The 72,089-nt window shown below is 43.0% G+C and overlaps 3 protein-coding genes across 3 annotated transcripts; 2 read left to right on the top strand and 1 right to left on the bottom strand.

Annotated features, from left to right (window-relative positions):
• The first annotated feature begins 35,893 nt into the window (after positions 1–35,893).
• Positions 35,894–51,382, top strand: LOC140730840 (uncharacterized). Its single transcript, XM_073051780.1, has 3 exons — positions 35,894–35,993; positions 44,737–44,878; positions 49,547–51,382. Exon 3 carries the CDS (start codon positions 50,150–50,152, stop codon positions 51,164–51,166), a length of 1,017 nt encoding a protein of 338 aa, XP_072907881.1. The 5' UTR covers positions 35,894–35,993; positions 44,737–44,878; positions 49,547–50,149; the 3' UTR covers positions 51,167–51,382.
• Positions 51,383–60,541: 9,159 nt separating this feature from the next.
• Positions 60,542–60,952, top strand: LOC140730146 (histone H3-like). Its single transcript, XM_073050278.1, has one exon. It carries the CDS (start codon positions 60,542–60,544, stop codon positions 60,950–60,952), a length of 411 nt encoding a protein of 136 aa, XP_072906379.1.
• A 1,107-nt stretch (positions 60,953–62,059) lies between these two features.
• Positions 62,060–62,427, bottom strand: LOC140730047 (histone H4). Its single transcript, XM_073050193.1, has one exon. It carries the CDS (start codon positions 62,401–62,403, stop codon positions 62,092–62,094), a length of 312 nt encoding a protein of 103 aa, XP_072906294.1. The 5' UTR covers positions 62,404–62,427; the 3' UTR covers positions 62,060–62,091.
• Positions 62,428–72,089: the final 9,662 nt, after the last annotated feature.

Raw genomic sequence — 72,089 nt, 5'->3', positions numbered from 1 at the left:
CGATTGCCTATCACTGCTGTTTGAGAACTTCTTCTACTGTAGGACATATCTATCCTGCGCCCTATGAACTACTCCCAGACACTTTAGCCACCTCCGTTCTGCTGATAACCCCGCCGGTTGCCCCTCTGATGCACCTGGGCAAGCTCCTCTCTAATGCTTCTTTTTTATTTAATTGCGATACTGATACATGTCATTTATGCTTCTCACTCTCAAATTGCAGTATCACTTCAATCATATTATGATTACTGCCTCCTAATGATTCCTTTACGTTAAGCTGACCAATAAAATCTGGGTTATTACACAACATCCGCTCTAAGATAACATTTCCTTTAGTAGGCTCGAGCACAAGCTGTTCTAAAAAGTCATCTTGTTGATATTCAACAAATTCCCTCTCTTACAATCCGACACCAACCTGAGTTTTCCAATCCTGCAGCATATTAAAGTTCCCCATTACAATTGTGACATTTCCCATATTACATGGCCTTTCCAGTCTCCTTGGGAATCTCAACCCCACATCTTCGCTACAATTTGGAGGCCTGTATATGATTCCCATAAAGTTTTTTTTTCACCTTTGCAGTTTCTTAACTCCACCTACAAAGAGTCGCAATTCTCTGACCCTAGGTCACCTCTTTCTAAAGATGTAATTCCATCTCTTACCAATAGAGCACATGCCTTCTTGCCTTTCCTTTCGATATGTCCTTTGATGTTAAATTCCCAACTATTCTTTCAGCCAAGACACAGTGATGCCCATAACATCATACCAACCAATCTGTAATTGCGCCACGAGTTTTTTCCATCTTATTCTGAATGCCACGCTCATTTAAATACAGCATCTTCAGACCTACATTCCTCGCTGTTATGCATTTTGCCTCTGTGGTACAACTTAACTATTTGTTCTACCTGCAGTTGTACCCAATTATTGGTTGTCCTTCCTTACATTCATACTACATATTTTATCTTCTACTTTTAAACCCGCTGGCTCATCCTCAGCTCTATCAGACTGGTTCCCGTTTTCCTGCCATTTTAGTTCAAACCATTCCCAACAACTCTCGCAAACCCATCCACAAAGATATTGGTCCCCCTCGGATTCAACTGCACCTGACCCTTTTGTAATGGCCACATCTGTCCCAGAAGAGGTCCCAATGAAACAGAAAGCCGAATCCCTTCCCCTGCACCATTTCTTCAGTCACGTATTTATCCACCACCTCATTCTATTCCTATCCTCACCGTCGTGTGGCACAGGCAGCAATCCTCCCAAATACTGCCAACAAAGGCATACTCCCAAAGGGCTGTAACGTCACAGCCGTTATTCTACCGAGTGTGTGCTTACCTTAAGAAGTTGAACCATGGAACAACTCTTCACACCCATCACACAGCAAATTGGATAGGGCACGTGAATTCACATGTTCTGAAGGAACGGGAAAACCCAGGTGATATAGATGAAAACCAGGATCCCACCAGGTTCAAAGGCCTGTGGGGCTGTACTAACAAGGAGTGCCTAAAAGCCTATGCAGCACTTACTGGGAAATAGGATGATTGTATACAGGTGTACAGCATTGACATTGTGGGTCGAAAATTTATCTTGACAGATAAACACAAAACATGTGTGACTTCCTGTTACTGCTGATTTACTATATACATTAGCCATATAGTCATGCGCACCGAAACAGGCGCTTCGGCCCATCTTCCCTATGCTGTTTGTGTTACCCAGTGAGCCAGTTCCGTTTGGCACGTAACCCTCCAAACCTCTCCTATTCACATACCTACCTAAACAGCTTTTACATGTTGCTAGTGTGCCCACCTCGGCCACTAGAATTAGCAGCTCATTCCAAATTTGCAGCGCCCTTTGTGTGAAGAAGGTGTTCCCAATGTTTCTTTTAATTTCTGCGCCCCTATCTAAAACTTAGGCGCTCTTGTTTTGAGCACTCTGTCCCTGGGAATACAGCTATCTCATTTCACCCTGTCTATGTCCCTTTAAGAGATCATACCTTAATCTTTTACCTTCCAGGAAGTAAAGTCCTTGTCTGCGTAAATGCTTGCTGTTACTCAGACCTCTAGATCCAGTCAACATGCTGTCAAAATCTTCTCCGCACTATTTTCAAAGGTCAATGTTCAAATTAAATTTATTATCAAAGTCCATATATGTCACCATATACAGCCCTGAGATTCATTTTCTAGCGGGTATACTCGATAAATTCATATTAGAATAATAGCCAAACGATAATCAATGGAAGACCGCACCAGCTGGTGAGTTCAATAAGTGTAAAAAAAGACAACAAACTGAGAAAGTAGAAATATATACATATAAATAATAATAAATAAGAAATAAATATCTCAACGTAATAACATCTTTCTCATAATAGTGATACGAAAGAGAGAGAGATCATTTTAATGGTATTACAGGAAAGACACTAGAATCGATAGAAGATTCACTGACTGACAGGAGGCAAAGAGTGGGAATAAAGGGGACCTATTCTGCTTGTCTGCCGGTGATTACAGTTGTCCGCACGAGTCGGTGATGGAACCTTCTCGTTTCCCGTCATGTAATAATGACTTGAATGATAAAATTGATAGCTTTTGGCCAAGTTTGTGCACGACACGAAGACAGATGGAGGGGCAGGTAGCGTTAAAGAATCAGGGAGTCTGCAGAAGGACTTAAACAAACTGGGTGAATGGGCAAAGAAGTGGTAGATGGAATATAGCATACGGAAGTGTATTGTCATAAACTCAGTAGAAGGAATAAAGGCATCGATTATTTTCTAAACGGAGGGAAAATTCAAAAATAAGAGTTGCAATGGGACTTGGGAATCCTTGTGCAGGATTCCTTAAAGGTTAACTTACAGCTTGAGCCGGTGGTATGGAAGACAAATGCAATATGAACATTCATTTTGAGAGGACTAGATTATAACAGCACGGATGTGATACTGAGGCTTAAAACGGCATCGTTTAGAGCGCACTGGAAGTATTGCAAGTATTGCAAGCAGTTTCCCCTATCTGGGAAGATAAATGCTGGCATTAGAGTCGGTACAGAGGCGGTTTCTAAGTATGATTCCGGAAATGAAAAGGTTAGCATATGTACTGTATGTGACGTCTCCGGGACCGTGCTCGTTGGAGTATCCGGAGGGGAGGGAGGATATCATTGAAGCCTATCGAATATTGAAAGGTTTGGCTAGGGTCCATGTGGGGAAGATACTTCCTACGGTGGGTGAGACTTGTCCTCATTTGCATGTCTGAATGTAGACGGGAACCTGCGATTGTTCGAAATTACAAGGCGTTGCTGTGTGCCTGCCTGTATCGAGAGAGGGTCCCCGTATTATTGTACGCATTTACAGGGGGTTCCACTGTGCGGGCATTTATTTAAAGGAACACCGTGTTCGTGCCTGCGCTTAAAGCGTACCCGTGTCTGTATTTAGAGCAGGCCCCATGTGTGTGCGCATATTTGGAGAGAGTTCCTTTTTGCGTCTGTGTTGTCAGAGTGTCCATTTGCGTGTGTATTTTGAGGTGGCCCTCATGTGTATGTATGTATTTTGTGGGTGTGCCCATGTGAGTGTCTTTATTCAGGGAGTCACCATGTCCTGTATGTGTTTGGAAGTGGTCCCCATGTGCGTGAATGTAGTTTCAGGGATCCTCGTGTGTGTGTCTGAATGCACAGTCCCCTAGGGTCCTTTGTTCATGTTCGTATTTACAGGGTACCTCCGTGTGGGTGTCCTAAGAAGCACCCACGTGTTCATGTCAGAATTTTGAGAGGGTCCCCGTGTCTGTATTTAGCGCCGGTCCCCATAAGCGTTTTTGTATTTAAAGGGATCCCCCCCCCCCCCAGGTGCATGCCGCTATTTAGAAGGGGTCACCATGTGCGTGTCTCTATCCTGAGCTGTCACCCTGTGAATGTCCGCATATATACGGTTTCCGTGTGCGTATCCGTATCTATACCTGTAGAGGGGACCCCCGTGTTTTTGACTATATTTAGAGAGAGACCCGTGTTTATAACTGTATTTTGTCTGTATTTCCAGCGGAACCTCATGTGAATGTGAATGTCCCCATGTGAACCCCATCAGATTACGCTAGTTCGAGACTTTTATTTTGAGGTAGTCCCAATGTTTATGTCTGTACCCAGGTACGCTTATGTATTTTGAGAAGGCCCCGTGTGCGTGCGTTACTTAGAGAGTTCCGCATTTGCGTGTATTAATTTGAAGCGGTGCCTATGTGTGTATCTGTACTAAGAGTGGGACCTGTGAGGGGATGGCTGCATTTAGAGAAGGTCTCAGTATTCTTCTCTGCTTTTGGAGAAGCTCGCCATGTGTGTTTATTTATTTTAAGGGGTTTTGCTTTCTTGTCTGCATTTAGAAATGGTCACCATGTTCTTGTCTGTATTTGAAAGGGACCCTTGTCTGTATCTAGACCATAAAGACCTTAAAATATAGGAGCAAAATTAGACCATTCTACTCATATGTCTTCTCCGTTATTCCATCATGGCTGATCCATTTTCCCTCTCAGCCCCTTTCTTTTGCCTTCTCCCCGTAGCCTTTCACGCCCTGACTAATCAAGAACCTAGTAGCCTCCACCTTAAATACATCCAGTGACCTGGCCTCCATAGCCGCGTGTAGAAATGAATTCCATATTTACCACTCTCTTGCGAAAGAAATACCTCTTCATGTCCGTTCTAAATGGATGTCCCACTCGTCTGAGGCTATGCACCCTGGTCCTGGACTCCTCCACTAGAGGAAAATCTTGGCCACATCCATTCGGTATCGGCCTTTCAACATTCGATAGGGTTCAGTGAGACCCGCGCCAGCAAGCGCTCTTTATACGATAACCCTTTCAATCCCAGAATCATTCCCGTGTACCTCTTCTTAAGCCGCTCAAAGTCAGCACATCCTTTCTTCGATAAGGGGGCTGATATTGCTCACAGTATTCCAAGGGATGTCACACCAGCGCTTTATAAAGCTTAGGCATTACATCCTTGTTTGTATATTCTAGTCCTCTCGGAATGAATGCTGACATTGCATTTACCTTCCTCTACACCGACTCAACCTGCAAGTTAACTTTTAGGGAACCTTCACAAGAACTCCCAAGTCTCTTTGCATCTCGGATTTTTGAAATTTCTGTCCGTTTAGAAAATAGTCTATGCTGTTGTTCCTTCTACCAAAGTACCTGACCATACACTCCCCGACACTGTATGATATCTGTCGCTTATTCCCAATTCTCCTAATCCGCCTACGTCCTTCTGCAGGTTCCTCAACACTACCTGTCTCTTCACCTATGTTCGTATCGTCCGTAAACTTGGCCAGGAAGCTATCAAATCTATCATTCATATGTACAAAGGAGCGGTCCAACACCGAACGTAATAGAACATAACTAGTCACCAGCAGCTACTCAGAAAAGACTCCCTTCATTCCAACTCTTTGCCTCCTGACAATCAGTTCATGCTGGTATCTTTAATGTAATACCTTGCCTATCCTGTTCTTACCTTGTTAAGCAGCCTCGGATGAGGCACGTTGACAAATAACACAACTTCCACCGATTATCCTTTGTCTATCCTGCTTGTTATTTTCCCTCAAAGAACTCCAATGGAATTGTCATGCAAACTTTCCCTTAAGGAAACGCTTTAGCCCATTTATCTACCGGTTTAAGATGGCGCTGGTGAAGCCCAGCAACTACCTACCGGAGGAAAGCAAAACATACAACTAAATGCTTCATTCATAACACCTTTCTCTTGTAAATTTGCTGGCAATCGATCACCGCAAAGAGAAACGAGCAAGGCGAGGTTCAGTCGATTGTCGAAGAGTGCGGGTGCGAAGCGAAGTCGAGGCGAGGTTGAGGAATGTTCGAGGCAAAGTCGGGGAGAGGTCGAGGGATATTTCAGGCAAAGTCGGGACGAACGCGGCGGAGCAAAGTCGTGCGGAGGAGAGGCATATTCAAGGTCCGCCCATCTAAACCGGGAGCGAGGCTTAACCGATATAAGCACCAGACGGATTTCGAAGGGTGAGGTACGGGTCAGAAAGTGGCGGCGGGCTCCAGGCCCAAGGCGTATCGCCGCGACAGGGCTTGTGTCCCAGTGCGAGGAACGACCCTATGTTGGGACGATTCAAATGTCAGACCATGTAGACTGATAAGATAAAGTGTCAGGACAAGAGGTGAGGGTTTGACCGGTTCTGCTCGCTGTTCCGCGACGTTTACTCCGCTTTGCGCTGAACTGAGGCAGAGGCAGTGGCCTGCATCAGCTGCTCCGGGTTTCGTTTCTATGGACCCACGTTTGTTCTGAACGCTACTGAATGCTACTTGCTCACTTTGATTATTTGCATGATTTAGTTTTATTTTCTCTCTGCAAATTGAGTGTCTGGCAATCTTCTTTTTTTTCTGGGTTCTTTTCCGTTTCTTTGTTTTGTAGCTGCCTGCAGGGCCTGAATTCTTGTTTCAGTGAATGAAGTGTCATCCCCGGTACCTGTGAAAATTCTTCGAGATACTGGGGCTTCTCAGTCACTCTTGTTAGACAGAGTTCTAGAGTTTGGTGATGAGACTGCCACTGGTGAGGTAAATCTTATTCAAGGCATTGGGATGGACGTTGTTTCTGTACCTCTGCACAAGGTAATTTGAAGTCAGAGTTGGTTTCAGGACCTGTAAAGATAGGACTACGGCCTAGTTTACCGGTGAAAGGTGTTTCTTTGTTGTTAGGGAATGACCTAGCAGGTGGTAAAGTTGTCCATGCAGTGCAGCTGACGACTAAGTCAATCACTGATGACCCACAGATGGATTCTAATGTTTATCCATCCTGCGCAGTAACTCGAGCTATGGCCGAGAAGCTTTCCAATGTGGATAGTTCTGTGCAGCATGGTTCCGCTACCCATGATAGCCCAAATCAGGACTCAGGTTTTGATGACTTGTCGGTGACTTTCCTTCCTTCATTATTGGACCAGGATCCAAATGTTAGGATTGACAATAGAGATTTGTCTTTGTCCAGGAAGGAGTTTATAGCAGAACAGACCAGAGACCCTGAGATTGTTGCCTTGAGAGACAAAGCTCTCCCAGGTGATGAGGTTGAGAAAGTCCCAGTAGGTTATTATATCAAGGATGGAGTGTTAATGAGGAAGTGGAGACCACCTGATATTCCCGCAAGTGAGGAATGGGCAATTGTTCACCAGGTTGTAGTTCCTAAAGTCTATAGGAATGAGATTTTAAATTTGGCCCATAGTATGCCCTTGGGTGGCCATCTAGGTGTGAATAAAACTGTGGATAAGATTTTTAAATTATTCTTCTTGCCTGGTTTGAGGAAAGATGTTGCAACTCTTTTCTAAAGTTATTGTGGATTGTGTTGGCCCATTGCCCAAGACTAAAGCTGGCCATCAGTATTTGCTAACCATCATGTGTACAGCATCTAGACTTCCAGAAGCAATACCTCTCAAGAATATAAAAGCTCCAACTGTGTCGAAGGCTCTTATAAGATTTTTCATCCTATTTGGTTTGCCTAAAGAAATTCAGGCTGATCAAGGAGGTAATTTTATGTTAGGATTATTTCAGGAGATAGTTTACAAACGGGGAAGCAAGCAAATTACGTCGTCTGCGTATCATCCAGAATCCCAAGGGGCCTTAGAAGGATTCCATTCTACCCTCAAAAGCATCATTAGGACATTCTGTATTGAATATGAGAAGGTTTGGGATAAGGGAGTTCACTTGCTTCTATTTGCGGTAAGGGAATCAGTGCAAGAGTCCCTAGGCTTTAGTCCCTTTGAACTTGTGTTTGGACACCAGGTCCGAGGACCTTTGGCGTTATTAAAAGAACAGTGGATTAACAATGACCTGTATATTAACTTGTTAGATTATGTTTTAAAATTCAAGGAGAGATTGCAAGGGGCTTGCAACTTCGCAAGGGAAATTTTAAAATCAGCCCAGGGAAGAATGAAAACTTGGTATGATAAGGAAGCCAGAATGTGGTCATTCAAACCAGGAGATAAAGTCCTTGTTTTGTTTCCCATTCAAACAAACCCTCTGCGAGCTAAGTTTCGCAGTCCCTATGAAGTTGTGTCTAAGGTCAATGATGTGGATTATGTAGTCAAAATACCAGATAGACGAGGCCAACGCAGCTTTGTCACGTAAACATGCTTAAACTGTACCATGACAAACAGACAGAGGCTGTGACCATTGTTGTCAATAACAATGAATCTGAATTCTCTGGAAATTTACCAGCTGATCCATCCGAAGCCTATTTTAAATCCGACATTATTTCAGCCAGATTGACAAATTCGACTGTTTTAGAAAATCTTGTCGAGAAATTGGCTCATTTGCAGCCACAGCAATGGCAGCAAATGAAGCAGTTGATGATGAAATTTAGGAATTTGTTCCCTGATGTTCCAAAAAGAACCACAGTAGCCTCACATGATGTAGATATCGGTGATGCCAAACCCATAAAACAACATCCATATTGCATGAATATTGAAAAATGTAGACATGCTGAACAAGAAATTGAGTATATGTTAGAAAATGGTTAAGGAAACTTCAATTCAACAATAGAGCTTGATTTTGCAGGAGTATGAACTCACGATAACTCACATTAAAGGTAAGGATAATATAATTGTCGATTTCTTTCCAGATGTTAAGTTTGCGATGTAGTTTTAATAGTGGAGTGGAATTTATTATTTGTATACGCTCTTGCTATATGTTATATTAGTCTGTAGTATGCTGTATGATAACCATAAATGTGTTATTTCACATATTGTAGTTTGCAGTTAAAATGTTGCAGTTGCAGATCAAAAATTTCCCTTTTTTTGGGGGGGGGGAGTATTACGTGAGCACGATTCCCTTTACTGTGGGTGTCACTTTAAAACGCCTGGATGAGGCGGGTTTATGACGTCAGTATAACAAGCTGCGACAGACCGCTGGGACTTTCAGAAAGAAGGGTGGTGGGGGGGGGGGAGAGAGAGAGGGAGAGAGGGAGAGAGGGAGAGAGAGAGAATGCTTGGGTTGATCAATGGCACACAGTGCACACTGGATATGTGACTGTCACTTCGTATGATCCATATGTGGTTTTTGTTGGAATATCCTGTGGCGACCACTTTTGTTAACCCTTACCTGGTTTCGGGTCTGTTAAGTGGTAACCACCTGTGCTAAGGTATATTTTGTGACTGTCACCTTTGGGATATTTCTACGTGGAATTCGGAACGACTCGACGGATAAGATCTTCTGCGACTGTTACTTCGATTTCCCAGCGTGGAACCTGTGGAATTTTTTGTAATCACCTCCTCGCTTTATTTTAAGGTGGATTTACAAATCTTTTCCCTTATTTATTCCGCGGATCATTGGACCTTTCTAGTTTACCATCTTAAGAATTTAAGAACTATTCCTAATCTTGACAGTTTGGGAGCCACACACACACATAACACTGTTAATTTTTATTTATTTCGTTTAATCTCTCAAATTCTAAGTAGATACAAATAAAAACAGTGGTTTTAACATTAAAACCTGTCTCAATTTGTGATCTATTGCTGCTGGTATGTAACAATCAGCCTATAGCTCTTACGTATCACCTCCTCACTTCCCCTGACCAGATGAAGGTAATCGAGCTGCATCTCCAGTTCCCTAACGAGGTCCCTAAGGAGCTGCAGCTCGACGCACCTGGCGCAGATGTGGCCTTCCGGGAGGCTGGGAGTCTCCAGGACTTCCCACATCTGACACCGAGCAGAACACCGGCCTCACACATGTTCTTTTCATTTAGTATTGGTGATTGTCAATAACATTTGAAGAATAGATTGGCGACGACTTATGTGTAAGGTTCCTGAAGGGAAATTAGTGAAATTTATTGCTGCTAGCATTGAAAACCATGGATATATTACCGAACTGGTCGATAGCTTGTTCCAACATGTAAGGACTTAACAATATCGGAATAGATTTTGAGCCTTTTGATAGTAATTGATAATTGGTGTAATACTGTTACTTGAGTCGCAATAGTGAAAATCTTTCTTTTGGCTGCCACCTTGGGAGATCAATTAAACATAAATACATGGAGATAATGTATACAGCAAAGGCAATAACAGAATATGGAACAGAATGTTACAGTAATGAGAAACATCAGCTAGACAGATATGGTAGACTGAGAGACCAATAATTCTTTATTTTATCGTACAGGAGGTATATTTAAAACTCTTTCAATAACGGGCAGAAACTGTCCTTGAACCTGGTGTGGCCTTTTTACGGTGGAAAGGGGGCATGAAAGAAAAACTCCTGAGGGGGAGGTGTCTTGGATGGTTTTCGCTGCTTTCCCGAAGCAGCAAAACGTGTATTCAGACAAAATGGAGGGGAGGCTTGTTTTCGGGATGTACTGAGCTGTGCCCTCAATTCTATGGATTTATGACTGCGTTGGGCAGTGTAGCTGCCATTACCAAATTCTGATGCTGATCGGTAGGGTGCTTTCTATAAAGCATCGGGAAATGTTGATGCCATGCCGCATTCCTTCAATTTTTTTGAGGAATTAGAGAAAATGGTGTGCTTTCTTAACCCTCACATCGATGCGGTTGGACCAGGACAATCTCTAGTTGACATCTAGATCTACGAACTTCAAGCTCTCAACTATTTCCAGGTCAACACGGAAAGGGGCGTGTACTCCATCCCGCTTTGAGAGGTCAACGACCATTTGTTTTGTTTCTGAGATCGAGGAAATAAATTGAGGTCTTGACAACAATCCACTGGACTCTCTAACCCCCTACTACTACATTTACACCGCAAAGACGAAAGGGAGTGTGAATTCTAACCTTCCAGAAACACCTACTCCTCCCTCCCCCACACCAGCCGTCCATTTAACAGGCGGGCACAATTCCATTTGTTACTTTGAGAGTCTTAATGTGCTGCGCCTACTTCTGCAAATGATATTTATTTGAATGTGATTGTCCAATTTACAAAATTATTGAGCTACAGAACTGCTCTGTTTAAATACATCTACACTTGTGTCATAGAAATGGAAAAATAGAATATTCTTCCGTGACAATATTAACAAACAATATTGGATTAATTGTTTTCTTGCAATTTCCTCATGGATCGAATTTCACGCATGGTGTCATGAGGCATAACAAATGGATTAACTGCAGTGTTTGTTCAGTCGGCTGTGACAGATTTCATTAAGGAGGAGGTCGCGTTAATTAACAGAAAACATTTTTCTCTTCATTATAAGATCTTTTATACCATACCAATTACGAGTAACCACTTAGAACAGTTGGAACTAGTGAACGCTGCTTCGCACTGAAAATGGGGTATCCAGCAATTTTCAATATAGCGAGCATTTTCTATCCTGTACTTGCAGCGGTCGGCATTCTTGGTAAGCTACCTGGAAATGCTCATTATGTGTGCGCTTTCCCTTTCTTCCTATACCTGCTGCAATTTAAAAATAACCGTCCGAAACCCATGGCAGATACTACCTCAGCTGATAAGCGTTTACACCAGTCAGACTTCAAGGATCTGATTCTTAAAAATAATGTTGATCTTTTCTTTAAATGTTTGACTCTGACAATTACATCAATTGATTTCGTGTTAATATTGACGCTTCTCAACCTTTTACCGTGCTCCGCTTTCCGAAACATTTCTAAGCCTATTTGCCCTGGTTTTGAATCAGAAAAATGTCATTCAGCACGTTCGCTGCGTTTATTAAAAACATATCAAGTAAAACGCATCAGGGTTTGTCCGTCTGAAAATAACTTTTTTTTTAAATCCTTGCAGTTAATTTACTGGCGATTGTGATCTTGTCCCGGGGAAAATGCGGACTTTCAAAATGCATCACCCGTTACCTAGTGGGAATGGCAACAGCTGATTTAATGGGCGTTGTTTTTGCTGTTGTACTGGAGCAGATCAATAATATTTATATTTATGCTAGCTTTTTGCTCATTACGCCGGTTTGCGCCGTGACACTTGTCCTGAGGCTCGCAACCATGGACTGTTCTGTTTGGCTCACGGTGGCTTTCACGTTCGATCGCTGTATTGCAATCTGCAGTCAGAAGCTGCGGGAACGATATTGCACCGAGAGAATAGCGACTGTGGTGATAGCAATTGTGGGTGTAGGGAGCTGTGCGAGGTGTGTTCCATTTTACTTTAAAGTGGACCCTTTTGCTATCATTAACAACGTACCCTGGCGCTGCATCAGCAAACCGGAATACTTTACGTCTGTAGTGTGGAAAGCCTACCAGTTGTTTAACGGCATCATTACACCGTTATTGCCAATCGGTCTATTGCTATCGTTCAATGCTTTAACAGTCAGTCATATTATAGCAGCAAACAGAGTCCGCCGGACATTCCGGAACAGCAGCCAGAATCAGAAGGACCCAGAGGCGCAGAACCGGAGGAAGTCAATGATTTTGTTGTTTGCCCTCTCAGCCAACTTTATATTGTTGTGGATACCCTTTATTGTATATACCATGAACTGGCAAGTGCAAAATTATTTCTACACAGATAGGTATTTGAATACCCCGACATATATGCTGCAACAGTTTGGGCTGATGTTGCAATTTCTGTGTACCTGCACCAACACCTGCATTTACACACTATCGCAGAGGAAATTCAGAGAGGAGCTGAAGAATGGACTGAAATATCTGTTCACGCTGAATGGACGGCTTCATACATAAAATGCAGGTCGAATCACTGCTTCCGTCCAGAGCTTGAATAAATCATCTGAAAGGATTGTAAGCTTAGGAGACATTCCATAAATCCAGGTAGCAGGTTCATGAATGCCCGTAGCCTACTATTTTCACCGAAGGCATATAATTATAATTTGTTTAAGAAAGACAACTGGGCCAACGAATTACATTCTGGTTTTTGATTGTTTCATTGGTAGAATTATCTATCAATTCGTTGGAATAATACGTAATTATCCATCATTTCGTTGGATATATGATATTCCCCCAACTCCCTGCGGGGTTTGGGTATCTCATTGTTACAGTTTCTTTAACGAATTACCTCACTCATACATGGATTTTGCAACATCTTGGACTAAGAGTTCATAGAACAAACATTGAAGTATTTCCGTTGATTAATTGCCATTGCAGCTGTTTACAGATTCAAACTATTTTCGACCTGAGGAGCTGCTCTGGAATTCGCAGGTCCGGTAGTTTTCTACGCTGGATAAATACAGGAGTCAGTAACAAGGAACTTGCATCTGGGTCCGCTACCAGCCGAATGGACTACGACCTGAAAAGTAAATTCTGTTGATACCCCCAGAGAAGCTGTTTGAGCTGCTGAGTATCGGCATTTGCTTCAATTCTATTTCAGATTGCAGTCTCTGCAAACATACTTTTGGATTTGATCTGCATTATTTTGTTCGTATTTAGCACTAGAGTACGTTTATTTTAAATTTATGAACGGCAATGTTCTTCCATCATCAGTTTGGCTGGGAAAATGGGAAAACTGTTTGGCTTGTGTAATTCTATCGATGAAATAACATTTTTTTTGTGCTTTTGCACAACCGCTGAAAGTTAATTTTCTATATCTTCCCTCTCAAACACGTTAATCGACACCTTGATGGATATTTTACTGGAGTGTGTGGATAGTTCGCATCGGCTGGAGTATAAAAGTGTGAGAGGGCATATAGGGGTTCTTGAAAGGGTGCATGTGGTCCGCATGTTTCCTCTAAAATCTAGAACCCAAAGATTCTAGAAGAATCCATGTATCTTGTAAAGCGTTAGTGACAGTATTTTCAGCGATATTTTCACATTTGCTTCATATTTATGCTCTTTCTTATGTGAATACATAATGAAGCCAAAGGTCTGTAGAGATAGCTTTATAACAAACAGAATCCATGGGTATTCAATGAAACGTCACCGATAAGAAGACCTTTATGATCAGGTCCAACTGAAATTATGAACGAAGGGCAGGAATGTCTTTCATCCCACTGCAATGTTAAACATGAACATGGGTGTTTATTTAATTTAAGACCAGAACTTTAGATTACATCTTTCATTTCTGTCTATAAAAAATCCATACTAATATCAGCTTATGACTTCCTGTCTGTTTGCCAACACGTGGAAACTTTGCAAGTTCGCATAATATTTTTGTTTCATTTCACAGAATCAAAATCACGTTTAACATCACCGGCATTTGTCGTGAAGTTTGTTGTTTTGCGGCAGCAGTACACCGCAAAACATAATGATAAAATAAATATAAATTACCATAATATACAGTAAGTATAAATAATGCAAAAAGAGAGAAAAAAAGAAATAAAGTAGTGAAGCAGTATACATAGCTTTATTGGCAGTTCAGAAATCTGATGGCGGAGGGGAAGAAGCTGTTCCTGACACTTTGAGTGGGTGTCTTCAGGCACCTGTACCTCCTCCTTGATGGTAGCAATGAGAAAAGGGCATGTCCTGGGTGATGGGGGTTTACCTACTCGTTTCAATTTACATTGCCGAAGCAATGCTGAGATCCTGTACCGAGTTATAGAATATCTCCAGTCGCCGTGTTGAAGAAAAAAATTCTGGTAGTTAGAGATAGCTGTATATCGCTGCATATGATTGTGCGAATGTTAACAACAGTTTAGAACGTTTATTGGTTATTAAGTCAGGATGTTTGAGAGCAAAATCTTTATCCTCTTTTGATGACCCACTTTTGATAGGCCAAACCTTTTTCTTTATTTTGTCACGACGTAGTACACGTTGCTTGCATATTTACTCATAATTCCCTGTAATCGAAATATCGCCGAGTTTCATTCACACTTCGCATTCCGTTGCTAACCCATATCACATGCCTTCGACGTCTGTTTTATTCAGACATGACGTATGTCTCTTTTGATTATTTATTTAACCTGACTTTTAACTAACATCTATTTGCCTTATTCGGAATCTTCTAGTGGTGTTAGTATTGTGCTTTCTGGAGATTTACATAAAAATTGCTTGTAGGCCTAATTGTTTAGTTCTATTGTGTAGTGACTTTGGGACAATACCAGTTGCAGATATTACGACGGAGAGAATGTATACCCTGTTCATGTTCCATTGCCTTTCAAATTCCTCTTTCAATTCAGCATGTTTCTGGTGTTATTCACTTATTGATTTCCGTATGGTATCTGTGTTCAGAAAGGCTATCATGTAAGTTGTTCTTGCGTATTTGTCTTGCAATATTACATCCACACAGTTATTATGTATTGCCTTATCTGTAACAATAGGCCAGTCGTGATATAATTTGTAGGACTCTGACCCTAAACCCGTATCAGGCTTGCATTTTAGTAGAGTATGATATCGTTTATAAGTTTGTATTTTAAAGTAAGATTTTGGTGAATGATGTTTGCCTGTGTAAGTGATCAGATCGAGTTATATTGTTGCAGGATCCTGTAATGTGTTGTTTTTTTTTCTGATTTCTCTATTCATTTTCTGCATTTATTGCTTTGAATTTGTTGGTCTTTTGTTGCGTATTTTGATGAGTTTTGAGTTAACCACCAGGTTCTGTATTGTCACAAGAAATCCCTCTATTTTTGGGAAGGGGTCTCCAACCCTGGACCAGGCGTTCAATGCTTTCTATGCCGACATCTATTCTGCTCAGATCATAGGGGTGCTTTCCATGGTGGGTCATGCACTTCCAGTGGTTAATTTTTTCTTCTGTGGCTATAATTCCTTCATTTCTGGGTTGTGCTTTCATCTACGTTTAGTAGTGTGTACGTCTTATGCTCACGTGGAGTGCAGAAACATGCTTTCGTTGATGAAAATACATCCTTAGAAGTTTTATCTGACTGTTGTGTGATTTCTTAATGTCTGGTATTCATCTTCTTCCTAGATTAACCTGGGTAGTATTAATCCAAGTGCGTACTAGTGCATATTGTATTTTCTAAAATTTGTCATTTCAGTTCTTACTTTTCTTTGTAATTTTTCCAGATCGGTTTCAGACTGCAATATTATACCAAAAGAACACGTTGTATGCGTACAGCAAAAGTGTTTATTGCCTTTCTTATATTTTTACTGCTGAGCTCCGTTTGGCAGCTTTGTTAAGCCTCGATGTAAGTTCTGGCAAGATTATCATGAACATTGCAGCTTAAAGACGTCTCTCCTCTAAGATAATAAGCAGAACTGTACTGAATACTTAAGGTGTAGCATCAGCAATGTCATTCTTCAAAACTCCAACCAGTATAGGCTCAGAGCCATCAAATGTTCCTCATATGTTAACCCTATCGTTCCCAGGATCATTCTTGTGAACCTCCTCTGGACCCTCTCCAATGCCGTCACATATTTTCTCAGATAAGAGTCCCAAACTGCCTTCAATACTCCGTGCGGTGTGACCACCGCCTTATAAAGCCACGGCATTACACCTCTGCATTTATTTTTTTTAGTTCTCGCGACATGAATGTTAACATTGCAGTTTCCAGTCCTCTGGAACCATTACAGAATCTGCTGATTATTGAAAGGTCACTAATGTCTCCACAATCTCTTCAGCTACCTCTTTTAGAACACAGGCGTGTAGTTCTGGGTGTCAACATCTCTGGGGATCTATCCTGGGCCCAACATATTGATGCAGCTACAAAGAAGGTACTGCAGTGGAGATATTTCATTAGGAGTTTGAGAAGATTTGGTACAGTATGTCACCAAGGATATTCGGAATTTTCTACTGGTGTACCGTGGAGAGCATTTTAACTGGCTGCATCACCGACTGGTATTGGGGGGGGGAGGGGGGGGGGTGGAGGGGACACTGCACAGGATCGAAATAAGCTGCAGAAAGTTATAAACACAGTTAGCTCCATCACAGGCACCAGCCACCCCAACATCTTCATGGAGCGATGCCTCAAAGAGCCAGCATCCATCATTAAGGATCCCCATCACCCAGGACATGCCCTGAGTGTGGAATGAGCTGTTAGCACAAGTTGGTGCATACGAGCTCGATTTCAATGTTTAAGAGAAATTTGGATAGGTACATAAATGGGAGGGGTATGGAAGGCTATAGTCACGGTGTAAATCGATGGGAATGGGTATATTAAGTGGTTTCATCATGGACTAGATGGATCGAAGGGCCTGTTTCTACGACTCTCTTGAGGTTTAAGATTACACTGGTGAATCCCAGCGACTTCTAGCTGGCGGCTAACGAAACAAGGAAAACAACTATATAGGCAGCACGAGTGAATCTTATTAAAACAACTATATACTTTGTTAGCCACACTTTTCCTGACAAAAGATCATCGCAAGCAATAGCCTGTAACTTTCCTTTGGACTTGGACGCAATTTGATATCGTAGAATCGAGATCAGGCGAGACAGCGTGTTGTCGCCAAGAACGAGGAAGACCCGAGGTTCGATAGATTTAAGCGCCGGGCTAATCAGAAAGGTCGGGGTTCAGGCCGAATCGAAGCAGCGGGGTCCAGGCTCCAGAGCGTATGGAGCCGACTGAACCCATTATTTGGACGTCGATTTAGGCGCTGGGTCAGATTGAAAAGGTAAGGGACGGGCTGGTTCAGCTCGCAGCTCACCCACCCTTCGACATTTACTCGGCTCTACACTGAACTATGGGTCTCGAACTCTCGATGTGGTCTTACCGGGTGTTCGACGGTCGTCTTTTTTAATGGGTTCTCTTGAGTTTCTTTATTTCGTGGCTCCATGTTAAAGATCGAATCTCAAGGTTGGATAATTTATATATTCTGTGACAATAAATGTACTTTGAACATTGAACATTGACTATCTGAAAAAAAAAACCTTTTCTTTAATACTATCGGTCAGCTTACATTCATTTTTAATCTTTTCTCTCCTAATTGCCTTTTTGGTCTCCCTCTGTTGGTTTTTAAAAGCTTTTCAAACCTCTAAATTCCCACAATTTTTAGTGTATTATATGCCCTTTCTTTTTCTTTTATGCTGTATTTGACTTCTCTTGTCAGCCAGGGTTGCTTTATCCTCCCTTTAGAATACTTCTTCTTCCTTTACATTTATCTATTCTGGACCTTTTAGTTGCTCCTAGCCATTCCTGCCAGCATCCCTGCTAACGCCCCATTCCAATCAACTTTGGCCAGCTCCTCTCTCGCGCCCCTTTATTGCACAGTAATACTGATACAACACACACTAAAATTTTAGCTTTTGGCAGTACTCCCATCAGTCCGCATTCTACCACTCACTTAAAATATAAAGGTTCAAAGGTCCAATTTAATGTCAGAGAAACGTATACAATATACATCCTGAATGTAGGAACTAGGTATTTATTTTCTATTTGTCTTGTATTCTATGCTACGGGGTTTATTATGTTTATTATGGTAACCAGTCACGTGAGTGGGGTTGCGCTAAAAGTGAAGGGAATAAGTTAGGTATTCTTGTTTATTTCATAAGCTTGGGACAGGTTGAAATCATATCTTTGCCAAGTACTTAATATCGCTTCAAGATTGCATGTTTGCTAATTACTAATAAAGGATTGAAATAAGGAAGTCAACTCTTTGGAACAATCATTTCATTGGAGCCGAAGACGTGTCATGCAGGTATAATTGCGTGTCATACAGGTATAATTGCGTGTCATACAGGTATAATTGCGTGTCATGCAGGTATAATTGCGTGTCATACAGGTATAATTGCGTGTCATACAGGTATAATTGCGTGTCATGCAGGTATAATTGCGTGTCATACAGGTATAATTGCGTGTCATGCAGGTATAATTGCGTGTCATACAGGTTTAATTGCGTGTCATGCAGGTTTAATTGCGTGTCATACAGGTTTAATTGCGTGTCATACAGGTATAATTGTGTGTCATGCAGGTATAATTGCGTGTCATACAGGTATAATTGTGTGTCATGCAGGTATAATTGCGTGTCATACAGGTATAACAACCCTGTGGAGGTTACAAGCTAGAGGCAATTATTTTGATTTTTGGATTAGCTTTTTTTTGGGACTACACTGAGTGTATCACAGTCTGTATTACTTCAGGCATCAGGGCTAATTAAAACGACGAACGGACTCTTGAAACAAAAGATTCGTTTATTAATACCAATCCATACCTTACAGAGGTGCTGACTGTACTCCCCCCAAATCTCGAAGAACCTAAACAACCCCAGGGATCACCGATACCCTGAAAGATCAAAGGTGCTTCTGAACAGGAGGAAGAGGTAGCACTGCAGAAGGGACTCCCAGAGGGGGAAGGGGAATTACGGGTGCACATTCCAAATGCACCGGCTTGCAGGAAAGATATTGCGGCAAATGGAGTTAGTGACACATACTGGGTATCAGTACAAGGGAAAAGCTATCAGATGTGTTTAAGCAGGGAGAAAATGAGCAAATCGGAATGATATTAAAACTTCGGAAAACTGATAATAAAAGATGCTTTGTTCTGTTTCTGGTGGAAAAGGAGTGCTGAGCTAATCGTGTCAGTGGCATGGACCTTCATTTTAGTACAAAGTGCCATCTGGTCACGTGAATGGACACATAAAGACCTACTATGGACAGGGAGAACTTTTCTAAGCTTTACTCTTAAGACTTGTGAGGCTAAGCCCAGCTCCAATGCCATATTTAAGTTTGCTGATGACACTACTGTTGTTGGCTGAATCAAAGATGGTTATGGCTCAGCATATAGGAGGGAGATTGTGAGCAAGACCAAGGAGCTGAGTACTGATTTCAGGAGGAGGAAACCAGAGGTCCACGAGATAGTCCTCACTGGGGGGATCAGAGGTGGAGAGGGTCAGCAAATCTAAATTCCTCAGTGTTATCATTTCAGAGGACCTCTCCTGGGCCCAGCACATAAGAGCAATTATGAAGGAAGTATGACAGTATCTCTCCTTCCTTAGATGTTTGTGAAGATTTGCATGACATCTACACCTTTGATGAACTTCTATAGATGTGTGGTAGAGTATATTTGGACTGCATCACAACCTGGAATGGAAACACCAATGCCCTTGAACGGAAAATCCTACAAAAGGTAGTGTATGCAGCCCAGTCCTTCACGGGTAAATCCCTCCTCACCATTGAGCACATCTACTCAGAGTATTGTTGCAGGAAAGCAGCATCCATCATCAGCTACCCCCACCACCCAGGCCATGCTCTCTTCCGACTGCTGCCATCAGGAAAAGGTAAAGGGGCCTTAAGACTCACGTCATCGTGTTCAGGAAAAGATATAACCCTTCTACCATCAGTCTCTTCAACCAGAGGGGATAACTTCACTCAACATCACTTGCCCCATCACTCAACTGTCCCACAACCTATGAACTCACTTTCAAAGAGTCTTGTTCTCATGTTCTTGTTATGTTCATAGAATGTGACTGTGATTGACTGCATCTGGATTTATCTTACTCAAAATAAAGCATGAGATGGAGGAGCAAACATTCAAATACACCCTGGTTTAGGATTGTTTTGCATCTTACCATAATCAGAATATTAGTTAGGCTTGTAGTGCAGTTCATTTGACCTCATTGCCTTAAGCCAAAGGTTAGGTGGCTGCAATGTCAGGCCTCTCTTGTTTTGAGAGATTTGTTATCTATATGGAATTCACATTATGATAATCCCACTGCTTAAATAATAATATTATAGTTCCTGTAGTTACCTTGTAACTTGTGCTTTAATCTTGTGTAATGTACCAATGAAGGATCGTGGGATAGTGTGAGGAAGGAGTTCAGTTTGATTCCTCCTTGGTATTTGCTAAACTGTACAACAGAAAATGGAAGTTTGTAAGACAAGGTGTGGGAGTAACTTGAAGATATACTTGGTCGCACATCCGGAGATGATACAGAATCTGGGCTGAAGGGCCTGATCCTGTATGGTACTGCTCTGTGTTCTGTAAAGGATGCTTAGTATAGTCACTCTGGATGTTAGCAATGTGGAAGACAAATCCCAGAGGGCAGAGTGATCCCATGGAGTCCAAGATGGGTCCCAGATGAGAAGGAAAGTATAAAGTGAAACGAAGAGTTGAGAGGAAGAATAAATCAGCGATGATTGAATGGCGGAGGTGACTCAATGGGCTGAATGGCCTCATTCTGCTCCTGTATCTTATGGTCTCATGGCATCAGCGACAGACTCCGGAGTGAGGGCTCCCGAGTTCGAATCCAAGTCCGGCCACCCCTGAGCGCACTTTCCGTCCGTGCTGGGTTGAGCGACGAGCTAGCCACTTGGCCTCTTTAAAAAAAAAAGGGTTGAGTCAGGAACCTTCATACCGTTGTTACGTATTCGGGCAACAATAATATAGATGAGTTAGGCAAGGGGTTTTATAACAAATAACACGTTTATTAAACACTGATAACAAACCCCCTTCAAAAGTAAACAAACCCAAACAATGACCCGAAACCAGCTGCTGGCAGCTGAATCAAACAGTTCTTAATAGCGTTGCAGTCCCAAACAGTCTTTAAAGCAGTATTGAAAAGAACTCAGTTCTCTAAAGCGAATTGCCGAATGAAAACAGTTCAAAGAACGATATGCCGACAGTTCAAAAGCTCACGGTACTTTTAAAAGGAGAGACTTTTTAAAGCGATGTAAATTCTCTTCCACGTCGATGTCCTTCGATTCCCAGCGTCGAACTCCCACGTCGAATTTTATTAAATATAACAACTTAAAGTGACTGACCTCTCTTCCACACTATTCTCAAACCCTTTCTGGTCATCCCAGGGGTCAACAGCGAGAATAGTCAACGAAATCCTTCCGAATGAGGATCACACAAGGTCGAAGTCAATCCATCGAAAATCGATTTTTCTTGATCTCCAAACTTCACTCTCCATTAGCAAAGAAACCGTTGGCTCTGACCTTTTAAACTTTAGGCATTATATAAAACTTCATTTTTAACTAAACTGCGTCATCACATTAAATCACACAGTGATATGAAGTCATCTTGGCAAATCCAGCCACGAACTGCCCCACCTGACAGGGTGGGTCTTCCTTTTATACCCTGTAGAAAAAACCTGTCACATGACCTCTACTGGCGGGAAAATGACATCACTCCACCATTACCTCATGTCCAGTACAACTTCAACCCCAGTCACGTGACAAGGGTACCACTGTCACGTGTCACGGGTACGTAACACCTCCCTCCAAAAAAAAACATTTTTGGTCTATCAAGAACAAAAATTTTTAACAATTACTTACAAAAAAAAACAAATGTATAAATTATATAACATACACAATATACAATACAGTAGGAGTGTTACAATAAAAAAAAACCACTCCAAAAAAAAAACATTGTACATTCAACATCGAGATAGACAATCAGCAACCACATTATGTTTACCTTTAATATGAGTTATCACAATATTGTACTCTTGTAACATCAAACTCCAATTTAACAATCTTCTGTTTTTGTTTTTCATCTTACTCAGAAAAACTAACGGATTATGATCAGTGTAAACAATAAGTGGTTTTTGAGTTGTACCAACATATACCTCAAAATATTCCAAAGCCAAAACAAGAGATAACAATTCTTTCTCTATTGTTGAATAGTTTCTTTGATGCTTATTAAATTTCTTAGAAAAGTAAGCTACTGGATGATCAACCTCATCACCCTCATTCCTTTGCATCAATACTGCTCCCGCAGCTTCATCACTAGCATCTACAGCTAATGAAAAAGATTTTTCAAAGTCAGGTGCCTTAAGCACAGGTTGTTCACATATCATTGTTTTCAATTTTTCAAATGCTTCCTGACAAAACACTGTCCATACAAACTTTACATTCTTCTGCAGAAGATTAGTTAATGGAAGGGCAACATTAGCAAAATTCTTACAAAATTTTCGATAATATCCTACCATTCCCAAAAACCTTCTGAGAGTTTTTTTCCCCCGTCGGAGTGGGAATTTCCAAAATTGCCTGAACTTTTGCCTGAACAGGAGCTACCTTACCTTGACCCACAACATAACCAAGGTAAGTCACAGTAGCATGTCCAAATTCACTCTTGGCTAAATTAATAGTCAAGTTAGCTTTTGAAAGCTTTTCAAACAATTTCTCCACCGCAATAATGTGTGCTTCCCAAGTATCATTTCCTGTCACTTTCATTCTCCACACAATATGTCCTAATCATATTCTTGAGAGTAGAATGAAACCTCTCCAAAGCACCTTGCGATTCTGGATGGTATGCAGACGAAGTAATTTGCTTAGCTCCCAATTTATAAACTATCTGTTGAAACAATCCAGACATAAAATTACTACCTTGATCAGTTTGTATTTCCTTAGGCAATCCAAAATAAGTAAAGAATTTTATAAGAGCCTTCGTCACAGTTTTAGCTTTTATATTCCTAAGTGGTACTGCCTCTGGAAACCTAGACAAAGTACACATGATAGTCAACAAATACTGATAACCAGTTTTTGTCTTTGGTAATGGACCAACACAATCTACAATAACTTTAGAAAACGGTTCACCAAATGCTGGAATAGGTTGTAATGGAGCTACTGGTGTAACCTGATTTGGTTTACCCACAATTTGACAAGTATGGCCCGTCTTACAAAACATCGCCACATCTTTTCTTAGACCAGGCCAGTAAAAATGTTTTAAAATCTTGTCCACAGTTTTCCTTACCCCTTGATGTCCACCTAAAGGCACACTATGAGCTAAAGTCAAAATCTCATTCCGATAAACTTTAGGAACAACTACCTGATAAACAACATTCCATTCCTCACTTGCAGGAATTGTAGGCGACCTCCACTTCCTCATCAACACTCCTTTTTCCAAATAATATTCTACTGACACCTTCTCAATTTCACTACCTAGTAAAGCTTGTTCCCTTAATTTTACAATCTCAGGATCTCTATTCTGCTCTGCTATCATCTCCTTCCGAGACAAAGATAAATCTTCATAGTCAGACTTACTCCCAGAACCTTGTTCAAACAACGAAGGTAAGAAAGTTTCTGACACATCCTCAAAACTCAAATCCTGAGTTGAACAGTCATGAGTAACAACCTCATTCTGCACATCAATTTTTTTAGCCATAGCTCTAGTCACAACACAAGAAAAATCTGTGTTAGAATTCACCTCTGGTTCCTCTGATTCCATTGTCAAATGCACTTCAGGAAAAACTTGTCCACCTGCCAAGTCATTACCTAACAATAAAGAAATACCCTTCACAGGTAAGCTATGCTGTAATCCTACCTTAACAAATCCTGTAACTAACCCTGACTTTAAATTTACTTCATGTAAATGTACAGGCATAAAATCACTTCCAACACCTCTTATGTAATTTACCTCACCAGTATCACTCTCTTCATTAAACTTCAACACACTATCTAACATCAGTGATTGAGAAGCTCCAGTATCCCTAAGAATCTTTATTGGCACCAGAGTAGATCCTCCTTTCAAGGATACAAACCCTTCAGTTATAAAATGATCATATCCCTTTCTAACTTTGTCAGACTCTAACAAATCCTCATTTGTGTTTACCAAACTCTGTAACTTTACAGGTGCTTCAGTATGTTGCACACAAGCATCTGGAACTGCTTCCTTCTCTTTCTTTTTCAATTTGAAACAGTTAGCTATTACATGGCCAGGCTTCTTACAATAGTTACAAATAAGACCAAACTGTCTTTCCTTCACAGGTTTTCCTTCCTCCTTACCTCTCTCATTAACCTCTAATTTAATTTCTGATTTACCTTGAGTCTCCATATTATTTTTCCTCTTGAAAATTCTACCCTGAGGAAATTTATTCTTATGGATTAAAACATACTCATCAGCTAATCTAGCACAGTCCTGCAACTTATCAGTATCCCTCTCATTTAAGTAGGTCCTTACTTCAACAGGAATGCTTCTTTTAAATTCCTCCATTAAAATCAGCTCTTTCAATGTCTCATAGTCCTCATTTACATTCTTAGAAGAAACCCATCTCTCAAAACACATAGCTTTATCATAGGCAAATTCCACATAAGTCTTTTCCACAGACTTTTTCAAACTCCTGAATCTTTCCCTATACTCTTCTGGGACCAATTCATACGATTTGAGAATATTTTCTTTCACAATATCATAATCTAATGCTTGCGCAGCAGTTAAAGCTGTGTAAACGTGTCGTGCCTTGCCTTTGATTACACTCTGTAATAACACTGACCATTTATCTTTCGGCCACTCTGACATCCGAGCAATAGTTTCAAAATGTTGAAAATATCTCTCCACTTCTGTTTCACTAAATGGAGGGACCAATTTAATTTCTTGGCTAGCAACAAACGGTTTTTTAGAATCAGCAGACTGTTCTACAGACCTTAATTTAGCCATTGCATATTCAAAATCTCTCTGCTTTTGTTCAGCTTCCAATTTACACCTTTCTAACATCATTTGTTCAATTTGCAACTGCATCTCCAGATTACTTATTGGAAACGATTCTAAAATCGATTCTTCAAAATGACCCGAAGCCACAAAATGTGATGCGATCTTTCTCTGTATTACAGCTTTTGATGTAGTTGGCAAAATCCCTTTAATATGCAACCGATTAGCAAGTTCAGAGACTTCAGTTTTTTTCGCCTTCGCTAACAAATCCGCGACTGGCGAATCCAGAAACTCATCAATATTCATCGTTGCCGAATACCACTCACAAGCCAATCAAACAAAAAAAAATCGAGCAATCCCCGTTACCAAAACACCGATTCAAAATTCAAAAAGCTTTTTAAACTCAAATAATTCAATCCCGAACGTAGCCCCCATAATTATGTTACGTATTCGGGCAACAATAATATAGATGAGTTAGGCAAGGGGTTTTATAACAAATAACACGTTTATTAAACACTGATAACAAACCCCCTTCAAAAGTAAACAAACCCAAACAATGACCCGAAACCAGCTGCTGGCAGCTGAATCAAACAGTTCTTAATAGCGTTGCAGTCCCAAACAGTCTTTAAAGCAGTATTGAAAAGAACTCAGTTCTCTAAAGCGAATTGCCGAATGAAAACAGTTCAAAGAACGATATGCCGACAGTTCAAAAGCTCACGGTACTTTTAAAAGGAGAGACTTTTTAAAGCGATGTAAATTCTCTTCCACGTCGATGTCCTTCGATTCCCAGCGTCGAACTCCCACGTCGAATTTTATTAAATATAACAACTTAAAGTGACTGACCTCTCTTCCACACTATTCTCAAACCCTTTCTGGTCATCCCAGGGGTCAACAGCGAGAATAGTCAACGAAATCCTTCCGAATGAGGATCACACAAGGTCGAAGTCAATCCATCGAAAATCGATTTTTCTTGATCTCCAAACTTCACTCTCCATTAGCAAAGAAACCGTTGGCTCTGACCTTTTAAACTTTAGGCATTATATAAAACTTCATTTTTAACTAAACTGCGTCATCACATTAAATCACACAGTGATATGAAGTCATCTTGGCAAATCCAGCCACGAACTGCCCCACCTGACAGGGTGGGTCTTCCTTTTATACCCTGTAGAAAAAACCTGTCACATGACCTCTACTGGCGGGAAAATGACATCACTCCACCATTACCTCATGTCCAGTACAACTTCAACCCCAGTCACGTGACAAGGGTACCACTGTCACGTGTCACGGGTACGTAACACCGTGACCCGGTTAATCCGAACGGAGACCAATCCTGACACCACGTGCCAGACAAGAATGGCTGACTGGTGCGACGCACAAAAAAATTATGGAAACCAAACCCTTTGACCTAATATCCAAATTGACTGTGTTGCCCAGCTACCTAGTTCTATCCATCTGCATTTGCCCCATAATCCTCTAAACCTGTCCTCTCCATGTATTTATCTAGATGGCTTTTAAATGTTGGTAAAATGACCACTTCAGGCATTATTTCTGGCAGCTCATTCCAAAAATGCACCAACATTTGTGTGAAGAAACTGCCCTATGTCCTTTATAAATGTCTAGCTTCTCATATTAAAGCTATGTCCTGTTGTTTTCAACACCCATTCCTAGGAATAATACAATGGTCTTTTACCCTCTCTATGCCCTGCGTGCCCTTATTACATACCCCAATCAAGTCACCCTTCAATCTTCTACATTCCAAGAAATACAATCCTTGTCTACAATGAACTCATGCCAGAAATCCAGACAAAATCCTGGCAAATATTTTCTGCACTCTTTCTAGTTTAATAACATATTTCCTAAAACAGAGTGAACAACACTGTATACTGTACTCATAAACACAGGCAATTCTGCAGATCCTGGAGCTCCAGAACAATATACACAAAATGCTGCAGGAACTTAGCAGAACAGGCAACGTCTATGGAGAGGAATAAATGGTCAGTGTTTCAGACCAAGACCCTTCAACAGGAGTGGAACAGAAGGGGAAAGAATTCACAGTCAGAATGTGTGGGAGTGGGGAAGGAGAACAAGCTGGCAAGTAATAGATGAAGCCAGGTGAGGTGGAAGGTGGGTGGTGAGTGAGAAATTGGACTGTGCATTTGGAATAGGTAAAGGGCTGAAGAAGAAAAAGGCATGGGCCCCAGATATTCCTGCCTCTTCTTTATCTACATGGATCAGTCCACATTCCAAGTTTTCACTGGTAAAGCTCCACAAACCTTACTACACTTTATTGATGCTACTTTTTGCACCCATGCAGAGCTAATCAACTTTGCCTCCAATGTCCACCCAGCCATTATGTTCAGTTGGTCCATTTTTGACACTTCTTTCCCCTTCCAGAATCAGATTTCTGGCTCATTGGGATCTCTTCTGGAGAAGGTATAGCCCTCAAAAAAGAGATTGGTTACAGCTGAAACAAGGAAGACCAAAATCCTTGCTAGAACTCTTGGAGAGGGTTTAAAATAATTTAGAGGGATTTGGGAACTGGATGATGGGGTTGAGGATAGAGCTGTTAGTTTACAAGTGCAGGCAGATAATAGGGCAAAATTGCAGTCAGTTGGACAAGTTGCAGTGTAAAAGGCAGACAAAATTGAATAGGGTGCTGGATGTAGGAGTAGATTATCTTGTAGCGCTGTTAGAGATTGGCAGGTATGACTTTGTGGGTATCACTGAGTTGTGGTTGGAAGATGATTATAGTTGGGAGCTTAACATCCAAGGATACTCATTGTATCAAAAGGACAGGCAAGTAGGCAGAGAGGGTGATGTGCCCCTTTTGGTAAAAAAAAGAAACCAAATCCATAGTAAAAGTTGTCACGGCATCAGAAGATGCAGATTCATTGTGGGTAGGGTTCAGAAACTGCAAGGGTAAAAATACCCTGATGCGAGTTATATACAGGCCTTTGAACAGTAGCCTGGATGTGAACTACAAGTTACAATGAGAGATAGAAAAGTAATGTCAAAAGGGTAATGTTACTCTAGTCATGCGGGATTTCAATATGGAAGTAGCTTGGGTGTATCGGGTTGATGCTGGATCCCAAGAAAGAAAACTTGTACAATGCCTTAAAGATGGTTTTTTAGAACAGCTTGTGGTTAGGCCCACCAGGGTATAGGCTCATCTGGATTCGGTGTTGTGTAATGAACCAGATTTAATTTGGGAGCTTAAGGGAAAGGAACCCTTAGGAGACAGTGATCACACTATGATAGAATTCACACTGCAGTTTGAGAGGGAAAAGATAAAGTCAGAAGGGGACACTAGCAGGGATGACAGCAGACCAGCAATTGCTGGCTTTTGGGAGGTGCAGGATAGATACATCTCAAAGAAGACGAGGTATTCTAAAGGCAGGATGATGCAACCGTGACTGACAAGGGAAGTCAAGTCCAACATAAAAGCAACAGTTAGTTAACAATATCAAAGAGGACACCATAGCTTTTTTCGGATATATGAAGAGTAAAAGAGACACAGGAGTAGATATTGGATCACTGGTAAATGATGCTGGAGAGATAGTAATGGAAGACGAGGATATAACGGATCGCTTAATAAATATTTTGCATCAGTCTTCGCTGTGGAAGACACTAGCAGTATGCCGGAGGTTCGAGAGTGTCAAGGGGGCAGAAATAAGTGCAGTTGCTATTACTAGGGAGAGGTGCTTGGGAAACTGAAAGGTCTGAAGGTAGCTGAACGTTTGGACCAGATTGACTACACCTCAGGGGTTTGTGAGAAGTAGATGAAGAGATTGTGAAGGCATTAGTAATGGTCTTTCAAGAATCATTAGATTCTGGAATGGTAACAGAGGACTCAACAATTGCAAATGTCACACCATTCTTCAATGAGGATGGAAGGCAGCGGTGGGAAGTTGTTGGAATTGCTGGTTAAGGATATGGTTTCAGGGTACATGGAGGCACATGATAAAATAGGCACAAGTCAGCATGGTTTCCTTCAGGGAGAATCTTTCCTGACAAATCTGTTAGAATTCTTTGAAGAAATAGCAAGCAGGATAAACAAAGGAGAATCAGTGTATGTTGTGTACTTGGATTTTCAGAAGGTCTTTTGAGAAGGTTTCAAAGGTACATTTAATATCAGAGAAATGTATACAATATACATCCTCAAATACTTTCTCTTCGCAATCATCCACAAAAACAGAGGAGTGCCCCAAAGAATGAATGACAGTTAATTGTTAGAACCAAAACCCCCATCAGGCTCTCAAGCATGCAGCAAAGCACCAGTAAAAACACGGACTTGCAGTACCCCAAAGAATACTCATTCACCTGGTAATTTGACACCCCACAGGCTTTCTCTCTCCCTAATAAGGGAAAAAGAGGTGTCTCCATTTCACAGCGAGAGGGGAGACATTGCTAACAACTTGCTGATTTACGATGTTAAAAATCCGTTGCATCACCTTTTCTGAGCTCTGTGCCCAAAGAACTCGGGTCTCTGGGCACACAGCCAGAGATCTTCCATCTTCTATGGCACACTGATCTCCTGCAGAGGCATTGACCTTGAAACTGCCCGCCTCCAGATCCATGGAATCCTGGAACTCTGAAGGCAAGCTAATCTCCTAGACCGCTTCCTTGTGAGATGCCGAGATCAGGTCCCATTCCTGCAAAGAACTGAAGTCAGCATATCTTCAGGTCAGGGTCTTCAAAGGAACTCTGAAAGGGAAAAATAGGGATAGTAAAGATAGAAATAGAGCTGTTTTCAAAAATGCAAGTAAAGAAGTCGCCGTTAGACACCATTGTCTCTCCTAAGCTCCTCTCTGAATGTGCTACACACAAGGCTGCTTACAAGATAAGAACCCATGATACTACGGGGAAGATACTAGCATGGATAGAATATAAGCTGATTGGCAGGAGACAAAGAGTGGAAATAAATTGAGCCTCTTCTGATTGACTTCCGGTGATCCCAGGGACGGGGTCAGACACAGAAATTACTCTGCACACTGTACTGTAACACATGTCCAGTGACAGGGACAGGCACAGGGTGAGACACCATCCACATGCCATTCCATCACACTCCTAGGGACAGGGACAGGCACAACAATCACTCCACACACCATCCCATCACACACTCTCAGGGACAGTGTCTGACACAGACTGAGCCTAATGGCTGGAGAGGGAGAAGCTAAAATCAGATGTATCAATATTACAGTGGATTAAAGGTAATTTTAGTGGCTGGATGGAGATACAGTATGTCTCTACAAAAGGAGCTGCTTTTCTCTGCTAGCCTGCAGGTCATCCTTGGGCAAGGTGTAGCACCAGCTTAGCCACTCCATCAGGGTCACATGAAGCCATAGGAGCAGGTGGTGGATGGTCGTATGCACAGCTGGTGGATATCACAATTCCTGGTTATGTGTTCACTGATGCTAGGCAGAAAATCTCTGAGGAGTATTGATAATGGCTGGGCTCACCCATCTTGTAAAGACACTGCCTGGAAGAAGGCAATGGCAAACCACTTCTGTGGAAACTTTTGTAGACCTTGATCGCCCACGTCATACGACTTGGCACGTAATAATGATGATGATGAAAGGTAACTACAGGGGCATGAGAGAGGAGCTGGCAACGTCGAATGGAAGAGAACGCTAACTGGGATGATGATAGAGCAGCAATTGCTGGAGTTTTTGAGAGTAATCACAAAGACACAGAAACGTCATCCCAAAGAAGTTTTCTCAAGGAAGGATGAGGCAATCATGGCTGACAAGGGAAGTTAGAGAGCATCACCAGTGTCATCCTATGCCCACACTTTGGAAAATCTGATCACCTGGCTGTACTTTTACTGCCTGAGTATAGGCAGAGACTGAAGACCGCACCACTAGTAAGTAGCGAGGACCAAGAAGGTCTGGACAAGGGAGGCGCAGGAGCACTTACAGGACTGCTTTGAGTCAGTTGACTGGACTGTATTCCGGAATTCCTCTTTGATTCTGAATGACTACGCCACAGTTGCCACTGACTTCATTAAAACATGTGTGGATATATGTATGCCTACAAGAACATATCAAAAGCCGGAGATGAATCTGGAGGTTCATAGTCTGCTGAGGGCTAGATCTGTGGCATTCAAGTCTGGTGATCCAGGGCTATACAAAATGACCAGTTACAAATGATGGAGGGCTATCTCAAGAGCAAAGGAAAAATTCTGAACAAAGCTGGAAGTGGAATTGGAGGAGAGGGGTCTTGCCAAAGACAACAAGGAGTATGTGGGGATATGAGTCAACTAGAAAAGGAAGCAAGGGGTCTTGTCAAAGATGACAAGGGGTATGTGGAGATACAGAGCGACTAGAGACAGAGGAAAGGGTTTTTTTTGGAAAATGACAAGGATATGTGGGGATACCAGAGATGGAGGGGAGGGGAAAGCAGCAAAAAGGGGGAAGTGGGAGCACGGAGTATCCTAGAGGCAGATGTGTGAGGGGGAAAGGGGGCATTCCAGAGATGGGTCATTGTGGGGTATCCCAGAGATTGGAGGGAGGTGTTCCAGAGGCATAGTACGGTGAGAGGAAGAGGAATGTGGCATCCCATTGTGCATGGGGAAGGGTTTCCCCAGAAATGTGTAAAGGAGTTGAATCTCAGACATGGGAAGAGACTGGCATTAGGGTCATCTGAGAGATGAAATGGGGAATGTGAGGATACGAGGTGACCAGATATGGAGGGAAGTACAGAAGAAAGTGGTATCCAAAACTGGGGCAGAGGGAGCATCCCAAATTGGAGGGCGGGGTGGGTAAGAAGGGGAAAGTGCGAGTCTGAGAGATGAGACGGGGTTGGGGTGGGGGTGGGGGCAAGGGACATCCCAGAGATGGGCGGGGGGATGAACGAAGGGGCAGGGTGTGATGGAGGTCTGGAAGGCGCGTTTCATAGTCGGCCTACCAGAGATGGGGAGTTGGCTCCTGGTAATATGGGGAAGAAGAAGAAGAAGAAGAAGGCTGAATCCCAGAGATGAGGCTGGGGTGTTCCAGAGATGGATGGGATCGGAGGGTGGGGTGGGGGAAAGGAAGTTTCCCAGAGCCATGGGCGTGAAAGTGAGGCGGGATATCCTATCGACATAGTGGGGAAGAGGATGTCACCGAGTCAGGGAAAAGCAGTGACACAGATGGGGAATTGAGAGGGATGGGAGGCAGGACAAGGAGGTCAGACCCAGAGACGGTCCGTGGGGGCAACCAAGAGACAGAAGACACTGGGAATGGGAGGACCAAAGACAGGGAAAAGGGGGAAGCGGCAGACCCAGAGACAGGGCTGGGAGGGAGAGATATATGAGAGAAAGGGAGATCTCAAGCAGAGGGGAAGGAGATGACCCATAGATGGGGGAGGAGGGAAGGGGAGATTCAGCGATGGGAGAGGAAGTGATATGGGGGTGACCCTGAGCAGACACAAGGGTAGAAAGTGGCAATCCAAATGTGGGTGGGTGGAGTGGCACAGAAACATCAGGGATGGGGAAGAGGGTGACCCAGAGATGGGGTGAGGATGGAATGAGGCAACCAAGAGACAGGGAAGGAATGGGGGAAAGGGGCAAGAAGGGAGAAGGGGGAACATAGAGAGAGTGGAGTGGAGAAGGCTGACCCAGAGAGGGCTGGTGGATAGACCCAGGGAAGGGGGCAATCCAGAATCAGGAATTGACGTGAGACGGGGAGTAGCCCAGAGACATGGTGAGTGGGGATTTAGAACGGGCTTAGGGTGACCCAGTGATATAAGTTGTGGGTGTTGTGGGAAGTGGATAACCAAGAGGTGGAGAGGTGGGGAAGGGAAGGGAGCAGTCTGAGTGGGGATGAGTTGACCTACAGATGGCTGAGGGCAGAAAAGAGGGACCTAGTGAATGAGGGGGTTGGGGGGAGGTTAAATGGGTGAGAGACATTGTAGAGACAAGGGGCAGCCCTGGGAGGGTGGGCTGATGGAGGCATACCAGAGACGTGGGGGAGAGAAAGGTGAGTGACCCAGTGAAGGGACAGGGGAGAGGGGTGTGGAGTGACACAGAGACTGGTGAGAGGGATGACCCAGAGACTGGGGGAATGGGGAGACTCTAAGATGGGGAGAGGTGGGAGCGGGTGATGAAGGGTCTCAGCCCGACACTCGATGGTTTATTCCCCTGACTTGCTGAGTTCCTCTAGCATTTTGTGTGTGTATAATGCATGTAGTTTTGTTGGTTATTATGACCTGTAGGAATTTATCATGGTAAGTATTGTTTGCAAGTAAGGGATTAAAAGCTGCGCAGATTTCAATTGGCCAATATCCATATAAAATTGACAATCCTGAGCAGAAGTTTCCGAGCAATTCGGTGACAGGGGCTGGTCTGTTACCCTGGGGCTCAAGGAAATAAAGTTTGAAGGAAGTACGAGTGCAAGTTGTCAGAGACCAGTTGAGCAATGACATCACTTCCTCATCCAGAGTGATGACCATTCGGAACCCATCTCCACAGGGGCAGCCGGAGGTGAGCAGCTGGGATGGATTTCAGGGAAGGCTGGGTGAATGGAAAGAGAGAGAAAAGAACATCGCTACAGGGTGATGAGAGGAGACGGAACAGAAACACTGACAGGGACCAGAGAGGAGGAATGGCCTCTCTGCTGGGGAGTAAAGGCAGGTGAGGAGAGGCAAAAGGTCAGAGTGGGGAATAGAGGAAGGGAAGTTTTTTTTTTACTGAAATAAGAAATCAATATACATGACATCAGATTGAGGGGCACCCAGACAGAACATAAAGTGTCACTCCTCCACCCTGAGGGTGGCCTGATCGTAACACAAGAGGAGGCCATGGACCAACATGTCAGAATGGGAATTAAAATGTTTGGCCATCGGGATATTCCGCTGTTGGTGGATAGAGCGGAAATTCTCAATGAAGTGCCCCCCCCCCACCCAATTGATGATGGATCTCAGCAATGTAGAGGAGGCTGCATTGGGAGCATGGGACACAATAGAAGCCCCCAGCAGAAAGGACTCACCTGAAAGGACTGTTTAGGGGCCTGAAAGGAGCTGAGGGAGGATGTGAATGGGCAGGTGTAACACTTTGGACACTTGCTAGGGTTAAGTGCTGGGAGGGAGATTAGTAGGGAGGGACAAATCGACAATGAATTGATCATGTGGATAGTCAGAGGCTTTTCCCCAGGGTTGAATTGGCTAGCACGAGAGGGCATAGCTTTAAGGTGCTTGAAAGTAGGTACAGAGGAGATGTCAGGGTTAAGTTTTTTTATGCAGAGAGTGGTGAGTATGTGGAATGGGCTGCTGGTGGCAGTGGTGGAGGTGGAAATGATAGGGTCTTTTAAGAGACTCCTGAATGGCTACATGGAGCTTAGAAAAATAGAGGGCTATGGGTAAAGCCTAGGTAGTTCTAAGGTAGGGACATGCTCGGCACAGCTTTGTGGGCCGATGGGCCTGTATTGTGCTGTATGTCTCTAAGGGAATCACGGAGGGAGCGATCCATGTGGAAAGAGGGTAGGGGGGAGGGGTTGAAGGTAAAGCCATGTTTGGTGGAAGGATCCCTTTGGAGATTATGGAAATTGTGGATGATGATGTGATGGATGCAGAAGCTCATGTGATGGTAGGTAAGGAAAAGAGGAATTCTATCACTGTTAAGACAAAGAGAAGATGGGGTGAGTAGAGATATTCAGGAAATAGAGGAGATGTGAGTGAGAGCAGCATCCACAGTGGAGGAAGGGATACGTGGTTCTTTGAAGAAGGAGGAGATCTTTGAGGAAAGCAGTCTCCTAAGAACAGATGCAACGGAGACAAATGAACTCAGACAAGGCAATACCATTATATATGAGATTGGGTGGGAAGGCATATGGTCAAGATAACCGTGGGAATAGGTAGGTTTATAAAAGATGTCGGTTAACAATTTGTCTCGATAGATGGAGGCAGAGAGATCGAGAAAGGGGCAGGAGGTGTCAGAGATGGACCAAGTGGGCATGTTCAAGGTGGAAGCTAGAGGCAAAGTTAATGAAATTGACAAGCTCAGCACGTCATCAAAGTAGTGGTCAATGAAATGGAGGAAGAGCTGGGTAATCTTCGATGGGGCATGGTGATAAACCAAAGAGGGGCCTGTACAAGTCTGGCCTTTGGGGTTCGAGGAATTGGTGGGGGTTACAGTTTACAAGGAGGAAGAGAAGGAGAGAATCAGACCAGGAGGACGTGGCTGCGAATGAAAGATCAGCAACACTTTGAAAATGATTGACTGAAAAAATGTTTATTTTTGCAAAATGCTGGAGGAACTCAGAGGGTCAGGGAGTATCTATGGAAAGGAATAAACAGTCGCTGTTTCAGGCTATGACTCTTCACCATGCCCAGACAGTTTTTTTTTTTCTGGTTAGATGCTGCCTGACCTGCTGAATTCCTCTAACACGTTGTCTATGTCGCTCTATATTTCCACCATCTGCAGAAACTTTTCTATTCACATTTGTAAATGGATTGGACTTTGATATTTGACACACGGAATGCCTGTTGATATTGAGAATAGTGTTTATGGGAGTTTGCTGTATTAAATTAGCAACTGAGATTTCTATATATAACACTGAGGCAGCTGGCATGGAACTGGTGGTTGCAGACATTTTGCACTCTCATCTATGGTGATGAAATGCTTTCAGAGGTTGGTTATGGCTAGAATCAACTCCTGCCTCACCAAGGACCTGGACGCACTGCAGTTTGCCCATTGCACAATAGGTCTGAGGTGGATGGGATCTCATTTGCTCAACACGACAATCCAAATACCTACGTCAAGATGCTGTTTATTGACTACAGCTCAGCATTTAACACCATCATTCCTACAGGTCTGATCAAAAAGCACCATAACCTGGGCCTCTGTACCTTTCTCTGCAATTGGATCCTCAACTTCCTCACTGGAAGACCACAATCTGTGCAGATTGGTAATAACATCTCCACCTCACTGACAATCAACACTGGCGCTCCTCAGGTAGGTGTGCTTAGCCCATTGCTCTACTCTCTCTACACCCATGACTGTGTGGCTAGGCACAGCTCAAATGCCATCTATTAATTTGCTGATATAAATATTGTTGGAAAATCTCAGAAGGTGACAAGAGGGTGTACAGGAGTGAGATATTCCAGCTAGTTGAATGGTGTCGCAGTAACAACCTTGCACTCAATGACAGTAAGACCAAACTGATTGTGGACATCAGGAAGGGTAAGACAGGGGAACACACAGCAGTCCTCACAAAGGGATCAGAAGGGGAGAGAGTGAGCAATTTCAAGTTCCTGGGTATCAATATATCCAAGGATCTATCCTGGTCCCAACATATCAATGCAGTCGCAGAGAAGGCACCACAGTGGCTACATTTTATTTGGCATTTGAGGAGACTTCGTATGTCACCTACAACACCAGCAAATTTCTACAGATGTACCATGCAGAGCATTCTAAGTGGCTGCAACATTGTTTGGTGTGGCAGGGGCTGGGGGGGGGGGGGTTGGGACGTTACTGGCACTACTGTACAGGATCAAAGTAGGCTGCAGAAAGTAATAAAAGTAGTCAACTCATGGGCACTGGCCTCCGTAGATCCAGAACATCTTCAAAGAGCCAGGCCTCAAAAAGGTAGCGTGCATCATTAAAGATGCAGGGCATCCCCTCTTCTCACTGCCACCATCAGAAAGGAGGTACAGGAGCCCAAAGGCACACACTCAGCTTCTTTCCCTTGTTACGTGACCATGGTTTTGTTTATTGTAGCTGTCACTTTAAAACGCCTGGATGAGGCGGGACTATGACGTCAGTATAACAAGCTGCGACAGACCGTTGGGACTTTCAGAGAAAGAAAGGAGGAGAGAGAGAGAGAGAGAGAGAGAGAGAGAGAGAGTGGAAACTTTGGCTCTCAAGCTGCCGGTAGTAGCTTGCTGTGACAATGGGTAAAGTCTGATACTTTCACATACCCAAAGGATTGGGTTGATTAACAGCACACCATGCACATTGGACATGTGACTGTTACTTTGTATCATCCACACGTGGATTTTGTTGGAGTATTCTGTGGCGACCACTTTTGTTAACCCTTACATGGTTTTGGGTATGTTATGTGGTAACCACTGATGCTAAGGAATATTCCGTGACTGTCACTTTGTGATATTTCTATGTGGATTTCGGGACGACTCAACAGATAGGATCTTCGGCGACTGATATTTTGATTTCCCAGCGTGGAACTTGTGGAATTCTTTGTGATTGCCTCCTTTCTACATTTCAAAGTGGATTTACCAGTCCCTCCTCACTCATTCCGTGGATTACTGGACCTTTCTAGTTTTCAATCTTAAGACTTTAAGAACTGTTCCTAAGCTTGACAGTTTGGGAGCCACACACATACATAACACTGTTAGCTTCTATTTATTTCGTTTAATATCTTACATTTTAAGTAGATACTAATAGATATGGTGGTTTTACCGCTAAAACCTGACTCATTTTGTGATCTATTGCTGCTGGTACATAACATAAATTGGGGGCTCATCTGGGATTTTGAATATAAATGGGGCCTATCGATTGATTGATTAACGATCTGATTGGTTACTTCCTTTTTGATTGACTTGTGGTTATAAACCAGCAGCAATGGATATTGATAAATTTCAGGCATCACCAACCTCTGAGGCATTAGAGGATGCCAGAAATAATGAGTTGTTGATCATTGCTAAAAAGTTGGGTTTTATTACAGTGAAACCAGTTATAAGAAAGGCAGGGATTCAGAGGAGAATGGTTGAGTATTATGTATCTACTAATGTGTTTGAAGAGTGGCTGCTAGAGTGGTTTCCTGGAGGTAAACCGGAGGACCATCAGTACAGAATGGATTAATTGCAGCTAGAGAAACTTAGATTAGAGGACAGAGAAAGAGAAAGGCAGTTTGAAGCTGCGGAAGCAGACAAAGAAAGGAGGTTTGAGCTAGAGACGTTAGAGAAGCTACTGCAAGGGGTCCAATGTTTGACTCTGCTGATAAGTTTGTTTCTAGTCGGAAAGTTAAATTGGCCCCTCCATTTGATGAGGCTGAGGTTGATAAATACTTTCAGCATTTTGAGAAAGTTGCTCAGAGCCTACTGTGGCCAAGAGGCAGTTGGCCTCTCCTGTTACAGAGTGTAATTAAGGTAAGGCTCATCATGCTTATTCATCCCTGTCAGTTGACAATGCAGCTAATTATGACATTGTGAAACAGGCTGTGCTTAAAGCCTGTGACTTAGTTCCAGAAGCCTATAGGCAACGTTTTAGGAATCTGAGGAAATCTGTGAACCAGACTCATGTGGAATTTGCTTATGAGAAGACCGTTTGTTTTGAACGATGGTGCATATCTAAAAATGTGGACGATGATTTTGACAAACTGAAAGAGTTAGTTTTAATTGAAGAATTTAAAAGGTGCATCCATAATGACATAAAGACATATTTGGATGAGAAGGATGCAGCAACTTTACAAGAGTCTGCTAAATTAGCTGATGAGTTTGCTCTAACCCACAAGGTTAAGTTACCACGAGTAACACCTTCCAAAAGGGTAGCATGGGTAAACCAGAAATCAAATCTGGGACTAGTGTCAAAGGGAAGGATGAAGGGAAGCAATCAGAGGAGAAACATTCTGGTCCTGCTTGTCACTATTGCAAGAAACCTGGTCATGTTATTGCTAATTGTTTCCACCTAAAGAAGAAGAAGGAAAAGGAGATAGTTCCAGAAGCTTGTATTCAACGCTTTGAAACACCTATAAGCCAACAGGGTTCTGGACTTTCTGATGAAGCTCTATCAAAGATTGAGATGTCTGACCTGGTTAGGAAAGAATTCATTGTTTTTGTGTCAGAGGGGTTTGTTTCAGTGAATGAGGGGTCATCCCCGGTACCAGTGAAAATTCTTCGAGATACCGGGGCTTCTCAGTCACTCTTGTTAGACAGCGTTCTAGAATTTAGTGATGAGACTGCCACTGGTGAGGTAAATCTTGCTCAAGGCATTGGGGCTGACATTGTTTCTGTATCTCTGCACAAGGTAATTTTGAAGTCCGAGTTAGTTTCAGGACCTGTAAAGATAGGACTACGACGCAGGGCATTTCATTGTTGTTAGAGAATGACTTAACAGGTGGCAGAGTTGCCTCTGCGGTGTATTTGACGACTAAGCCAATCACTGATGACCCAAAGATGGATTCTAATGTTTATCCAACCTGTGCAGTAACTAGAGCTATGGCCGAGAAGCTTGCCAATGTGGATGGTTCTGTGCAGCATAGTTCCGCTACCAAATCAGGACTCAGGTTTTGATGATGTGACGGGGTGCTGAAGTACCCCTATGAACTGTGTTTTTTGAAAAGAGAGAGGGAGTTGTCAACCCCGGACACCTTGTTATTAAGAGAGAGAGAGAAACAAAGACTGCTTGGAGATGGTGTTGTGGTTTCTCTGCAAGCGTGTTTACACTTTTGCAAAGACACTATCAGCTTCTGTATTCTTACAGAGAGAGAAGGGAGGAGCTGTTTGATGGACAGCTGGTGTTCAGCACAGGGAGATAAATGGGAGGTCTGCTGGTGGACCTACAGACACATGGTTTTTGGGCACTGAATGAGCTTTGTTGTGGCCACAGAAAAGGTTGGTTTGGAGGATCGATCAGTGGCTCTCACAGTGTGAAAAGGGTATGACCAGTGGGGAGTTATTCGTGTGTCCAATCCTCACCTGGGTTAATAATTCCACCACAGAAGAACGGTCCCCTTTGTGTGTGGTCACAGTCGGTGACTTCCAAAGGATTTCGGAGGACAATGGGATGATCAACGGCATCAGCTTACCTGAAGACTCAAAACTCTCTCTCTCTCTCTCTCTCTCTCTCCATCACTACTCGACTCAATACCACGAACTGAACTGAACTTCAGTCATCATCGTAAGACTGAATCCATTTACCCCTAGGCTTGAAGAAGCTTGGTTTTCCTACTTCCACACTTATATATATATGTATATAATCATTGCTAATCTGTTTGATATATCTGCATTTATATTACTGTATTGTGTAGTTACTAATAAATAGCATTACTTTATAACAATACCAGACTCCATGGTGTTTTCTATTTCAGCTGGGTCTTTAACCCATCACGGGGAACGTGACAATGACTTGTCAGTGTCTTTCCTTCCTTCATTATTGGACCAGGATCCTTGTGTTAGGATTGACAATAAAGATTTGTCTTTGTCCAGGAAGGAGTTTATAGCGGAACAGACCAGAGACCCTGAGATTGTTGCTTTGAGAAAAAGTTCTCCCAGGCGATGAGGTTGAGAAAGTGCCAGTAGGGTATTATATCAAGCTTGGAGTGTTAATGAGGAAGTGGAGACCACCTGATATTCCTGCAAGTGAGGAATGGGCAATTGTTCACCAGGTTGTAGTCCCTAAAGTCTACAGGAATGAGATTTTAACTTTGGCCCATAGTATGCCCTTGGGTGGCCATCTAGGTGTGAATAAAACTGTGGATAAGATTTTTAAATAATTCTTCTGGCCTGGTTTGAGGAAAGATGTTGGAACATTTTGCCGAACTTGTCACACTTGTCAGGTTGTGTTTAAACCTAATCAGGTCACCCCAGTGGCTCCACTACAGCCTATTCCTGCATTTGGTGAACCCTTTTCGAAAGTTATTGTGGATTGTGTTGGCCCATTGCCAAAGACCAGAGCTGGCCATCAGTATTTGCTAACCATCATGTGTACAGCATCTAGATTTCCAGAAGCAATACCTCTTAGGAATATAAAAGCTCCTACTGTGCTGAGGGCTCTCATAAGGCTTTTCATCCTATTTGGTTTGCTTAAAGCAATCCAGTCCGATCAAGGAAGTAATTTTATGTCAGGATTATTCTGGTAGATAGTTTACAAACTGGGAGCCAAACAAATTACGTTGTCTGTGTACCATCCAAAATCCCAAGGGGCCTTAGAAAGATTCCATTCTACCCTCAAAACCATCATTAGGACATTCTGTATTGAATATGAGAACGTTTGGGATGAGGGAGTTCACTTGCTTTTATTTGCCATGAGGGAGTCAGTGCAATAGTCCCTAGGCTTCAGCCCCTTCGAACTTGTGTTTGGACACCAGGTCTGAGGACCTTTAGCGTTATTAAAAGAACAGTGGATTAACAATGACCTGCATATTAATTTGTTAGACTATGTTTTAAAATTCAAGGACAGATTGCAAAGGGATTGCAACTTAGCAAGGGAAAGTTTAAAATCCGCCCAGGAAAGAATGAAAATTTGGTATGATATGGAAGCCAGAAGGAGGTCATTCAAGCCGGGAGATAAGGAATTGCTTCTTTTCCCTGTTCAAACAAACCCTCTGTGAGCTAAGTTTCATAGTCCCTACAAAATTGTGTCTAAAGTCATTGATGTGGATTATGTAGTCAAAAGATAGATGGAGGCCAACGCAGCTTTGTCATGTAAACATGCTTAAACTGTACCATGAGAAACAGACAGAAGCTGTGACCATTGTTGTCAATAACAATGAATCTGAACTCTCTGGAAATTTACCAGCTGATCCATCTGAGGCCTATTTTAAATCCAACATTATTTCAGCCAGTTTGACAAATTCGACTATTTTGGAAAGTCTTGATGAGAAATTGGCTCATTTATAGCCGCAGCAGCAGTAGCAAATGAAGCAGTTGATGATGAAATTTAGGAATTTGTACCCTGATGTTCCAAAAAGAACCAGAGTAACCTCACAAGATGTAGATATCGGTGTTGCCAAACCCATAAAACAGCATCCGTATCACATGAATATTGAAAAATGTAGACTTGCTGAACAAGAAATTGAGCATATGTTAGAAAATGGTATTATTAGGCTTTCTACTTCAAATTGGAGCTCACCTTATGTTATGCTACCTAAAGCAGAAGGTAGTATCAGGTTTTGCACTGATTACAGGAAGGTGAACGCAATAACAAAAACAGATGCTTACCCAATCCCTAGAGTGGATGATTGAGTAGACAAGGTTGGAAAGGCTAAGTTTCTTACAAAAATCGATCTGTTCAAAGGGTATTGGTGTGTTCCATTAACAGATAGAGGTAGAGAAATTTCTGCATTTGTAACACCTTCTGGGTTGTATGAATACAATGTTCTGCCATTTGGAATGAAAAATGCTCCCGGAACATTCCAGAGAATGATTAATTCTGTAATTCAAGGGTTAGAACACACAGATGCCTATATTGATAATTTGGTCACGGGGAATGACACCTGGGAAGCCCATATCACTGCAGTGGGAAAGCTGTTTGAGAGGCTTTCCAAGGCCAATCACAGTTAACCTAGCTAAGAGTGAATTTGGCCATGCCACTGTGACCTATCTTGGTTATGTTGTAGGTCAGGGCAGGCTGGCTCCTGTCCAGGCAAAAGTTCAGGCAATTTCGGTGGTTCCCATTCCAACCAGTAAAAAGACTCTTAGAAGATTCCTGGGAATGGTCAGATATTATTGCAAGTTCTGTAAGAACTTTGCTGATATTGCTCTCCCATTGACTAACCTCCTGAAGAAGGGTGAAAAGTTTATTTGGATGAAGCCTTGCCAGGAGACATTTGAGAAATTGAAAGCCATCTTGTGTCATCAACCTGTGCTCAGGTCACCTGACTTTACAAAGCCATTTTCCATAGCTGTAGATGCCAGTGATGAAGCTGCAGGAGCAGTGTTACTACGAAGGGATGTTTATGATGATGTTGACCATCCTGTGGTGTACTTGTGAAAGAAATTCAATGGGCATCAAAGAAATTATTCCACCATAGAGAAGGAATTATTATCAGCTATGTTGGCTTTGCAGCATTTTGATGTGTATGTTTGCACAGCTCAGAAACCACTTGTTGTGTATACAGATCGTAATCCATTGGTGTTTCTGAGTAAGCTGAACACACAAAAATAGATGGTTGTTGAATCAGAGTTTGATTTTGCAGGAGTATGATCTCATGATAACTCACATTAAAGGCAGGGATAATATAATTGCCGATTGTCTTTCCAGATGTTAAGTTTGCAATGTAGTTTTAGTAGTGGGGTGGAATTTACAATTGGTATACGCTCCTGCAATATGTTATATTAGTCTGTAGTATGCTGTATGGTAACCGTAAATACATTGTTTCACATGTTCTAGTTTGCAGTTACAGTTTTGCTCTTACAGATGAAAATTTTGTGTGGAGGTGTGACATGACCATAGTTTTGTTTACCGTGGGGGTCACTTTAAAAGGCCTGGATGGGGTGGGGGGGGGGGTAGAGAGAGAGAGAGAGAGAGAGAGAGAGAGAGAGAGAGAGAGAGAGAGAGAGAGAGAGAGAGAGAGAGGAGAGAGAGAGGGAGGGAGGGAGGGGAGAGAGAGAGAGAGAGAGAGGAGAGGAGAGAGAGAGAGAGAGAGAGAGAGAGAGAGAGAGAGAGAGAGAGAGAGAGAGAGAGAGAGAGAGATAACTGTCTGCTAGTGATATTTCTACGTGGATTTCTGGACGACTCAACGACGGATAAGATCTTTGGCGACTGATATTTCGATTGCCCGGCATGCAACTTGTGGAATTCTTTGTGATTGCCTCCTTTTTACATTTTAAAGTGGATTTACCAGTACCTCCCCTCACTCAGTCCGTGGATTACTGGACCTTTCTAGTTTGCCATCTTAAGACTTTAAGAACTGTTTAAGAAGGAGATGGTGGTGGACTTTAGGAGATCTAGGCCTCATATGGAGCCAGTGATCATTAATGGAGAATGTGTGGAGCAGGTTAAGACCTACAAGTATCTGGGAGTACAGTTAGATGAGAAGCTAGACTGGACTGCCAACACAGATGCCTTGTGCAGGAAGGCACAGAGTCGACTGTACTTCCTTAGAAGGTTGGCGTCATTCAATGTCTGTAGTGAGATGCTGAAGATGTTCTATAGGTCAGTTGTGGAGAGCGCCCTCTTCTTTGTGGTGGCGTGTTGGGGAGGAAGCATTAAGAAGAGGGACGCCTCACATCTTAATAAGCTGGTAAGGAAGGCGGGCTCTGTCGTATGCAAAGTGCTGGAGAGTTTAACATCGGTAGCTGAGCGAAGGGCGCTGAGTAGGCTACGGTCAATTAAGGAAAACTCTGAACATCCTCTACATAGCACCATCCAGAGACAGAGAAGCAGTTTCAGCGACAGGTTACTATCGATGCAATGCTCCTCAGACAGGATGAAGAGGTCAATACTCCCCAATGCCATTAGGCTTTACAATTCAACCGCCAGGACTTAAGAACTTTTTAAAAGCTATTATTAATGCTTTTTGAGATAGTGATTTAGATGCATATCATATTTTTTACTGAGTTAAGTATTGTATGTAATTAGTTTTGCTACAACAAGTGTATGGGACATTGGAAAAAAAGTTGAATTTCCCCATGGGGATGAATAAAGTATCTATCTATCTATCTATCTATCTATCTAAGTTTGGAAGCCACACATATACATAGCACTGTTAACTTAAGTTTAGTTTGTTTAATCTCTTATATTTTAAGTAGATACTAATAAATATAGTGGTTTTAACATTAAAACCTGACTCAATCTGTGATCTATTGCTGCTGGTATGTAATACCCTCTGCCATCCAGTTTCTGAATGGACGTTGAACACATGAACACTACCTCGCTACTTCTTCATTTCTATAATTTAACTATATATATATGCAATTTCTGTAATTCACAGTTATCGTTTGTGTATTGCAACCGTAATGTTAACAAATTCTATCGCATTAATGTCTGTGACATTAAACCTGATTCTGATTGGCAGCTTGTCTACCCAGAGGTCTCCGCGCTTCAGAATTCGCCGCCGGTGACCCAGCGATCAAATGCGCAGGCGTAAAGATCACAGCTGGGTTCCGAAAATCGCGCATGCGCTCAGTGGACGAAAGGCTCTGGCGGATCGGCCGCAGGTAGGAGCGGGTAGCGGAGTGGTAACTGTTTCGGGCGGATAATTAGGGAATATGTGCGAGAGATGTCCTGGGATTTACGGATTAGCTCAACTGTGAGCTAGCCTGGAGTTCCCCTGGAAATTTCTGGAAGAGGGAATAGGTTTGACGTTACTGGGGGATAGTCAGGAGGTGAGAGGGTGTCTGGTCATTTACAGCTGCAGCAGGTTTCCTTTTTGCCCATCTTCACACATGGTGCTGAAGACCCGGTGAGTGACCGGGTGAGCTCTGGGGTATTCATCCCCTGCTTTAATGCTGAGGTGGGGAAAGGGCTGACAGATGGGTTGTCCGTCTGTACAGCAGAATTTCTGGCCGTTATCGTTAGTCTGCATTGAGATGAATGAGTTAAGCTGAACAGAGTCGTGATCTGCCTCGGTAATGCAGAGTTGGGAATCGAAACGTTCAAGGGTCAGGGTTAAGAATGGAGGTGAATATATGTTCTGGAAGAGTGCGGGAATAGTAGTCCAGTTCTGTTGGGTAATTGCACATGTGGGCGTATCGGGTAATGAATAGGCCTACGTTCTCGCAAAACAGCCACTTACTAAGTCGAAGGCAGGAATTATAGTCAATATGGGAAAGTATGATGTCAAATCTATTGTTAGGTTGAGTGGGATTCGGAAATAGCAGAAATTGTGGGAGAGGGAAGTGGTATTACAATTTGTTTCTATCAGTCCAGGGGAGGCACCTTTTGGGAAGGAACAGGAAGGAAGATGTGTGTTTGATGAGACTGAGGTTTGGACATACTGGGTTGCACTCTACTTTGGCACTTGTTGTTAAGCATGGGAATGGGTGGTGTGATTTTTGTAAGGTCCCAGAGATGGTGGAATATGGGACTAAGGTGTGGTGTACCACAGATATTTGTTGTAATGTGGGAAGCTGTTTGGGCAATTATTGGGGAGCTCTGGGTACCTAGTTTGCAGGATATTCTGGCACCTGAGGCGGGGATGATTAAGTTGTGTGGGTCCCTGGTGAGCTTTTTATTTAAAACAGGTTTAGGAGTTCAGATCTGATCCCTGTCACGGCTCCCCTCATTCTCCCTTACAGTAGGAGGCAGTAATGCAGCTTCCTGAGAGGTGCAAGCCGCTATTAGCACAAAAGAAGAAGGAGGCAGGATCGGGGCTCCGAGCGGGTGTTTCATCAGCATCGGTGTCTGCACCACAAGTGAGAGACAATTGCTGTGAGCTCCGGACACACTGTGGCCCTGCAAATCCAGGACAATCTGGTCCTTTTCATCACCCTTAGCCCCTCGATCCATACCCAGGCCCTGGATAGATGTGTCTCTTGTTAATGGGTTTTTCTGGTTATAGAGGTGCCATGGGTGACACTTCCAGTGTTTCCCTACCGGTCTGGAAACACAGGTGGAGGGAATAGGAGTGGATGGATCTCTCCAATACTGTGGAACTCCAACTACCTCAATCCAAGGATTAGGAACTTGGAACAAAATAGTTCCAAGATAGTCTCTGATAAAGAGTCTACCTTCCACTTAATAAAAATACCAAAAAAAAAGCACCAAATTCTTTCCATGAGCTTTAGTTCTTGAGAAAATAACCTTTGTTCTACCTCCTCTTGTTCTGGGCCTTTGTACTTGTGAGAACATGTTTTGTACCGTTCTCTCTGAGTGAAAATGATATCAAACACCTTTGTCCTGGGTAACAAGTGACCTGTAAATTTCACATCACTAAAGTGCCGCACTCTAATGAGAAAAAGTTCACCAGTGTTATTCAGCAGGGTGAGGGGGGAGGTCAGAGTAATTAGGAAATCTGCTCGAGCAGCCATATAATATGTGATCTTTGTAGCACTGAGGCATGTGATCTCAACATGAAATAATACTAGTGGAGAGAGACAAACTGAGCCAATTCACAGACTGAAGACAGGCAGTAACGCTTATAGGGGTGTATTATAGACCACCTAATGGGGAGTGAGAATTGGAGAAGCAAATTTGTAAGGAGATAGCAGATATTTGTAGTAAGCACAAAGTTGTGGTTGTGGGAGATTTTAATTTTCCACACATAGACAGGGAAGCCCATTCTGTAAAAGGGCTGGATTGTTTGGAGTTTGTAAAGTGTGTGCAGGATAGTTTTTTGTAGCAATACATAGAGGTACTAACTAGAGAAGGGGCAGTGTTGGATCTCCTGTTAGGGAATGAAATAGGTCAGGTGATGGAGGTATGTGTTGGGGAGCACTTTGAGTCCAGTGATCACAATGCCATTAGTTTCAATATAATTATGGAGAAGGATAGGTCTGGACCCAGGGCTGAGATTTCTGATTGGAGAAAGGCTAACTTTGAGGAGATGCAAAAGGATTTAGAAGGAGTGGATTGGGTCAATTTGTTTTATGGAAAGGATGTAATAGAGAAATGGAGGTCATTAAAGGTGAAATTTTGAGGGTACAGAATCTTTATGTTCCTGTTAGGTTGAAAGGAAAGGTAAAAGTTTGAGAGAGCCATGGTTTTCAAGGGATATTGGAAACTTGGTTCGGAAAAAGAGAGAGATCTACAATTAGTATAGGCAGCATGGAGTAAATGAGGTGCTCGAGGAATATAAAGAATGTAAAAAAGAATCTTAAAGAAATTAGAAAAGCTAAAAGAAGATATGAGGTTATTTTGGCAAGTAAGGTGAAAATAAATCCAAAGGGTTTCTACAGTTATATTAATAGCTAAAGGATAGTGAAGGATAAAATTGGTCCCTTAGAGAATCAGAGTGGACAGCAATGTGTGGAGCCAAAAGAGATGGGGGAGATTTAGAACAATTTCTTTTCTTCAGTATTGACTACGGAGAAGGATATTGAATTGTGTAAGGTAAGGGAAACAAGTAGGGTAGTTATGGAAACTATGATGATTAAAGAAGAGGAAGTTCTAGCGCTTTGAAAGAATATAAAAATGGATAAGTCTCCGGGTCCTGACAGGATATTCCCTAGGACCTTGAGGGAAGTTAGTGTAGAAATAGCAGGGGCTCTGACAGTAATATTTCAAATGTCATTAGAAACGGATGGTGCCGGAGGATTGGCATATTGCTCGTGGTTCCATTGTTTTAAAAGGTTTCTAAGAGTAAACCTAGCAATTATCAGCCTGTAAGTTTGACGTCAGTGGTGGGTAAATTAATGGAAAGTATTCTTAGAGATGGTATATTAAATTATCTGGATAGACAGGGTCTGATTAAGAACAGTCAACATGGATTTGTGCATGGAAGGTCATGTTTGACAAATCTTTTTGAAATTTTTGAAGAGGTTACTAGGAAAGTTGACAAGGGTAAAGCAGTGGATGTTGTCCATATGGACTTTAGTAAGGCCTTTGACAAGGTTCCACACTGAAGGTTAGTTAGGAAGGTTCAATCATTAGGTATTAATATTTAGTAAAATGGATTCAACAGTGGCTGGATGGGAGATGCCAGAGAGTAGTGGTGGTTAACTGTTTGTCAGGTTGGAGGCCGGTGACTAGTGGTGTGCCTCAGGGATCTGTACTGGGTCCAATGTTGTTTGTCTTATACAATAATGATCTGGATGATGGGGTGGTAAATTGGATTAGTAAGTATGCAGATGATACTAAGATAGGTGGTGTTGTGGATAATGAAGTAGGTTTTCAAAGCTTGCAGAGAGATTTAGGCCAGTTAGAAGAGTGGGCTGAAAGATGGCAGATGGAGTTTAATGCTGATAAGTGTGAGGTGCTACATTTTGGTAGGACTAATCAAAATAGGACATACATGGTAAATGGTAGGGCATTGAGGAATGCAGTAGAGCAGAGTGATCTAGGAATAACGGTGCATAGTTCCCTGAAGGTGTAATCGCATGTGGATAGGGTGGTGAAGAAAGCATTTAGTATGCTGGTCTTTATGAATCAGAGCATTGAGTATAGGAGTTGGGATGTAATGTTAAAATTGGACAAGGCATTGGTGCGGCCAAATTTGAAGTATTGTGTACAGTTCTGGTCACCGAATTATAGGAAAGATGTCAACAAAATAGAGAGAGTACAGAGGAGATTTACTAGAATGTTACCTGGGTTTCAGCACCTAAGTTACAGAGAAAGGTTGAACAAGTTAGATCTTTATTCTTTGGAGCGTAGAAGGTTGAGGGGGGACTTGATGGAGTATTTAAAATTATGAGGGGGATAGATAGAGTTGATGTGGATAGGCTTTTTCCATTGAGAGTAGGGGAGATTCAAACAAGAGGACATGAGTTGAGAGTTAGGGGGCGAAAGTTTAGGGGTAACATGAGGGGGAACTTCTTTACTCAGAGAGTGGTAGCTGTGTGGAACGACTTACCAGTAGGAGTGGTAGAGGCAGGTTCGATATTGTCATTTAAAGTAAAATTGGATAGGTATATGGACAGGAAAGGAATGGAGGGTTATGGGCTGAGTGCAAGTAGGTGGGACTAGGTGAGAGTAAGCATTTGGCATGGACTAGAAGGGCCGAGATGACCTGTTTCCTTGCTATAATTGTTATATGGTTACGTAGGAAAATTGTTGGAGAATTTGATGGTCAGTCCCGATGCCTGATCTGTGCCCAGTTAGATAATGACTTCTTTGAACTTAGGCTGAACTTTGCTGTAAAAGTGTGATGTCAGAGCTCAGCATAGTGATTAAAATTATCTGAAATGTTGACCTTCTCCCATTGATGCCTTTTGTGAATCTTTTTACAGGTTAGAAACGGCAAAGAATGTGTGAAGTGGAATCTCAAGCAAAACAACAAGGGATTCTCTCACTCAGTCGAACTGCAAACACACCAGTGAGTTCACCGTGTGGAGAGAGGCCAGTCACCTGCTCTGTTTGTGTGGGAAGGGACTCACTAATTCTGCTGACCTGTGGTCACACCAGTGAATTCAGTGGGGGAAGGCCAGTCACCTCCTCTTTTTTGGGAGGGGATCTACTCAGTCATCCAGCCTGAAGATACATCAGCAAGTTCACACCACAGGGACAGGGTTCACCTGTTCTGACTGAGCAAAGTGATTCACTCTGTCATCCAAGCTGACAATACATCAGAAAATTCACACCAGTGAGAGGCCTTTCATCTGCTGTGTCTGAGAGTTGATTCACTCACTCAGCCGACCCACAGACAAACCAGTGAGTTCACAAGGGAGAGAGATTTTCAACTGTTCCGTGTGTGGGAAGACATTCACTCAGTCATCTGATCTGTTAACTCATGAACGAATTCACACTGGGGAGAGGCCATACATCTGCTCAGTGCAGGAAGGGATTCACTCACTCATCCCACCTACAGCCACACGTCAGTTCACACTGGTGTGATGCCGTTTACCTGCTCAGACTGTGGGAAGAGATTTTCTTACTCATCTCAACTGAAGTCACATCAGCAAATTCACACTGGGGAGAAGCCGTTCACTTGCTCAAGCTGTGGGAAGGGATTCTCTCAGTCTTCTCATCTGAACACACATCAGCGAGTTCACACTGGGGAGAGGCCGTTCACCTGCTCAGACTGTGGGAAGAGATTCTCTCAATCATCACAACTGAAGGTACACCAGCGAGTTCACACTGGGGAGAGGCCATTCACCTGCCCAGAGTGTGGGAAGGGATTCTCTCAGTCATCTCAACTGAAGGTACATCAGCGAGTTCACACTGGGGAGAGGCCATTCACATGCCCAGAGTGTGGAAAGGGATTCTCTCAGTCATCCCAATTATTGGCACACCAGTCAGTTCACACTGGAGAGAGGCCTTTCATCTGCTCAGACTGTGGGAAAGGATTCACTCTGTCATCCCACCTACTGACACACCAGTCAGTTCACACTGGGGAGAGGCCGTTCACCTGCTCAGAATGTGGGAAGGGATTCTCTCGGTCAAATCAACTGAAGGTACATCAGCGAGTTCACACTGGGGAGAAACCATTCACCTGCCCAGATTGTGGGAAGGGATTCTCTCAGTTACCTCAACTGAAGGTACACCAGCGAGTTCACACTGGGGAGAGGTCATTCACCTGCTCAGACTGTGGGAAGGAATTCACTCAATCATCGCACTTTTTGGCACATCAGTCTGTTCACACTGGGGAGAAGCCATTCACCTGCTCAGACTGTGGTAAGGGATTCACTTGCTTATCTCAGCTGAAGGTACATCAGCGAGTTCACACTGGGGAGAGGCCATTCACATGTTCTGTGTGTGGGAAGGGATTCACTCAGTCATCCAACCTACAAACACACCAATCAGTTCACACTAGGGAGAGGCCGTTCACCTGCTCTGAATGTGGGAAGGGATTCTCTCGGTCATCCAACCTTGTGAAACACTACCGAGTTCACACTGGGAAAAGGGTTTAAATAAGTTGCTTGCTGGATATTTAACCATCACAGTTGCTGAATCCAGATGCAAGTTCAAAAGTGACTGTTGAGGTTGAACTCTGCAATTATTGTTGCACCCAGTTCTGCACCCTGGTCACTGGGCATGGGAAGAGTTTCTTCTGCTGATGTTCACCTTTAATGGGACTGGAGTTTCATATTCTTGATCTGTGACTAATAAATCAGTTCTATTTTAAACTCCGTCTCAGGTGCCTAGTGAATTTCAACACACCTAGTGTACATTTGGGGGTCAACTCAGCCCAGTTGGTCCCTGCCAGTGTTTTCGTTCCACAATAATCCCTTTAAATCCATCCCTGCCATTCGTCCCTTGCTCTCCGTGTGGTGATGGGTTCCAAACAGTCACCAGTCTGTGGGAGTAGAGGTTGCCCTTGAATTTCTTGCATGACTTTCTGCAGACTGACAAAGAAGATGAGCTGACTGCAGTTACGTCTGACTTTTTCTTCATCCCTCAAATTTCTGGGCTGAGGAAGAATAACATTGGTCATTAACATCCTGATCCCCAGATCTACTTAACATTATGGGTCATTGCAATGCTTCCAAAGGGCTGTGTCTCATACAGCTGGGTTGTTAGAATAGAGCACTGTCTTCCAAAATATGAAAGCAGAATGGTGAAACATTAGTTGGATGTTTAATGGAGCAGCGTCAGAAACCAAAGGTTGGTCAGCACAAGGCAGAGTTCAGGACTCTGGACTGTGAAAGAGGTAAGAGCATATGATGAGGAGCAGGAAACTGAGTGGGGGTTTATGGCAATGAATGATAGAGTAGCAACATTTGGAAGATGATTGAGGAAAAAAATTGCTTTGACTGTTGACACAAAGAATGCCTTTTGACATCGAATGCATTGGTTGTGGGAGCATGCTCTGTTAAACTGGCTACTGAGTTCTCATAAAAACATTGACTGGATTGGCGGCATTTGGCAGCGGGGAGGCAATGCTTGTAAACTCATCGAATGGCACTGTTCTTACCCAGAAATCTCTGAGCTTCCGAATTTCCTATCACTGCGAATCAAGCGTGCAGGGACCGGGTCTGTTGGATCCATCTGTTTAATTTGAATTGTTATTTTCTTTCCTCTTCAACAATTAATTCTCTGCCTATGCTTTAAGTAGCCTTTGTATGCATACAGTTTAAGATGCCTCTTGTGGCTGTACAAAGTATAATTCAGGAAGTTTCTTTGTACTTTATTAAGTGAGGAAGTATTTTCTCATTTTTTTGATTTTTACTGCTGTATTGATGAAGTGGTTTCTAACTGGTTTAATATTTTCTATAGATGTTATTGGTATTTTTCTTATCTTTGGGTATGATAGTAGCTGTTATGTTAGGCACCATCTCCAGTTTTGCTTTCTTCAAGTACTAGACCCCTGTCGCTGTTCTGTTCCTGGTCTATCAACTTTATATAAAATGATCATGAAGAAACAGTTTTATGCCTTGTACCTGACTTCCAAAGGTTTAAAGACCAAAATCAATCAATTAGCTGAGCAGGATTTAGAGCTCAGAACAATGCAAGACAAAGAGGGAATTTTTAGTGTGCAACAAAATGGGTAAGAACTTCCTTTTATGTCCCAAATTGTCTGAGAACAAAATAATTCTGGCTTTTTCATCATCAGATGGAAATTAGGATTGAGGACTTCCTTGCTATTTTTAAAAATAAAATTGAAAAAAGAAAAGCAAGCTGGTAGAGCCATATTTAAACTTGCTAATTTATTATGCAAGTCATTAGAGTGTCAAAAATTAAAGTCGTACAAGCAGTTTGGCACAGAAAAAAAATTAATAAATTTGTGCAAGTTAGTGAGTTTGTGGAAAAACTTAAATGTATCTCAGCAGTGAATGGGGGAGAAAACTTAATCTTGGTTTACAGGAAGTTGTGAAACCTGCTAGAAACTCTTACCCAAATAAAACATTTAAGTTTGATAAATTAGTGAAAAAGTCCAAATGAAAAATGCCAAAATGTTAAGTTTAAGAAATAGAAAATGGTTGGTGCTGATTTGGAGATAAAACCATGAGGTCGGTTTGATCGACTGTGAGTGAGTGAAAGTTAGCAGGATGAGTAAAGTTTTTTGGTGATCAAAGGAAATGCGAAACTTGCAACGAACTACAAAGACAGCATGATAGAGACAGTAAAAATTTGTATATTTGCATATCTTTGCATGAACCAAATTAGTGAAAGAACACAATGGTAATTCGATTGAAGTCACACACAGAAAATGCTGCAGGAACTTGTGTTTGTGTGTGTTGCTCAGGATTTCCAGCATCTACAGTATCTCTTGTGTTTTTATTTTAATTGATGTGCATTGCTCGGGGCTCAGAAACAATGTCTCCTGATGAAGGGTTTTGGCCCGAAACGTCGTCACTACCTCTTCCCATAGATGCTGTCTGGCCTGCTGAGTTCTGCCAGCAGTTTGTGTTTTTATTTGTCAAGACTTCAAGTGGACAGTCCTGCTAGTGAAGCTCTACGGGTGGTCCAACAAGGGAAACACTCACTACTGAAGCCCCACCGGAGGACTGACAGCCTACATTAAACAGCCTCCCTATACAGTGTCACATCCAAACTCCAGAGAATTACAGGCTACATGGACTGCCCGAGAGAGTAACACCATCTGAACTCCAGAGAATTACAGCCCACATGGGACAGTCAGAGTAATACCATCTGAACTCCAGAGAACTACAGCCTATATGGGACAATCCAAGAAAGCGATCACCATCTAAACAGAGAATTACAGCCTACATGGGGCTGTCTGACACAACGATACCATCCAGACTGGAGAATTACAGGATTGACATGACATAGACTCCACAGTGGACCCTAGTGACTCAGGTGAGAATGACATGAAAAAATATACAGCACACTTCAAAATATTCACCAGTGCTAAGCATTGCTGCAGATCCAGAACAAAGATACGTCCTCTTTATTAAACATTCCAGCAATACCGATGTTGACTTTATACCCATGACTGACTGTTTATTAATTTCCATAGATGTTCCCTGACCTGCTGAGTTTCTCCAGTGTGTTGCTTTGGATTTCCAGCATCTGCAGAATTTATTGTGTTTATAAATATATGATCATCAGATCTCCCTCGTCTTATATTAAACTGAATCGTCTGTGGCAATACAATTAGCAAGATATAGGGAAAATCATATCTGACCATATTCATGTCTTATTCTGGGATATACCACATCCAATGTCATGACAGTTACTAAAGCTTTTCATATGTTTTTTACATAAGCTACCTTTTTCTTGAGTTCAGAAGGTACCATTCCAGGAAGGAATAGTTTATGCAATTACACTCTACGTTGCCCTAAATGGGGAAATGATTCTGGAATTTTTGTTCATAATCAGAAAAACATTACAGTTCATCAGAGCTCTTGTCAAGTGAAATTGAATGGGTCTAAGTTCATTGAACAATATGTACTTTATGTACGGAAATAGAGCTGATGTCACTTTTCTATATTTATTATTATCATTTAATGTGTTTCCCTGCCGTGAGACATACACACAACTCGCCTTTACCCCCCGAAGCTAGAAGTAAATGAGACATTCTAGAAGGAGATCATTTAGCATCAATTTTATTCCCATCTTATGGTTTTGCGTGAAATATTCGAGAGATTAAAAATCTTGCTGCAGCCTTAGAAAGGCTAAACAATGACACTGCTGAAGCCTTGGGAAAGGTAGCAACAGAAATGGTCGCCAAGTGCAAGATGGTTCTTCAAAATCATGTGGCATTAGACCTCTTAGCAATGGGAGAAAGGGGGAATGTGCATCTATATATCTATATATATATTTGATATTTCATAACCCATTTTTAAATTACTTTATATGTAACGTTCCTTAAGGTTGTTACAGCTGGGGTAGTAATGCGGACAAGTTCCCATGACCCATTAAATGGCGTGTGTCTCAACTAGCCTCTGACAATAAAGTCCAGCTACTGGTTTTTACATGTGGCTTAGCGACTAGGCTTGGCAGAACAGTTTCTACTGACAGAAGGGGCAAAGGTGGGTTACTGATGCCTTAAAACCGGTCGCTTCAGGTAGATGGGGCTCATCAGCTGTGGCTGGAGGCTCCTCTTGGAGCAGGAAAGCTCTGATCTCAAACCTCCACTGTCTTGCGGCTATACCCACTCGTGGAGAAGGCTTCGGGAATAAACCCCAAGGGCAAAATCCAGAGCTGGAGTCCCTCAGGCAGTCTTACATTGAGTTCAATCTGACTGGTAACTCCTACGATGCTGCTGTACCAAACTGTATCGGTCTCTGCCGTTCCTTTAGGTTCATCAGATGCTGGAGTGGAGGAGCTTGCTATATGGGCAACGGCTTGCTCTCCATATCGTACTGTTACGAGCTGCTGGGAATTCTGCAAGTATTGTAAATAGATCTCTGTATCTTTCCTGGCACAAGGGGGCTTCACCTAGAGACATTTCAATGTAAAGTCCTTAACTGAGGAAGGGAAATGGAAACTGTCACCAAGGGAGAGGATTACAGTATTTGAACATGAGAAAGAAAGATAGTCAGAGCCCATCAGAAAAATGAAAAAAGTAAGTTTATCCTGAGATTTTTTTCTAAAAATACATTCAATAAGTGGGCGTGTCTGCTGAATTACTCTTCAAAAATCAGGAGATAACAGAGACCCTCTGGTCAATACCGAGCAAGATGACTATCTAAACTCATCCCATTGCTAACAATTGGTCCATATCTGTATTAACTTTCCCTATCCATAAAACTGACTAATGTGTTTTAAATACTAATACTGTACCAGTGACTACTTTCATCTCAAATCTATACCCTTTGGGTTTTGTTCCTCTGCTCTTGGGGAAGAAGACTATATGCACTCACCCATCTATTCCCTCATCATTGTATGCATTTTTGTAAGGTCAAACCACAATTCCTACACCCCAATGTAACTATTAACCCTAACACTAACCTGCCCAACTTCTCTCTATAACTGTGAATATTCACTGCTAGGCCAGTAGGCCTCCTCCTTGTTTTTTTTTTTTGGAAACCTTGCTTTCTAAACACAGCATCAGCCAATTTAAGTCCAAAAACAGATGTAAGTAAATTTTTCAACTAAATTGCTTTGTTTAGTTTCTGGTCATAAATGGAAGTCAGCCTTTAGTTATTAAGAGGTATAGTGACTGGAAAACAGTAATCAGCTTGGAGATTAAAAAGCAATCTTTATAGAACAGCTTTGCAAATAAGGTCTGTCTAAAGCATAGACACTCTTTGTCTATGAAAAGATGCTTGGTCACTACGTATGCTTTATTATTGCTCAAGAATAGAGTATAAGCCAATGTGTTATTTAATTTGGGTTGATTCAGACAGGTTAACTCTTAAGTTGCTTAGTTCAAGGAAGCTTGCAGAACAGACAGATATCATTTAGCAAATTAACAACTGATATGTTTATAGTTGGGAGTTTTATATTAGCTTTACAGCATTAATTGTGAACTGTGAATATTAAGCTGAGGTCTATGTCTCCAACTGCTTTTAGGCTATTTGTATTGAAAGGATATCTGGGGAAATATCATATATATGTGAAGTCACCCAATTGGGGGAAAAGGGGTATAAATGGAGAGAGCAGTTCAGGCATATTAGGAATGTGGTAAGGAACATCATAAATCGTAGAAGAAACAGAATGAATGAGAAGCAATTCCCCCAGCTTTGGTTTCTGTGGCAGAAGATTCATTTGTCAGGAACTGATTGATATGTCTTTTTAGTTTATATAGGAATTGTACCTTTGTTTTTGGAAATCCTTAATGCCTTATCCTTGTTTAAGAAGTGCTTTATGCTTTGGAAATGTTTTGTGCTTTAGAAATGGTTTGTAATTTGGAAATGTTCCACCGTCTAATGTTTCAAGATTCAAGATAATAATTTAATAATTCAAGATAAGATAGGAATCCTCTGTGAGAATTGGGAAACGTTTAAGATAGAAATCACATGAGTTTTCTATGTGTTTGAAGATTGTTATTTGGATTTAAATGGTTACCACTGGAAATAAATGAACTGTGTTTAAAATTATATAATTCTCTACAACTTTTACCATTTCCAAGAGGGATGCTCCTAGTAAATGCATCTTTACTTCCCCACCACCTTCTGCTTTCCACGGGGATCACTTCCTCTATGATTCCCTTGTTCATTCATCCCTCCCCACTAATCTCCTCCCAGGCATTTATCCCTACTAGCGCTGTAAATGGTATACCTGCCCATTCACCTCCTCTCTCATCTCCATTTCAGGGAAGGCAACACTTCACCCATGAATCTACTGGGGTTGTCTATTATATCCGGTGCTCCTAATGCAGCCTCCTCTACATTGGTGCAATAACTGAGGGGTGTCTGTCGTCATGATAAAGAAGGGTCTGGTCGCCAATGGCATCAATGTAGAAAAGTTCAAAAGTCAGATCAAGATGGTTATTAAAAGGAAATTGAAAAGCAGCTCGCTGGTTCACACTAAGGGCGCACGTGCCTCTGGTTCCTCGAAGGCTGCTAAAAAAGACAGCGCCATGAAAATCGTGGAAAAAGTGAAGAAGCCAGTGGCCAAGATGCCTTAGACCAAGAAGCAAGCGATTAAGAAACCTACGGCCAAGAAATCAGTAGCTAAGGAATTTTCCACTGAAAAAAACAAGGGGTAAAGAAACCAATGGCTAAAAATGCGACAGCTAAGAAACCAGTGTAGCCCCCGGTAAGCCTCAGGCTCGCTCAGCCTTAGCAGTAACATAAAAGAAGAAACCCCTTACACCAGTAACTAGGAAGAATGTGCAGAACCCCAACAGTCCCAAGAAGATGTTGTATCCGGGGAGTTTCTGATCACGTCCACGATATCCTGAAGTAGGAAAGAGAACAACCAGAGGTTGGAAAAGGGAGAAGATCCTGAAAACAGACTACACAGAGTTAGGAAGGAAGTTGAGAAGCAGGACCACAAAGGTAGTAATCTTGGGATTACTGCCCGTGCCCCGTGACAGTGAGTATAGGAATAGAATAAGGTGGAGGATAAATGTGTGGCTGAGGGATTGGAGCAGGGGGCAGGGATTCAGATTTCTGGATCATCGGGACCTCTTTTGGGGCAGGTGTAACATGTACAAAAATGATGGGTTGCACTTGAATTCCAGGGGGACCAATATCCTGGCGGGGAGGTTTGCTAAGAAAATTGGGGAGAGTTTAAACTAGAATTGCTGGGGCCTGGGAACTGAACTGAAGAGATGGAGGAAGAGGTGTTGACTCACAAATAGAGAAAGCTTGGAGACAGTGCTAAAGGGAGAACAGGCAGATGATAGAGAATGAACGCACTCAGACCGATGGTTTGAGATGTGCCTATTTTAATGCAGGGAGTATTATGAACAAAGCAGATGAGCTTAGAGCATGGATCAGTACTTGGAGCTATGATGTTGTGGCCATTACAGAGACCTGGATGGTGCAGGGGCAGGAATGGTTACTTTGAGTGCCAGTCTTTAGATGTTTCAGAAAGGACAGCTAAGAAGGCAAAAAAGGTGGGGGTGTGGCACTATTGATCAGTGATAGTGCCACCGCTGCAGAAAAGGAGGAAGTCATGGAGGGGTTGTCTACGGAGTCTCTGTGGGTGGAAGTTAGAAATAGGAAGCGGTCAATAACTCTACTGGGTGTTTTTTATAGACCATCCAATAGTAACAGAGACATCGAGGAGCAGATAGGGAGACAGATTCTGGAAAGGTGTAATAATAACCGGGTTATTGTGGTGGGAGATTTTAATTTCCCAAATATCAATTGGCATGTCCCTAGAGCGGTGTGGGAGAGGGGTTAGATGGGGTGGACTTTGCTGGGTGTGTTCAAGAAGGTTTCTTGACACAATATATAGATAAGCCTACAAGAGGAGAGACTGTACTTGATCTGGTATTGGGAAATGAATCTGGTAGGGTGTTGGATCTCTCAGTGGGACAGCATTTTGGAGATAGTGATCACAATTCTATCTCCTTTACCATAGCATTGGAGAGGGATAGGAATGGACAAGTTAGAAAAGTGTTTAATTGGAGTAAGGGGAAATATGAGGCTATCAGGCAGGAACTTGGAAGCATAAATTGCAAACAGATTTTCTCAGGGAAATGTACGGAAGAAATGTGGCAAATGTTCAGGGGATATTTGTGTGGCATTTTGCAAAGGTACGTTCAATGAGACGGAAAGGATGATAGGGTGCAGGAACTGTGGTGCACGAAGTCTGTTGTAAATCTAGTCAAGAAGAAAAGAAGAGCTTATGAAAGGTTCAAAAAACTAGGTAATGATAGAGATCTAGAAGATTATAAGGCTAGCAGGAAGGAGCTTAAAAAGGAAATTAGGAGAGTCAGAAGGAGCCATGAGAAGGCCTTGGTGGACAGGATTAAGGAAAACCCCAAGGCATTCTACAAGTATGTGAAGAGCAAGAGGATAAGACGTGACAGAATAGGACCAATCAAGTGTGACAGTGGAAAAGTGTGTATGGAACCGGATGAGATAGCAAAGGTACTTAATGAATACTTTGCTTCAGTATTCACTATGGAAAAGGATCTTGGCAATTGTAGGGATGACTTACAATGGACTGAAAAGCTTGAGCATGTAGATATTAAGGAAGAGGATGTGCTGGAGTTTTGGAAAGCATCAAGTTGGATAAATCACCGGGACCAGATGAGATGTACCCTAGGCTACTGTGGGAGGTGAGAGAGGAGATTGCTGAGCCTCTGGCAATGATCCTTGCATCATCAATGGGGACAGGACAGGTTCTGGAGGATTGGAGGGTTGCAGATGCTGTTCCCTTATTCACAAAACAGAGTAGAGAAAGCCCAGGAAATTATAGACCAGTGAGTCTTACTTCAGTGGTTGGCAAGTTGATGGAGAAGATCCTGAGCGGCAGGATTTATGAACATTTGGAGAGCCATAATATGTTCAGGAATAGTCAGCATGGCTTTGTCAAAGGCAGGTCGTGCGTTATGAGCCTGATTGAAATTTTTGAGGATGTGACTAAACTCATTGATGAAGGTAGAGCCGTATATGTAGTTAATATGGATTTTAGCAAGGCATTTGATAAGGTACCCCATGTAAGGCTATTGAGAAAACAAGCAGGCATGGGATCCAAGGGGACATTGCTTTGTGGATCCAGAGCTGGCTTGCCCACAAAAGGCAAAGAGTGGTTGTAGACGGGTCATATTCTGCATGGAGGATGGTGACCAGTGGTGTGCCTCAGGGATCTGTTCTGGGACCTCTACTCTTCGTGACTTTTATAAATGATCTGGATGAGAAAGTGGAGGGATGGGTTAGTACGAGGGGGTTAGGCAGCCTTTAAAAGCCAGTCGCGGAGGCCCTCTGGCATTCCAATCCCAGTATTTGTTACCGTACTCGGACTGCTGAAAGAGAATGGCGCAGACCAAGCAAACAGCGCGCAAATCCACCGGAGGGAAAGCTCCCCGCAAACAACTGGCCACCAAAGCGGCGCGGAAAAGCGCCCCAGCCACGGGCGGAGTGAAGAAGCCCCATCGCTACCGGCCCGGCACCGTGGCTCTGAGGGAGATCCGGCGCTACCAGAAATCCACCGAGCTGCTCATCCGCAAACTGCCCTTCCAGCGCCTGGTGCGGGAAATCGCTCAGGACTTCAAGACCGACCTGCGCTTCCAGAGCTCGGCCGTCATGGCCCTGCAGGAGGCCAGTGAAGCTTACCTGGTGGGGCTGTTTGAGGACACCAACCTGTGCGCCATCCACGCCAAGCGAGTCACCATCATGCCCAAGGACATCCAGCTGGCCCGCCGCATCCGTGGGGAGCGCGTCTGAATCCGGCCTCGGCACCAAGCACAACAAAAGGCTCTTTTAAGAGCCACTAACTCAGCAGTGGAAAGGGCTATCATTTCCTATTCACTCAGCTTTTGTGTTATCGACACGCCGATTTCCTCTGACCTCCCCTGTGTGTGATTTGTGTAATATTGTTCTATAAGACATCCCGGTTTTTTACACAGACTCCAACGCGGCCGAACACCATCAACACCGAGAGTCAGCAGTTCTGTGCAGTTAACGGTGCGCGAACACCAGAGAGAAACTTCTCCCTCGCCGTCAGGGTATCTCTGTCCCCATACACCTGTCGTGTACCGCTGGTTGTTTTGGGGAAGGTTTCCAGGCATTTGTGGTTGTTACTGTTATGGGGAATGAGTTTTAATAAATGTAGCCTTCGAGTCCCATTTCTCGTCGAGACCATGATCGGGCCACAACAGTCTGCAGACACTGGAATTCCGGTTCTCTCACAAAACAACTTTTTTTTTCACGTTGCAAACTCGCCTTAGACCGAGTTTGACCGCGAATATAAACTGGAGCGACTTTTGGAAGCTAAATGACCAGAAACATTCAAACTGGTGAGTTAATTAAGGCTTAGGCTGTTACTATAAAATAAACCTTCACCGAATTAATAGGTCAATGCTTATTTTTGTAGACTACGGTTCAATAAATAACCTTTTCAAATTTCAGGGCATCCGGGATACTGAGGGACTTTCGCAAACACGAGGAAATCTGCAGATGCTGTAAAGTCGTCTCGGCCCGAATCGTCGACTGTACTTCTTCCTATAGCAGGCCAGGGCCTGCTGCGTTCCACCAGCATTTTGTGTGCGTTGCTTGAGGTACTTTCGGCGCTTTTCGTTCCGCTCTCTGATTGGGTTATTGCGCTCACCACAAAAGAATGGGAATTTAATCTCCAGACCCTTAATGTAACAACGACCGTTCATGACCCAATACTGTTCATGTTGTGCTCAGAGTGATTTCAATCCCGTGGCATAATTGTCAGTAATTACCTGACAACCTCGTCCCTTTGTTTTAAATTTAATCGCATAACAAAGAGTTATGTCCCCGATCACGGCTCTCTCGGTGAGTTGGTGGGCGGCTCTTAAAAGAGCCTTTGTTTTGTGTTTGGAAGAACGAAGAGTTGCTCAACCGCCGAAGCCATAGAGAGTGCGGCCCTGGCGTTTCAGAGCGTACACCACATCCATGGCAGTGACAGTCTTGCGCTTGGCGTGCTCGGTGTAGGTGACCGCATCCCGGATCACATTCTCCAGGAAAACCTTCAGCACCCCGCGGGTCTCTTCGTAGATCAGACCCGAGATCCGCTTGACGCCGCCACGCCGAGCCAGACGGCGGATGGCCGGTTTGGTGATGCCCTGGATGTTGTCACGGAGCACTTTACGGTGCCGCTTGGCTCCGCCTTTGCCAAGTCCTTTGCCTCCTTTCCCTCTGCCAGACATAATGCAGCTTCACTCCAGTCGTTGTTCAGTAACAAACTTTTTTTTTTTTTTGGGGGGGGGGGAGGAGAGAGAGAGAGAGAGAGAGAGAGAGAGAGAGAGAGAGAGAGAGAGAGAGAGAGAGGAGACAGGAACGTTTAAGTGTAAAGGGCAGAAAGATATTGTGAGAGGACAGACTTTAAGGACAGCATTTCTCACAGAAGGATACGTGGAGGAAGCTGTAGAGATAGGTATAGTCACAATATTTAAAATATGTCTGGGCAGGTACATGGAGAGGAAAGATTTGGAGTGAAACAGCCTAACTGAAGACAACTGGGTGCAGTTGAGTTTGGCAGCTTGGTCGACATGAATGAGTTGGGCCAAAGGGCCTATTTCTGTGCTGCATTCATCTGTGACTCTGTTTTGGGGAGTTAACCCAGGGAAGCTGTTCACAGGGTCCTGAGGAGTGTTATTGAACAGTGGGACCATTCGGGTTCCTGCCTCCATCATCTCCTGGCAGCTCATCAGCTTTTCCGTCTGTGAGAAATTTACCTCTCAGATTCCTTTGAGCCTCCACCCCGTCACTTTGAACCTATAGCCTCTAGGCTGAGAAACTTCTAGCATGGAAAATAGACTCTGATCATTTCTCCATTAATGTCACCTCTCAGTCTCCTTCACTCCAAGGAAAACCCCAGCCCTTTCAATCCCGTATAAGTGAAGCCAACCAGTCCACATTGTCTGGATTTTTTTTCTGCAGTCTCTCAATTGTAGTCACATCTCTTCAAAGATTCACAGTTCATTTATTTAATACAGATTACGGCTCTGAGATGTGACCTCCTACAGGCAGCAACAAAACTAAAAAAAACGCAATACGACCCGCTGAGAAAACATGAAACACCCAATGAGAGCAAATTGTACAAATGGCAGAAAATGAGTGCACAACACAAAGAATATCAACCCGGGAGAACTCAGTTTAGTTCAGCACCATACCTCCAGCCAATGCAAACCACAGGATCATTCTTTGCTGAAGTGCCCCAGTCCGCATCAATTGTCCCAATCAAACTGCTCAAAAGCAGTATCCAGGAACACATGCAACATGAACGTCAACTCCAAGACAAGTCCACGACCTCTCTGATCAATCCTGCCATTATGGATTCCAAGACTGCTTCACTTTCCTCCAATGGTAGCTAGTGAGAAAGAGAGAGGAAGACCAGGCAAACAGGGCTGAACACCTGCCTGTTTTCTGCTCTTGGCTTCATTGGCTTCAGCCTTGCTTGATGCTTTAATCAGAGAGAAGTAATGGTGTTGATCATGGGCTTCAGGCTACCAGGCCACACATTCTGCTCCAAACCTCATCAAACTCTCTCAGAGACAGCTAAGTGCCAGATCACTCAATTGGCCCAAAATCACACCACTAAAATGTAAATCACAAGTTCCAATCACACACAGCTTCGTAGTAGAATCATATTTGAAAGTGGTAGTAAAGGAAGTAGTTTTGCCAACTGTCAGTCGGAAGTTGCTGTTGGTTGCGTTGTTTGCTGGTGACATGTTAGAGCAGCAATCAGGTTTGGTGTGGTGACCAGAACAGGATACAATACACCTATTTTGTGTTATCTGTGAGCTTGGAACCCAGCAGCTATCCCTGCCATCTATCACTGATCATAGATATCCCGTCTCAGAGGCTACCATCCAACATCACCCTCAATGTCACAAGTCTATCTGTTAATATGGTAACTGGGATGTTATTGTTACAGTTGTACTTGATATTGGTGAGGCCACGACTAGAGTACTGGGTACAGTTTGGTTACAGTGTTATAGGAAGGACACCATTTACATGGGAAGAGTACAAAATTTATGAGGCTGTTGCCAGGATGACAGAGACTAACTTATAGGTTCAGGCTGGACAGGCAAGGACTTTATTCCATAGAGCACAGGAGACTGAGTGGTGATCTTATTAAACTGTATCAAATCATGAGTGGCTCAGTGGTTGTTCTGTCATTTTTCCCCAGGGCAAGGGATTACAAAACTAGACAGCATAGCTTTAAGGTGAGAGGGGAAAGATTTAAATGGGACCTCAGAGACTCAGATGGTGGTAAGTACATAGTTCAAGCTGCCAGAGGAAATGGTTGAGGCAGTCACAATCACAACATTTAAATGTAATTTGGAAAAATAGATAGGAGTACATAGTTGGGTTTGGGACAAGATCCAGACACAACTTTCCACCAACAATATATGCAGCTTATGGCAAGGTTTGCACACCGTCTCAAACTTCAAAGCTAGATCCAGTGGAGTTTCCAACATTGCTGCCTCTCTCCCAGATGAGCTAAATCATTTTTTATGCACAATTCGATGCTGCCAATACTGAGGCCCTGAGGTGACCTACTGATGATGCGACCTGCAACCTGGTCATCTCCGAGGCTGAAGTACACAGGCGTTTCCAACGAGTGGACAGTCGTGAGGCTGCGGGACCGGACGGCGTCCCAGGGCGGCTACTCAGGATGTGTGCAGCACAACTGGCAAGTGTGTTTACAGACATTTTTAATCTCTCCCTCTCCCAGTGTAGAGTGCCTCCTACAATTGTTCCAGTACCTAAAAAGACCAATGTAACATGCCTGAATGACTGATGTCCGGTCACACTCACCTCAATAATAAGCAAATGCTTTGAGAGGCTGGTCAAGGATTACATCTGCAGCATGCTACCACCCACACTGGACCCTCTACATTTTGCCTACTGATTGACAGATGACACAATAGCTTCAGCTCTACATACCGTCCTTATGCATCTGGAGAAGAAGGATGCTTATGTGAGAATGCTGTTCTTGGACTACAATTCACCATCCAACACCATAATTCCATCCAGGGTCGACAAGAAGCTCAGAGACCTTGGCCTTCACCCTGCCTTGTGTAGCTGGATCCTGGACTTCCTGTCTGATCGCTGGCAGGTGGTAAGAGTGGGCTCCCTCACCTCTGTCTCTCCGACTGTCAACACAGGTGCCCCTCAGGGCTGTGTATTAAGCCCCCTCCTTTACTCTCTGTATACCCATGACAGTGTCATCACCCACAGCTCCAATCTACAAATTAAATTTGCTGACGACATTACACTGATTGGCCTAAGTTCAAATAATGAGGCAGCCTGCAGGGAAGAAGTCATTACTCTGACACAGTGATGTCAAGTAAACAATACCTCCCACAATGTCGCAAAAAAAAAGGAGCTGGTTGTGGACTACAGGAGGCATGGATACAGGCTAACCGCTATAGACATCAATGGGTCTGGGGTTGAGAGGGTGAATAGCTTTAAGTTCCTTGGTATAAACATCACTGAGGATCTGCTGTGGTCTGTACATACCAGCTGTGGGCTGAAAAAGCACAACAGAGTCTCTTTCACATCAGACGGTTGAAGAAGTTTGCTATGGACCCCCAAATCCTACGGACTTTCTATAGGGGCACAATTGAGAGCATCCTGACTGGCTGCATCACTGCCTGGTATGGGAACTGTACCTCCCTCAATTGCAGGACTCTGCAGAGAGTGGTGTGGACAGCCCAGCGCATCTGTGGATGTGAACTTCCCTCTATTCAGGACATTTACAAGATGCATAAAAAGGGCCCAAAGGATCATTGGATATCCGAATCACCCCAACCACAAACTATTCCAGCTGCTACCATCCGGGAAACAGTACCGCAGCATAAAAGCCAGGATCAACAGGCTCTGGGACAGCTTCTTCCACCAGGCCATCATACTGATTAATTCATGCTGACACTACTGTGTTTCTATGTTATATTAATTATCCTGTTGTACATAATATTTATTATAAATTACTATAACTTGCACGTTAGACAGAGATGTAACAAAGATCTTTACTCCTCATGTATATGAAGGATATAAGTAATAAAGTCATTTCAAATGCAGGCAAATGGGACTGCCTTGATTGGCATCTTGGTCAGCATGGATAGGATGGGCCAAATGGCCCGTTTCAATGCTGAAATACTCAACGACTATCTCCTCGTTACTGAGACAGTTTCAGATCCCGTGCATTTAAAATTGTGGACCAGCCTTCCATGCGGGAATTTCTGAAAGTTCTTAGTGAAATCTGGTGTGAACCACATGACACAAACTGCCAGAATCAATACATTTGTTTATCTCTTCAAAAAAAAAGGCATTAATTAAATGCCAACTAATCAATCTGTTCTGACCATGACTAATCAACCCTTGCCTTTCCAAGTGGAGATTATTCTGGTCTCTCAGAATATTTTTCTAATATTCTTCCTCTTGCAGATTTGATAGTAACTGGCTTCTAATCATCTGTTTATGTTGGCTGGTAGTGTAGCAGCATCAGTGCTGGACTTTGGAGCGAAGGCTCCCAAGTTCGAATCCAGCCAGCTCCCTTGCACACTTTCCATCTGTGCTGGGTTGAGCGTTGAGCTAGCAACTTGGCCTCATAAAAATAAGAAAGCCTGCTAAAAAAACACCATCATGACGGCATCCCGATGATCCCACTCGGAGTTAAGGAAAAAAAAAGATCTGTTTGTCCCTGTTACCGTTCTTTGATAAAAATCCCACATCTGTTGTCTACCAGTCATCTGGCACCTCATCTGTGGCAATGTGAATTCCTTTTAATTTCTAAGATCTGCCCCCAGAGTTATGTGAAGAGCCTTTGAAACATCCACCCCTATTATTGCAGCACCCACTAACTGCTGGAGGAACTCAGCAGTCCATGCAGCAGCTATGGAAAAAGAGAAAAGTATCAACGTGTTGCAACTGGGCAAAAAAGATGAGAACTCAGACCAAGAAGGTGGGGGGAGGGGAGAAAGAAGTACTAGGTGGTAGGTGATAGGTGAAACCAGGAGAGGGGGCGTGGTTAATTAACAAGCTGGGAAGTTGATTGGTCAAAAGGATAAAAGATTGGAGAAGGAGGAATCTGATAGGAGAGAGTAGAAGATATGAAAGGAGCACTAGAGGGAGGTGATGGGCAGGTGAGAGAGGGGAATGGGGAATGTGGGAATGGTGAAGAGGGGTTGAACTACCCAAAGTTCAAATGGGACTGCTTGGATCGACATCTTAGTCAGCACAGATGGGATGGGCCAAATGGTCTTTCCATGCTGAAATAATCAATGACTCTATCTCCTTGTTACTGAGACAGTCTTGGATTCTATTGCTTTAACATTAATATTTCTGCCTTCTTGCTCATTACTGCAGTGACAGTCTCCTTCATCAATGATGCTGTGCCATCTCCTCTTTTCCATCCCTCCCTATCATGTGTGAACCGCGGAATGGTCAGACTTCAGGGTGAGGACAGTGCAGGCGGTGCACATGTGATGGGAGGAAAGCCAGATATTTTTCAAACATTGTAAATGTGTCTACATTTTCAGCTCCTCTGGCAGCTCACTCTGTATACTCACCACCCTCTGTGTGGAAAATCTTCTCCTGTTGTCGCCTGGATAACTTTCCCTGACCGCTATACCACTGACTTTGGTGTCATCTACAGCTTTACCAACCATTGAGCTTGGCCAGTGCATCTGAGATTGTTGCTCCCTGAGAGCATGGGGGCCGTGGGAAGGATGAACAACTAAAATATAGCACCATGGTTCAGGAAACCATTTATGATGGGGAAAAGAGGAGAAACATAATTGTGATTGGGGATAGTATTATCAGGGGAATGGACACATTATTCTCTCATGACAATTGACAGTCCCAAAGGCTGTGTTGTCTCCCTGGTGTCTGGATTCATGACACCTCATCTGACTTGCAAAGAAATTTGAAATGGGAAGGAAAAGATCCAGTTGTCATGGTCCATTGATGTACTGCCAATTAGACAACTTGAGCAGCTAGGGACTACATTAAAATGCAGAACCAAAAAAGGTAATAATCTCTGGATTATTACTTCAGCCATGTTAAAACTAGCACAGAGTTAATGGGATTAGACAATTAAGTATGTGGCTCAAAGACTGGTGTAGGAGACGTGGAGTTTGAGTTTGTGGGGCTTCGGCTCCAGGATTGGGGAAGGAGGGAACTGTTCCAGTGGGACGGGCTCCATCTGAACCATGCTGGGACCAGGATCCTCATGAATCACTGTTGATAAGGCTTTAAACTAAATGGCAAGGTGGTGGGGTGGGTTCTACTGTTTGGAAAGGTGAGGATAAAGTAAAAGTGAAGGAGAGTTCAGGAGAGGTTGCAGAACTTTCCAGAATTAATAAATTGACAAAAGGTTCAATTTCAAAATAAATTTCAAACCAGTGCACAAAAGAGAACAAAATGCATGAAAACAAAAAGAAATAATAATAATAATAATAATAAAAATAAGCAATAAATATTGAGAACATGAGATGCAGAGTCCATAGGTTTATGCACCAAGTAGTATTTTGTAGGCTCTTCTGTTCAAGGGTATTGGTGTTTCCATATTAAAAGGACAGGCTGGTGGGCAGAGAGAGTGGTATGGCTCCATTTGTTAAAAATAATTAAATCAAATCCTGGGAAGTGATATATGATCAGAAGATGTAGAATCCTTGCACTGAACTGTTGTCAATAAACAGCATCCTGAAGTAAGTAAGGCTGCTAACAAGATAAGAGTCTATGGTATATTGCTGAAAAGATTAAAAGCAGATTATTTTCTAAATAGGTTTCAAATCAAGAAATCAGAAGTGCAAAGGGATTTGGGCGTCCTTGTGCAGGATTCCCAAATGGTTAATTTGTAGGTGGTCAGTAGAAAGGAAGGACAATGCAATGTTGGAATTCCATTTTGAGGGGATTAGAACATATAGAAACATAGAAATCCTATAGCACCATACAGGCCCTTCAGCCCATGATGCTGTGCTGAACATGTACTTACTTTAGAAATTACTGAGGGTTACCCTCAGCCCTCTATTTTTCTAAACTTCATGTACCTGTCCAGGAGTCCTTAAAAGACCCTATCATATCTGCCTCCAGCACCGTCGCTGGCAGCCTATTCCACACACACCACTCTGCGTAAAAAAACTTACCCTGACATCTCTTCTGTACCTACTTTCAAGCACCTTAAAGCTGTGCCCTCTCGTGTTAGCCATTTAAGGCATTGGCTAGAGAGACTTGGAGTACTGTGTGTAAGTTTGGGCCCCTTATCCAAGAAATAAGAAGGAAGGGTGGCAGGGTGGAGATACGTCTCTGCCAATGAAGGTGTAATATGCTCCTTCCCTCTGCTAGCCTGCAGGCCACCCTTGGACAAGATGTAGCACCTGTTTTGCCCCCTGTTCAGGACCACATGAAGCCATGGGAGCAAGAGGTGGATGGTCCTATGTGCAGCTGGTGCATATCACGTCCTGGCTATATGACCACTGACGCCAGGCAGACAAACTCTGAAGAGTATTAATAAAGGTTGGTGTCACATTCTTGTAAAGACACTGACAAGAATACAATGGCACACCACATCAGTTCAAAAATTTGCTGTGAACAATCATGGTCATGGAAAGATCACAATCATCTACACCATACAACACAGACCATAATGTAAGAAAGGATGTGCTGGCATTGGAGAGGTTCATGAGAATGATCCGGTGGGGAAAAGGTTAACGTATCAGGAGTGTTTGATGGCTCTGAGCACAAACTCACTGGAATTTAGAAGACTGGGGGTGGAGTGGGGTCTCATTGAAACCTTTCAGCATTATAGTGGAGTAAACAGAATTACCAAGGCATGAGAGAGGAGCTGGCCAAAGTTGATTGGAAAGGGACACTAGCAGGGATGAAGGCAGAACAGCCGTGGCTGGAGTATCTGGGAACAATTCAGAAGGCACAACTGCCAGTGACAAGAGAGTCAAAGACAGCATAAAACCAAAGAACAGCATACAATATAGCAAAAATTATTGTTAAGTTGGAGGTTTAGGAAGCTTTTAAAAACCAACAGAAAGCAGCTGAATAAGCCATAAGAGAAAAGATGAAATATGGTTTGCCAATCATATAAAAGTGGATACAAAAGTTTTATTATTCATATTCATGAAGAGTGAAAGAGAGGACAGAGTGGATATCGTACCACTGGAAAATGATGTTGAAGTGGTGGTAACGTGGGAATAGAAATGGCAGATGATCTTAATAGTATTTTTACTGTGGAAGACTCTAGGAGTATGTCTGAAATTTGAGAGTGAGTGTCAGGGATCAGAAGTGAGTGTGGTTGCTATTACTATGGAGAAGGTGCTTCGAAGGCTGAAAGTTTTGAAAATAAATAATTCACCTAGACCAGATGAACTATACCCCAGAGCTCTGAAGGAGGTAGCTGAAGAGATTGTGGGGGCTTTTGTAGTGATCTTTCAAGAATCACGACATTCTGGAATGGTTCTGAAGCACTGGAAAATTGTAAATGTTTCTCCACCCTGGTGGTGGACCTGAGGAGGGCTAAGGCACCGGTGGCCCCGGTTTCCATCCAAGGGGTCAGTGTGGACATGGTGGAAGATTACAAATACCTGGGGATACGAATTGACAATAAGCTGGACTGGTCAAAGAACACTGAGGCTGTCTACAAGAAGGGTCAGAACCGTCTCTATTTCCTGAGGAGACTGAGGTCCTTTAACATCTGCCAGACGATGCTGAGGATGTTCTACGAGTCTGTGGTGGCCAGTGCTATCATGTTTGCTGTTGTGTGCTGGGGCAGCAGGCTGAGGGTAGCAGACACCAATAGAATCAACAAACTCATTCGTAAGGCCAGTGATGTTGTGGGGGTGGAACTGGACTCTCTGACGGTGGTGTCTGAAAAGAAGATGCTGTCCAAGTTGCATGCCATCTTGGACAACGTCTCCCATCCACTCCATAATGTACTGGTTAGGCACAGGAGTACATTCAGCCAGAGACTCATTCCACCGAGATGCAACACTGAGCATCATAGGAAGTCATTCCTGCCTGTGGCCATCAAACTTTACAACTCCTTCCTTGGAGTTTCAGACACCCTGAGCCAATAGGCTGGTCCTGGACTAATTTCCACTTGGCATAATTTACTTATTATTATTATTTAATTATTTATGGATTTATATTGCTATATTTCCTATTCTTGTTTGGTGCGACTGTAACAAAACCCAATTTCCCTCAGGATCAATAAAGTATGTCTGCCTGTCTGTCAGTTTTGGTTACAGGAAGGATGTGGAAACCATAGAAAGGGTGCAGAGGAGATTTACAAGGATGTTGCCTGGATTGAGGAGCATGCCTTATGAGAATAGGTTGGGTGAACTTGGCCTTTTCTCCTTGGAGTGATGGAGGATGAGAGGTGACCTGATAGAGGTGTATAAGATGATGAGAGGCATTAATCATGTGGATAGTCAGAGGCTTTTCTCCAGGGCTGAAATGGCTAGCATGAGAGGGCACAGTTTTAAGGTGCTTGGAAGTACAGAGGAGATGTCCGTGGTAAGTTTTTTGCACAGAGAGTGGTGAGTGCATGGAATGGGCTGCCGGAACGGTGGTGGAGACAGATACAATAGGGTTTCATCAGACTCCTGGACAGGTACATGGAGCTCAGAAAAACAGAGGACTATGGGTAACCCCAGGTAATTTCTAAGGTAAGGACTTATTCGGCACAGCTTGTGGGCCGAAGGGCCTGTATTTTGCTGTAGGTTTTCTATGTTTCTATGACATTAGTCAGACTGTACTTGAAATAATGTGAGCAGTTTTGGACTTGTCTAAGAAATGATATGCTGGCACAGCCTCAGAACAGAGGAACAGCCATTTAGAACAGAGATGAGAAAGAATTTCTGCAGCTAGA

Source organism: Hemitrygon akajei, chromosome 7, assembly GCF_048418815.1.
Source record: "Hemitrygon akajei chromosome 7, sHemAka1.3, whole genome shotgun sequence".
In the NCBI taxonomy this organism is placed as follows: Eukaryota; Metazoa; Chordata; class Chondrichthyes; order Myliobatiformes; family Dasyatidae; genus Hemitrygon; species Hemitrygon akajei.
The sequence above is the reverse complement of the archived record's forward strand: the minus strand, read 5'-3'. Positions and strand labels throughout refer to the sequence as shown.

Coding starts and splice junctions, on each gene's coding strand:
- LOC140730047 (XM_073050193.1), bottom strand. CDS start 62,403: ATGTCTGGCAGAGGGAAAGGAGGCAAAGGACTTGGCAAAGGCGGAGCC.
- LOC140730840 (XM_073051780.1), top strand. CDS start 50,150: ATGCCGTTTACCTGCTCAGACTGTGGGAAGAGATTTTCTTACTCATCT.
- LOC140730146 (XM_073050278.1), top strand. CDS start 60,542: ATGGCGCAGACCAAGCAAACAGCGCGCAAATCCACCGGAGGGAAAGCT.